The 71,729-nt window shown below is 47.1% G+C and overlaps 1 protein-coding gene and 1 long non-coding RNA gene across 4 annotated transcripts; one reads left to right on the forward strand and one right to left on the reverse strand.

Moving 5' to 3' along the window:
• Window positions 1-27,806: 27,806 nt before the first annotated feature.
• LOC123927163 (ral guanine nucleotide dissociation stimulator-like) lies at window positions 27,807-40,174 on the reverse strand. Of its 3 annotated transcripts, XM_045981670.1 has the most exons (4): window positions 38,879-39,233; window positions 38,349-38,423; window positions 37,191-37,318; window positions 36,267-36,993 (listed from the first exon to the last, which is right to left on the reverse strand). In XM_045981670.1, the coding sequence occupies exons 1-4, from the start codon at window positions 39,083-39,085 to the stop codon at window positions 36,909-36,911; spliced, it is 495 nt and encodes a 164-aa protein (XP_045837626.1). In that variant the 5' UTR covers window positions 39,086-39,233; the 3' UTR covers window positions 36,267-36,908. The 3 variants fall into 3 exon arrangements, with proteins under 3 accessions (XP_045837625.1, XP_045837626.1, XP_045837627.1); XM_045981669.1 differs by lacking the exons at window positions 36,267-36,993; window positions 37,191-37,318; window positions 38,349-38,423 and adding exons at window positions 27,807-28,401; window positions 40,137-40,174 and having other exon boundaries at window positions 38,879-38,950; XM_045981671.1 differs by lacking the exon at window positions 38,349-38,423.
• A 28,033-nt stretch (window positions 40,175-68,207) lies between these two features.
• LOC123927195 lies at window positions 68,208-70,345 on the forward strand. Its single transcript, XR_006815383.1, has 3 exons — window positions 68,208-68,440; window positions 69,342-69,502; window positions 70,208-70,345. It is a non-coding gene; the product is annotated as an uncharacterized LOC123927195 (long non-coding RNA).
• The last annotated feature ends 1,384 nt before the right edge of the window (window positions 70,346-71,729 follow it).

Genomic DNA, 71,729 nt, shown 5'->3' on the forward strand with positions numbered 1-71,729 from the left:
ATCAGAAACAAGTTCTGAAAAAAATACCCACATACAGATATCTAACAAATAGACAGTCTGGTACTTCTAAAGGTTAGTACTTCTACATCTTTCAATTTTCTGCTGTTTTCCCCTGATCCAAGCATGCACATTTGTGTGTATGCAAGTAAACACCCGAAGACAACTGAATTAGTAGTTCACATCCCCCACACGGATTAATGCCTGTTGTGATCTTTTCCCCTCCAAAATTGTTTCTGATTATTCACTTTAACTAATTTTGCCTGCTTTCGAATAATAGGGAGAATAAAATTTGCTTCCCCACCCCATCACCAATCAAAGGGATACTTCTGTCCTGTGAGCCTTCATTTTTCATAGAAAAAAAAAAAAAACCTGAGCAGTGAAACTAGAAATTCCCTCATGTTTCCTTCCTTTCTGGAGCTTACTGCCCCTAGGTTGCCCAGTTGCCCAAATACTGGCCCCTCCATAAGAAGCTGTAAGTAGCACCTGCTGGATGAAAGATCCAGGATAAAAGAAAGGGCTACTCTGGGCATGGCCTGGGATAGTCTGCCTCACCACTGGGCAAGGTCTGGGGTCACCATACCTCAACACTTTTAAGAGAAGACTTCAACAAGAATGTTTATTTCAACATCTTTGCATGAGAAAATGAACACTGCCTTCAATAAACAGTTTCAATTTAAAAATTAAAATTTTAAGATATAATTTTTAAATATAATTATACCAAAAAGAATCATGACACATGTTGAATTATTTTAGGAGCCACAGTCTTCCTGAGGTACAAATAAATCATTTGTACAAATAGGTATAATCATTTATTAGGAAACTTTAAACCTCTTACAATAAAGTTACCATTAAATAGAAGAATAAAATGACTATTTTGCTTAAAAATAAGTAAAGGTCACTTTGAAAGAGAATAGACAGCTTCCCTGTGGACATCCTCTATACCCAGCCCAATCAGTACTTACCAAGTACAAGTTTGTAGATTTTGTTAACATGGTAAATGATGGAAATAAATGAGGAAGACAATATTTTCAAAACAATGTAAAAAGAAGTTTAAAACAGGTATCTTGATTCTCCTTATTCTTCCACTCTAAGCTTGTAGCCTTTGGATAATATGTGGGAAAGAATGTATGTACATTTAAATTTTAACTTAAATGTCTACTGAACAAAAATGCTATCTTATTAAATTTCCTATCCTAAATTTTAAAAAAAAGTTATGGTGACAAATAATGTTGACAATCATGTAATGTAATCCTATCTTAAAACTCAAATGATAAGAATGAATACTTCAAAACTAAATGGTTAGCTTTGTTAAAAATATTCTTAATTAGTATTTAAAAAAAAATCACCCAATGATATGTTTTTAAACTCATTCTACTCATCATGCATGTATTTTTCCCACCAGTTCTCTATAATACTTAGCATTCTTTCTTGTCTGCTCTCCTCTCCTATTTCCTTTGGCCAACACCAGAATGGAGTATTCCATTGTCTTCTAGAAGCTGTGCATTTTGACCCTACTGGTCCATTCCACCTGCCCAACAGGTAAGATTGCCCAATAGGACAGTGCAGTCAGAAAGGGAAGCAAGGACCGAATCTTGAGGGATAACAGAGAGAAAGAATCCCCTTAAGACAACTGGCAAGAATTCCTATCTCATGTTGAGATCTTTCATCCATTTTGAGTTTAATATTTTGTTCTAATAACACAACTCTGGGTGGGCTTTCAGATGGCTCCTGAGTGAAGACTCATCACCAGGAAGACCACACCATGGTTAGAACTTAGAATCTTCAGCACCCCCACCCCAACTCCTCCATTCCTCCAGAGAGGGGAGGGGGCTGGAAACAGAGCACATCTATGTAAGGAAGCCTCCATAAAAATCCTCATAGCAGGGATTCCAGGGAACTTCCCGGTGAGTAAACATATCATGTACCAGGAGGGAGATGAACCCCAGCTCCACAGGAATAAACATTCCTGAGCTTGGGACAATCCCAGACTGTGTCCGTTGTGTCTCTGCATCTGACTGTTCATCTGTATCCTTCATCATACCTTTCAATAATTGTAAATGAAAAAAAAAATGTTTCCCAGAGTTCTGTGAGCCACTCAGTTGAACCGGAGGAGGAGTTGAAGGAACCTCTGATTTGTAGCCAAGTTGTAGAGAAGTTGTAGGTAACCTGGGACCCTCCTACTTGTGACTGGCATCTGAATGTATTGGAAAAGTATCACGGGACTGAGCCCTTAACCTGTGGGATCAGATGCCATCTCAAGGCAGACAGCGTCAAAGCTGAGTGAAACGACAGAACACCCAGCTGGTGTTGCAGAGTGGCTGGGTGAGGGAAAAACCCACACACTCAGCCACAGTGTTAAAACTGAAGTGTTCTGTGTGAATAATATGAAAGCAGATGGGAAAGGGAGGAGTCAAGATGGTGGAGAAGTAGCAGGCTGAGACTACATCAGGTAGCAGGAGATCAGCTTGGATAGCTTATATAAACATTGCAAACACCTACAAATCCAACAGGAGATTGAAGAGAAGAAGAGCAGCAGCAATTCGAGAAACAGAAACTTTCTGAAAGGTAGGACTGGCGGAGAAGTGAATCCAAAGCGATGGGAAGATAGACCGCGGGTGCAGGGGCCAGCTCCCGGCAAGCGGCAGAGCAACAGAGCACTAAATCAGGACTTTTAAAAGTCTGCTCCACCGAGGGACATCGGTCCAGAGGCTAAACCGGGGTAAAGTCCATGCGGGGTCAGCATGGCCCCACGTCCCGCAGGGTCACAGGAGGATCGGGGGTGTCTGACTGTCACAGAGCTTGCAGGTATTAGAACAGGGAAGCTGGCTACAGAGAGAGAGCTGAGGAGTGAGCTCTCATCTCGGGGTTACCTTGAACTGGTCGCAGGCTGGGTGAGCTCAGAGCATGACCGGAGGCCAGGGAGACGGGAGTGATTGGGCGCTTTTCTCTTAGGGTGCACTGAAGAGTGGGGCCCTGAGCTCTTGGCTCCTCTGTGCCGGAGATTGGGAGGCTGCCATTTTCATTCCTGTCCTCTGGAACTCTACGGAAAGCGCTCAGGGAACAAAATCTCCCGAAAGCAAACCCGAGCGGATTACTTAGCCCAGCCCCTGGTAAGGGCAATGCAATTCTGCCTCGGACAAAGACACTCAAGAATCACTAAAACAGGCCCCTCCTCCAGAAGATCAACAAGAAATCCAACTAGGACCAAGTTCACCTACCAAGGAGAGCAGGTTCAATACCAAGGAAAGCAGCGGAATTCCAGAGGAGGAGAAAGCAAAGCACGGAAATCATGGTTTTCTCCCCATGATTCTTTAGTCTTGCAGTTAATTTAATTTTTTTTTATTTTTTTTTCTTTTTCTGCTAAATTTTTTACTAACTTTTACCCTTTTATTTTCTAACATTTTTAACTAGTTTATCTAATATATATATATATATATATATATATATATATATATATATATACTTTTTATATACTTTTAATTTATTTGTTTTCTTTTTTTAATTTTTTCTTTTTTTTTTCTGACCCTCTTTTTATCCCCTTTCTCCCCCCACCCCACGATTTGGGGTCTCTTCTGATTTGGTTAAAGTGCATTTGCCTGGGGTCTTTGCCACCCTTTTTGTATTTTACTTGCTCCTTTGTATACTCTTATCTGGACAAAATGACAAGGTGGAAAAATTCACTGCAAAAAAAAGAAGAGGCAGTACCGAAGGCTAGGGACCTATTCAATACGGACATTGGTAATATGTCAGATTTAGAGTTCAGAATAACGATTCTCAAGGTTCTAGCCAAGTTCGAAAAAGCCATGGAAGATATTAGAGAAAACTCTCTGGAGATATAAAAGCCATTTCTGGAGAAATAAAAGAACTAAAATCTAACCAAGTTGAAATCAAAAAAGCTATTAATGAGGTGCAGTCAAAAATGGAGGCTCTCAATGCTAGGATAAAGGAGGCAGAAGAAAGAATTAGTGATATAGAAGACCAAATGACAGAGAATAAAGAAGCTGAGCAAAAGAGGGACAAACAGCTACTGGGCCATGAAGGGAGAATTTGAGAGATAAGTGACAGCATAAGATGAAACAACATTAGAATAATTGGGATTCCAGAAGAAGAAGAAGGAGGGGGGCAGAAAGTATATTAGAGAGAATTATTGGAGAGAATTTCCATAATATGGCAAAGGGAACAAGCATCAAAATCCAGGAGGTGCAGAGAACCCCCTCAAAATCAACAAGAATAGGTCCACAACCCATCACCTAATAGTGAAATTTACAAGTCTTAGTGACAAAGAGAAAATCGTGAAAGCAGCCCGGGAAAAGAAGTCTGTAACATACAATGGTAAGGATATTCGATTGGCAGTGGACTTATCCACAGAGACCTGACAGGCCAGAAAGAGCTGACATGATATATTCAGAGAACTAAATGAGAAAAACATGCAGCCAGGAATGCTATATCAAGCTAGGCTATCATTAAAAATAGGAGGAGAGATAAAAAGCTACCCGGCAAAAAAAAAAACCTGAAAGAATTTGCAAACACCAAACCAGCTCTACAGGAAATATTGAAAGGGGTCCTCTAAGCAAAGAGAGAGCCTAAAAGGAGTAGATCAGAAAGGAACAGTGACAATATACAGTAACAGTCACCTTACAGGCAATATAATGGAACAAAATTCATATCTCTCAATAGTTACCCTGAATGTTGATGGACTAAATGTCCCAATCAAAAGACACAGGGTATCAGAATGGATAAAAAAAACAAAACCCATCTATATGTTACCTACAAGAAACTCATTTTAGACCTGAAGACACCTCCAGATTTAAAGTGAGGGGGTGGAAAACAATGTACCATGCTAATGGGCACAAGAAGAAAGCTCGGAGGCAATCCTTATATCAGATCCATTAGATTTTAAGCCAAAGACTATAATAAGAGATGAGGAAGAACAGTATATGATACTCAAAGGGTCTTTCCAACAAGAAGATCTAACCATTTAAAATATCGATGCCCCTAACGTGGGAACAGCCAACTATATAAACCAATTCATAACAAATCAAAGAAACCCATCAACAACAATACAATAATAGTAGGCAACTTTAACACTCCCCTCACTGAAATGGACAGATCATCCAAGCAAAGGATCAACAGGGAAATAAAGGCCTTAAATGACACACTGGGGGCACCTGGGTGGCTCAGTGGGTTAAAGCCTCTGCCTTCAGCTCAGGTCATGATCTCAGGGTCCTGGGATCGAGTCCTGCATCGGGCTCTCTGCTCAGCAGGGGAGCCTTTTTCCCTTCCTCTCTCTCTGCCTGCCTCTCTGCCTACTTGTGATCTCTGTTTGTCAAATAAATAAATAAAATCTTTTAAAAAAATGACACACTGGACCAGATGGACATCACAGATATATTCAGAACAGATATATTCCATCCCAAAGCAACAGAATACACATTCTTCTCTTGTGCACATGGAACATTCTCCAGAATGGATCACATCCTGGGTCCTAAATCAGGTCTCAACCGGTATCAAAATATTGGCATCATTCCCTGCATAATTTAGGCCACAATGCTCTGAAGCTAGAACTCAATCACAAGAGGAAATTTGGAAAGAATCCAAATACATGGAGACTAAACAGCATCCTTCAATAGAATGAATGGGTCAACCAGGAAATTAAAGAAGAATTGAAAAAATTCATGGAAACAAATGATAATGAGAACACAATGGTTCAAAATCTGTGGGGCATAGGAAAGGCAGTCCTGAAAGGAAAATATATAGCAATACAAGCCTTTCTCAAGAAACAAGAAAGGTCTCAAGTACACAACCTAACCCTACACCTAAAGGAGCTGGAGAAAGAACAAGAAAGAAACCCTAAACCAAGCAGAAGAGAAATCATAAAGTCAGAGCAGAAATCAATGAAATAGAAACCAAAAAAACAAAAACAAACAAACAAACAAAAAAAAACAATAGAACAAATCAACGAAACTAGGAGCTGGTTCTTTGAAAGAATTAATAAGATTGATAAACCCCTGGCCAGACTTACCAAAAAGAAAAGAGAAAGGGCCCAAATAAATAAAATCATGAACGAAAGAGGAGCGATCACAACTAACACACACACACACACACACACACACACACACACACACAAAAACACAGACAATTTTAAGAACATACTATGAGCAACTCTACGCCAACAAATTTGATAATCTGGAAGAAATGGATGCATTCCTAGAGACATACAAACTACCACAACTGAACAAGGAAGAAATAGAAAACCTGAACAGACACATAACCAGTAAGTAGATTGAAACAGTCATCAAAAATCTCCAAACAAACAAAAGCCCAGGGCCAGATGGCTTCCCAGGGGAATTCTACCAAACATTTAAAGAAGAACTAATACCTATTATCCTGAAACTGTTCCAAAAAATAGAAATGGAAGGAAAACTTCCAAACGCATTTTATGAGGCCAGCATCACCTTGATCCCCAAACCAGACAAGGATCCCATCAAAAAGGAGAACTACAGACCAATATCCTTGATGAACACAGATATGAAAATTCTCGCCAAAATACTAGCCAATAGGATTCAACAGTACATTAAAAGGATTAATCACCACAACCAAGTGGGATTTACTCCAGGCCTGCAAGTTTGGTTCAACATCCGCAAATCAATCAATGTGATACAATACATTAATAAAAGAAAGAACAAGAACCATATGATACTCTCAATAGATGCTGAAAGAGCATTTGACAAAGTACAGCATCCCTTCCTGATCAAAACTCTTCAAAGTGTAGGGATAGAGGGCACATACCTCAATATTATCAAAGCCATCTATGAAAAACCCACTGAAAATATCATTCTCAATGGAGAAAAACTGAAAGCTTTTCCATTAAGGTCAGGAACACGGCAGGGATGTCCATTATCACCACTGCTATTCAACATAGTACTAGAAGTCCTAGCCTCAGCAACAAAAGGAAAATAAAGGCATCCAAATCAGCAAAGAAGAAGTCAAACTATCACTCAACTTAGATGATATGATACTATATGTGGAAAACCCAAAAGACTCACTCCAAAACTGCTAGAACTTGTACAGGAATTCAGTAAAGTGTCAGGATATAAAATCAATGCACAGAAATCAGTTGCATTTCTGTACACCAACAGCAAGACAGAAGAAAGAGAAATTAAGGAGTCAATCCCATTTACAATTGTACCCAAAACTATAAGATACCTAGGAATAAACCTAACCAAAGAGGCTTTGAATCTATACTCAGAAAACTATAAAGTACTCATGAAAGAAATTGAGGAAGACACAAAGAAATGGAAAAATATTACATGCCCCTGGATAGGAAGAATAAATATTGTGAAAATGTCTATGCTACCTAAAGCAATCTACACATTTAATTCAATCACTATCAAAATACCATCCATTTTTTTCACAGAAGTGGAACAATTAATCCTAAAATTTATATGGAACCAGAAAAGACCTCGAATTGCCAAAGGAATATTGAAAAAGAAAGCCAAAGTTGGTGGCATTACAATTCCGGACTTCAAGCTCTATTACAAAGCTGTCATCATCAAGACAGCATGGTACTGGCACAAAAACAGACACATAGATCAATGGAACAGAATAGAGAGCCCAGAAATAGACCCTCAACTCTATCGTTAACTAATCTTTGACAAAGCAGGAAAGAATGTCCAATGGAAAAAAGACAGTCTCTTCAACAAATGATGTTGGGAAAATTGGACAGCTCCATGCAGAAAAAGGAAATTGGACAATTTCCTTACACCGCACACGAAAATAGACTCAAAATGGATGAAGGACCTCAATGTGAGAAAGGACTCCATCAAAATCCTTGAGGAGAACACAGGCAGAAACCTCTTCGACCTCAGCCGCAACAATATCTTCCTAGGAACGTCAGAAAAGTCAAAGGAAGCAAGGGCAAAAATGAACTATTGGAATTTCATCAAGATCAAAAGCTTTTGCACAGCAAAGGAAACAGTTAACAAAACCAAAAGACAACTGACAGAATGGGAGAAGATATTTGCAAATGGCATATCAGATAAAGGGCTAGTATCCAAAATCTATAAAGAACTTAGCAAACTCAACACCCAAAGAACAAAGAATCCAATCAAGTAATGGGCAGAAGACATGAACAGACATTTCTGCAAAGAAGACATCCAGATGGCCAACAGACACATGAAAAAGTGCTCCACATCACTCGGCATCAGAGAAATACAAATCAAAAGCAGAATGATATATCACCTCACACCAGTCAGAATGGCTAAAATTAACAAGTCAGGAAATGACAGATGCTGGTGAGGATGCGGAGAAAGGGAAACCCTCCTACACTGTTCATGGGAATGCAAGCTGGTGCAACCACTCTGGAAAACAGCATGGAGGTTCCTCAAAATGTTGAAAATAGAACTACTCTATGACCCAGAAATTGCACTACTGGATATTTATCCTAAAGATACAAACGTAGTGGTCCGAATGGGCACGTGCACCCGAATATTTATAGCAGCAATGTCCATAATAGCCAAACTATGAAAAGTACACAGGTGTCCCTAAATAGATAAATAGATAAAGAAGATGTGGTATATATTCACAATGGAATACTATGCAGCCATCAAAAGAAATTAAATCTTGCCATTTGCGACGACATGGATGGATGGAACTAGAGGGTATCATGCTTAGTGAAATAAGTCAATCAGAGAAAGACAACTATCATATGATCTCCCTGATATGAGGAAGTGGAGATGCAACATGGGGGCGGTTAGAGGTGTAGGAGAAGAATAATTGAAACAAGATGTGATTGGGAGGGAGACAAACCATAAGTGCCTCTTAATCTCACAAAAAAAACCTGAGGGTTGCTGGGGGGAGAGGGGTCGGGAAAGGATGGTGGGGAGGGTATGTTGGGGAGGGTATGTGCTATGGTGAGTGCTGTGAAGTGTGTAAACCTAGCATTTCACAGACCTGTACACCTGGGGATAAAAATACATTATATGTTTATTAAAAAAATAAAAAATTATAAAAAATATGAAAGCAGATGGGAGAACTGAATTTTTTCCTTGACATACACTCTCACACAAAATATTACGTATGCTAGGTCTTTGCTATTGTGATATGGCACATATTCAAGTTCTAGTGAAATATCATAGTCACCTCAAAAAACAAACAAACAAACAAACAATATATGGATGAGCTGGTAGAAAATAAGCAATGTTTCCTCTTTCCCATCAAGAGGAAGACCATTCCTGAATTATCCATGGTTTTGCTCTTAACTGAATAACCATATAGTTCAATAGTGCTTGAAGAAAAAAGCATGTTTGGTCCTCAGCGATCTTTTCCCCTGATATGGCCAGCAAGAGCGGAGTGATTTCTTGTGGATATATCTTTGCTCCAGAGTGGGGAAAAAAAGGAGTTCTTTCACCAGCGTTCAAAGGGTTTTTAAAAAATGGCCTCATCCATATACACTATGGAGCATTATGCCTCCATCAGAAAGGATGAATACCCAACTTTTGTAGCAACATGGATGGGACTGGAAGAGATTATGCTGAATGAAATAAGTTGAGCAGAGAGAGTCAATTATCATATGGTTTCACTTATTTGTGGAGCATAACAAAGAACACGGTGGACATGGGGAGATGGAGAGGAGAAGTGAGTGGAGGGAAATTGGAAGGGGAGATGAACCATGAGAGACTATGGACTCTGAAAAACAACCTGAGGGGTTGAAGGGGTGGGTGGTGGGAGGTTGGGTTCCAGGTAGTGGGTAATAGGGAGGGCACCTATTGCATGGAGCACTGGGTGTGGTGTGAAAACAATGAATACTGTTATGCTGAAAAGAAAAAAAAATGCCCTCCATTAAAATACATCTGCCCCTCCTTTGGAAACTGCTCACACTATACTCCAGGCCAGTGAGCATCAAGGGGTTGGAAATATGGTACAAAGTCCCATGAAGCCACCTCTCCCTCTAAACCATTCTTCTCTCTGCCAAATTCTGCTTTGGTCAGCTTAAGGATCAAGTACCTGTCATCGTACAATAAAGTGATATGCATTAATCAATCAATGGCCTTACCTGGCAAGTTCCTTAAAAACTCATGGGACAGAGATCGCTGCCATGACTATTCCCAGGAATCAGCTACTGTCTTTCCATGAATGCAGCATGAAAATACACAGCTGGCTGAGCAGATGAATGTCCACTCATGAAACAATCATGATGAGGACAATAAACAGTAGTTTTGGATGGCAGATTTAAATCTCATTCACAGCCAAGAAAACACTCCAGATATACGATGTGTCTCTACTTCCTGCTGTTCCCAACATCTGATTCCTCCCCTCCACTCCTGTTTCCACCACTTCAGTAAATGTCTCCTGTCCTCATTTCATATTAAAAAAAGGCTCTGATTCCTTCTATTCTAATGTCTGTAAGACATTACTGTGAACATGAGCAGGGGATAATTCCTCCTCTGAACCCATCTGAGAAATAAAGATTTCTATTCAGGATCATGACAAGCTGAGAACTCCCTCAAGAGAACTTTCAGAGTCATTTCAACCTGTAAGGCTGGCTAAAATGTTCCTCACCATCCGCCAGACCAGGGCTAGGACTGATGAGTGTCTCCACTGTACAGGTCCCACGGGACGACATGATCGCTGGGAAACCAGGCACCAGGCAAGCAAAAACTAGCACCTGCTCTTCTGCACAGTTTGTCTGAAGTGCCTGAAGCCACAGAAGAAAGAGCCTGATTCCTTCACATCTTATCTAAAAACAAAATTAAAGGTGACAAAATTAAACACATGTTTATGCAGAGATGCGCTGCAATGCAGATTCAGTCCTGAGAAAGAAAAACTAGAAGTTAAAGGTACTGTTAAATTCCTGCACCAAGTTCTTAGTGACAAGGAAGCAGGTGTGCTGCAAGAAGCCCAAGGGTGAAGAGTTGGGGTCTGGAGCCACAGTGCCTGGTTCCAATGCAGGCTCTGCTTTTTGCTGGTTTAGCTGTGGCCAGTGGAGAACCACTGAACTTCTCCCTTTGAATCAGTCTCCCCCTCTGAAAAACGAGGATGATAAAAGTATTTATCACAAAGTGCTGGCACAGGGTTGAGTGACTTACAACAGTGCCTGTATCATCAACTGTCAGTTAGTCACATAAACCTTGCAAAGACAACCGTCCTCCAAATTTACAGTACACTTTGAATAGGGTTTTTGTTATGTTACTATAATATGCACATGTATCATGTAAAGTTCTTGAAAAATCTCAGAGCTAAATAAGACCTTAAAGACCTGGTTCAGTTATTTGAACTTGAAGCCCATTCATCAGGCATTTCTACACCAGTCCTCCTTTTTGCCTGTGCAGGGAGCTACCTCCAGGGCTGCCACCAAAGCATCACTTCCACAAAGAGCCATTCAGAATTTTCTGGGACTCATGCCATTGCTGGACTTCTGGCATAAGTCCATTGTTCCTGCTGGATGCTTCCAGTAGTAGGAAAAGGAACATGCTCAATGAGGGCAGGGGGTTGTGTCTGTCTTGCCTACGGCCATATCTCCAGCACCTACAAAGTTGCCTGAAACACGTAGCTGGCATCCAGTCAATGTATGTAATAAATGAGTGAACTAGACAAGAATAGATATGTACTGGTAGATGTGGCCTGTGGAGTACAGCAGGAGAGTATTGAGACTCCTACATGGTAGGTTGCATGGCACTGAGTTAAAGAAAATGGGTCTTACAATCAGACCAAAGGTTAAACCTCAAAAGCTATGTGATCTTGGACAAGTCACCTACAACAACAAAGACCCCGGTCTTCCACTGATAATAACTGGGAAGAGAGAATCCATTTCAGAAGGAAAGGGAGACACAGGATGGCTGTGTACAAATATATTTTAGTAAGATGGCAGTGTAAATTCATTTTAAGGGGTCCCACACCATCATCTCCCACTACCATTTAAAATACATGACAATGCTAGAAGAAATATATATATATATATTTCTTCTATATATATAGATAATATATAATATATAAAGATTATATATATATTATATATATATAAAGATTGATTGTATATATATACATACATATATATGTATACATATATATAAAGATTGATATATATATCAATATATATATCATATATATAAATATATATATATAAAGATTGGTTGATTGATTGATTTGTCAGAGAGAGATCATAATTAGGCAGAGAGGCAGACAGAGAGAGAGAGAGAGAGGAGGAAGCAGGCTCCCTGATGAGAAGAGGGCCTGATGCAGGACTCGATCCCAGGACCCTGAGCTCATGACCTGAGCTGAAGACAGAGGCTTAACCCACTTAGCCACTCAGGTCACCTAGATGAAATATATATATATTTTATTTATTTATTTATTTATTTATTTATTTATTTATTTTTTGCAGTCAATGGACTTTATTAGGAGGAGGGAGTTTTTCTGCTGGTCAGAGATGGGTTTGATGGCATGGGGACAGGATGAGGACCAGCAGGAAGGCACCTGAGACTCGGCACTCCCACATTAGTCCCTTCATGTCTGCGTGGAGGCAGGCCAGGCAGTCCACTGAACAGAGCCCACATCCTGGATGGGCAGCACCTAGCCACGATGCACCACCTTCAAGGGGCGGCTTCTCCAAGTCTCTTGGGGATGGTCAGTGGGCACTGGGAAGGGGGCCCGAGCCACGTCTCGGAGGGCGGGCCCAGCAGCAGCAGCAGCAGGTGGACCCTGGCAAGCGGGCGGGGGCCAGAGCTTTCCTGCGACCACTGCTCAGCCGCTTGGCCTCACAGACGTCCCTCTGGTCCAGCAGCCGGGTGTTCAGCTCCCTGAGGAGCTCCAGTTGTCGCAGGAGACTGAGCTTCTCTTTTTGCATGTTCCTCGAGACTGCGACCACCTCTCGTAGGGTTTGCTCCCGGCGGCCCTGTGCATCGCCCTCCAGTCTGCAGAGCCGCTCCTGCGCGCCCTCCAGCTGGGTTCTCAGAGCCGCGTTGGCCAGCCACAGCTGCGCGTTCTGCGCCTGCGCCTCAAGCTGCTCGCTGGCCCGGGCCTGCAGCTGCTGCTCCAGCTCCCGCTGTCGCAGACCCGCGCGCTCCAGCTCCTGCTCGCGGCTCTGCAGCTCCAGCTCCAGGAGGCCTCTGCGCTCCTCCCGGGGGAGCTCCTGGGATTCGCGGGGAGCCCCTGAACCTCAGCCGGCGGTGGAGGGGCCCGATGAAATATATTTTTAAGAGAAGAGTAGAGTTAGCAAGTGAACCTCGGTAAAAAATAAAACAAAACAAACAAACAAACAAAACCCAAAACTGACAAACATCCCCATAAAGCAGCAACCACATAAATTCTCAATGATGCACAGATGTGTAGCCATAGGAAAAGGTGTCTGGAGGCCAACTTTAAGGAGGACAAGTTGCTCCCACTGGAGAAAAAGGCAGACTGAAAGGCCTGCTCGCTTGCTGCCTGAAGCCACAACTTCAGCTGGGCTGGCAGCCTTGATTGCACACCACTTGCTTCACCAGAGCACTGTGAGGTTTCCAGTAGCTCATTACATCTAAACACTACTGCTTCCTTTAACGAGGCTTCCCTTCCAGATCACCCCTGGCTTACAGGGATAGGCAGCAGGTGTCCCTACACATGCTCCTTCCAAACTCTCCCTTCTCTCTGCTTTCTTCTGATCCACTTTTTATTTATGGGCTATCTTTACAGGATATCCCTTTTGTGATTAAACAGGTCTTAATAATTCTACCTTTTGTAAAGGGAGCCTTCCCCAATTATTTATACGTTGATAAGTATTTAACTCTGAATCTCCATAAACCATTGCTGTATATGGCACCAACATGTAGAAAATAAAAATGAAAGACCATGAACTGAGCTGAAGGCAGACACTTGATTAAGCCACCCAGGCACCCCACTTTCTTGGGTTCTAGTGGGACTTTTCCTAGGTTCTAATCCTAGCTGTACTGGCTGCCCAGGGGGAATGAAGTCCAGGACCACAAGAAAAGCATCCGAAAGCAGCAGTCCTCTGCAGGAGCTCTGCTGGTGGCTGCCATCATCAAAGAGTCTGTGGGTGAAAGTTTTGAAGCACGGTGGGAACAATGATAGCCACTGCCTTTTGGGTGTCACTGAAACATCCTACTCACCTTCAGGAATCCTGGCCCTTCTCCAGTCAACACAGCAAAAGCAAACTTGTTAGAAGAACAGGGGAGGGGGTCATCTCCCTCCCTCCCAGAAATCGAAGCAACCAGCCAACAGTGCAGCACTGGAGGAAAAATAAAAATAGGAAGGAATGAGGGGCACCTGGGTAGCTCAGTCTGTAAGCGTCTGCCTTTGAGTCAGGTCCTGATCTCAGGGACCCCACATCAGGCTCCTTGCTCAGTGAGGAGTCTCTCTCTCCTTCTCCCTCTGCCCCTGCCCCTAGCTCATTCTCTCTCTCTCTCAAATAAATAAAATCTTTAAAATAAGAAATTTAAAAATGAAGGAATGAATCAAAATGCAGAATTCAGAAACAGATGGAACTACGTATAAAAACCTGAACTATGACCTGGTGAGTGAGGAAGGATTATTAAATCATGATATTGTATGAATTGATTACCATTTTTTTCTTAAAACATAGAGCACACTGTGCTACACCAAAACAAAAACACAAAATTAGGATTGAATACAAAACAAAATTATCAGTGTTATTCCATCAAGTGTTTCTCTAACCCACTGTGCAAAACCTCAGTTCATCCTCTGGAAGAATCTGGGCACCCCTCAGCACACAGGAACACATTTTCAGGCCACAGTTCACACTGCTCCTGTCCCCACTCTGAGTCCTGAGCCCTGGGCTCCTCCAGGCAAAGCCACCACCAACTCTGTCAGGGCCCCTGCCCTAGAGATCCCCAAACCCAACCACTTCACAACAGGGAGACTCGGGGAGATTCAAATGGGCAGAAACTTGGGACTTTGAATTTCTTTTTTTTTTAATTAAAAGGAAAATACAGCAAGAAACATTTCTAGCACAAAGTGAAGAGCTAATCTCTCACAATGTCGAGAGTATTAGAATTATCAAAACACCATCCATAGTCTCACAGGTCAAACAGGCCAAAAGCTGGAAACACCAGAGGAAATGCTCACAGCAAACAGACCTGAAAGCCAGGGCCTGGACCGGCTGACATGGCTCTGCCGCTTGCCACAGCGAGAAAGTGTAACTTTCCTGGGCCTCAACTTCCCTCCTGGCCAGCAGGAAAGTGGCAACACCACAAAGCTCATGTCTGGTCGGGGAGTATGTGAAAGGAGAATGCTTGGTGAGAGCCGTGGCACACCGCCCGTCCAACCACAGTCTGCGCCCAGTGAATGGGAATTTCCTCTACCACAGCCACACGAAGAGCTGAAGGATCTGCACAAGATGCCTGTTTATTTACCAGTCACAAACCACGTTCTGCCACAAGCAGAGAGGGTAAGAGACCCCAAGAGATGGGAACATCCCTCACCCTGCCTGGACCAGGCTTTCAAGACAAGTTGGAAAGCCCACAGCAGCTCTGCCGCTGACTCTGAATGAGCCTTTGGAAGACAACGCCATCCCAAACAACAGTTTAATTTACTTCTCTTTAAATAGCAGTGGGACAAGGTCTTGACCTCGTCTTCATAAATTCACAGCTTAGGTGGCTAAACCCCAATGATTTAGTTATGTCCCCAGCAGGCTCACCTCCACTCATGGGCAGCTTCAGGGAGAAAGGGTGCTCCCCACCCACGAGGACACCCTCTGGCACTCATCTGCCTGAAAATGCTTCCTGCCCATGGGCATGTACTCCCTGGAGCCCTCCCCATCTAAGCTCCTCTCTGGATGCTGCACGAGGCAACTTCCTCACACCCCCGTCACCACTGGTGACACCGCAGCTACCCCCGAGACTTCAAGCAGGGTGAACCTGTCTTTGCTGCCAAGCGTCCCATCAGCCCTGCTCCATCACTGATTTATGTACCCATAATTAATTAATTTATGCATGTATTTATTTATTTATTTTTACAGATTCGTTTATTTTAGAGAGATAGACAGAGACAGAGATACAGAGAGAGCGCACACACTCAAATGCAGGGAGATCGAACCTCCAGCAGATTCAACAGAGTGCAGAGCACACCTCAGGGCTCAATCCCACCACCCTGAGATCATGACCTTAGCTGAAACCAAGAGTTGGATGCTTCAACGACTGAGCCACCAGGCACCCCTCTGTACCCTTAATCTTAAGAAAAGACAGACACCGCTTCTGTTAGCCACAGCCTCAGAAGCCATCTGTCACACAGCCAAAGCTTCCAGAGGGTAGGACCAGGTCTGTAACACCAGTGATGCCAGAGTATCACCACAAAACTACAATCTAGTGAGTACCAGGCTCTGCTCTAAGCTCCTAATATGGCCTTCTGCTTTGTACCCCTCACAGCCCTACGTGCTAGGTATTATCCCCAATGCACAGAGGAGGACACTGAGGTCCATGGCTTACCCAAGGGATCTACTTTTATGTGGCAGCAGCAGGGGCCTGAACCCAAGTTTGTGACTCCAAGGCCCCTTGGTCAACTCTGCTACTCACACAGCCCCAGCACAGTCATCAAATACCTCCCTAAACCCTCATCCCTCCTGTGAAAAAGCGTGGTCTTCTCCCATTTCCCAGATGGGAAGAAAGCCGGCTTGAGCCAGATATAGTGACCTGCCCATTATGGTACAGGCCATGTCCCACCTGTTCTCTCTCCGACACCCATGTCATTCTGCACGAGGCCCCATGGGGTCCTTCATGCCTCCTGCGGAAAATTCTGGTGAGACCACAGTCTCCTGGCAGGCCTTCATCTTGACCCTGGAGGACAGGACCAGTTAGGAGAAACTGGCTAGTTTAGCCTCTTAAATGGGGTCCTACCACCCAGGAAAAACCCCTAATCTCCAGGGCATCGCCCACGTGAATTAGCTGGCTTTGTAGAGGACTCCACAAGCACCAGCCTTGCTGAGTCACTTTCTCCAAGGTGGTGGCTGAGACAAAAAGGACCCAGGAAAGAAAGGCATAAGCTGTCGTGGAACTCCAGTGCCTCGGCATCAACAATTAACGCGAGCAGCTGCCTCTGCTCACCAGGTCTGCATAGTATGTTGGCCACACTGTTCCAAGTTCACACCCCCCATCTCTGTAACCTTCACAACAACCCCCGGAGCTCCCTGCAGCATCATTACCACCTCACAGACAAGGAGACAAGGCATGAGGGGTGTGTAGAATGATGCAGCTCTGTGCTGGGGCCAACCTGGGGAGGACTCCCACAGGCTTGCTCTTCCCATTGCTGCAGAAGCAGTTGAAACAACGGGTCAGTTTGTATCATGTAGAGTGGAAAAGTCAACCATAAAAGTCATTCGATGTTTAAATGGGTTATTCCTCAAGATAAAAACAGTTCCAAAAAATAATTTCCTAGAAGTTCAACATATTCCTCCTTCCAGGTGCCTGGAGTGTGATGGAATGTTGTTAAAATAAGTTTCAGCCCATCAGCATGCCAGACAGAAACTGGAAGTAAGCTGTTCCGGGTCCCCAAAGGCTCCGTTACAACCCTAAGGAGAAAACATATAACTTTCACTGTCCCAAAGTGGTTATGTTTAAAAAAAAAATAGGCACAGGTGGGACATTTTAAATTACAGACGTTCAATGCAGGGGCAGTAGGGGCAGAGGGGGTGTCCCCCCACTACCCCCAAATGTTTCAGCTACATATAGTGACTTAACAAAGTGACTCATCACAAGTACCTACAAGGTGACTAACAGGCAACTGACGAATGAGGAAGGTATTTGGACCACTTAACAAAACCAGCACAACTTAGAATCTTCATTATTAAGAAGAGAAAACCATTTATTAAACATTCACCAGGCACCAAACCCGCTAGGCACTGTCACACGCTCTATTCATCACAAGGCTGCCAAACTCAGTGCAGAAACTGAGGCTGAGTTAAGTCACCTAAGGTCATGTAGCACCAGAAACTGGATTCCAACCAGGTCTGACATCAAAGCCCACCCCAGCTTGCTGCAATGCTTCAGAACCTAAGCTTTGTGATGATCGATAAACTACATGCTTAACAATGTTTACACGTCTCTGTATGTTAGAATTCAGGGGAAAGGTTTTTAAAAATCACATACACAAGGGGGAAAAAATACGCTCTGGAGGCAATAATGTTCTGGATGCAGGCTGCCCAGGGTTCAAATCTTGACTCCTCCACTTACAAACTGTGTGACCTTGGACTCCTTTAACTCCCCTGTGCCCACATTTCCATGCATTAAAATGGTAGCCATAACAGACCCTATCTCCTTAGGCAAATAAAGCATTTTGCTGTTGTCATTGTTGTTTTAAGATTTTATTTATTTATTTGACAGAGAGAGAGAGACGGGGAGAGAGGGAACACATGCAGGGGGAGTGTGAAAGGGAGAAGCAGGCTTCCCACTGAGCAGGAAGCCTGGTGAGGATTAGATCCCAGCACCCTGGGAGCATAACCTCAGCTGAACAACTGAGCCACCCAGGTGCCCACAAATAAAACACTGAGAATCATTCCTGGCATGAGTTAAACCTCAGAAGGTGTGGGATGGTGTTACTTCTTGCTGGGCACTAGATAGGGCCAGCAGCCTCAGGCCCACTGTTTTAGCAACTCATTTGCATAAACAAAGCCCAGGCTCAGCCACTTTGTGCTCACCCAATGGTTTCTTCCTGTCAATAACCTCTCTCCTCACTCCTGCTCTGTGGCACTAAGCTCTGGGCCTCAACTTCCCATCTGTCAAATGAGGTGAGGAGCCCAGCTGATCTACCTGAGGTCCTTCCGGCTGGGCAATCTAGGATTCTTGACAACTTGGGCCCCAGAAATTTCAGAGCCTTCCTAATACAAACATTACCAGATGACACCCACTCATTTTCCTCAAATCTTCTCTTCCGTATTATGTATAAATGCCTATTTTCATGGGAAATCTTCTCCAAGATCCCAGAGCTCTATGAAGCACCCACAATAGGCTGGGCAGACATCCCCAGTGTTGAGGCTGGGGACGTGATGGTCAGAAGCTCTGACCCCCCAGGGGAGACAGACTCTAGATCAAACTGCTCTGATAAGCAGGTCCTCCCTGTTAGAGAGGATTTCAACAGAGCACAGTTGAGAGGAAGTGTAGGCATGAAACTTAGAACTTGGCCTACTGGACAGAGGGCAGTAGGACAGTGGGCTGGAGGGGTGACAGAGGGATGGAGAAAAACAGCACGATCAACAGAGGCCGGCCAAGGCAACACTGATGCTGAATGTGAGAGGGTGGGCTGGAGACACACTGTGAAAATGGCTTCACAAGCAGGAAGCAAGCCCAGCTCAGCACCAAGCAAAGGGCTGAGCAGGAACCTGCTGGGACCAGGTTGGACACTAAGGTGAGCTGAAAATGGCTGTGGGACCCGGTGCAGTCGGAATCTCACCCATGCCTCTCACAGGCTGGGTGACCCTGGACCAGTTATGCTACATCCTTTAATGTTTCCTAAAGGGTATATTCACTCCATAACCCTGAGCCATGTTCTCATTTGGGTGAGGATCCGATGGTGCCCACCATCTACAGGCATCCAATATATACAACTAGGACAGCCTGGAGGAGGGTGGGCAACGCAGGCTGGACCGGGGGTTAAGAAGGAGTCAGGAAGAAGTCATTCCCACACTTGAGGCATGGGTTGGTACTGACCAGATACACTGGGCAAGAGGCAGCGTCCTAAGACTGCTGTAAGACTAGCCGGGTCCAGGCAAAGCACCTAACAGTATGTAGATATAACCCATCTGTAAAAGGGGGGTGGGGGTGGTGGTTTCAGCTGGTTGAGCCTCTGACTCTTCGTTCTGGTGCAGGTCATGATCTCAGGGTCCTGGGATCAAGCCCCACCTGACTCTATACTCAGTGGGGAGTCTGCTTGAGGTTCTCTGTCCCTCTGCCTGGCCCATTCACCTGTGCCTGCATGTGTTCTGTGGTGCGCTCTTTATCTCTCTCTCTCTCTCAAATAAATAAATCTAAAAAAAAAAAAAAAGGAAATCAGGAAGGACCGGGAGACCTGCTGTTAAGGTCCCAAAGACATCACCCTCCTCAACTAGCCTCAGGAAATAAAGTAAGTGGATGGCCAGGAGCATCCTGGACACAGAACTTTCCAAAGTAAAGCTTTCAATTTTCGTACTGGAGAAAAGGGTGCTGTGCAAATTCAAGACAAATAAGCCGGCCAGGGTGGGGTGGGGGTGAAGGTGAGTTTGGGTGGGGTTGGCCCTGTAGGGCTCTGGCCAGTAAATGCCTACTGCCCAAGCCAGAAGCCTGGAGTCTGTGCAGCCAGTCCTACTGCTTCCTGAGGCTTCCACATCATGGCCTCACCCTGAAGCTTCCTCCTGGCAGCTCCTTACCCAGGGAGGCCACCTGTGAGCACCCCCCCCCCCACACACACACCCCAGCTTCTGCCCCTCCATCCAGCTGGAGGGAAGGATTCCCAAGCCTGCTCTCTCTGGTCTCTCCTGCACAGAGAGGGGTGTGTGGCCCAGGAAAGGAGGGTCCCTGAGGATAGCTGAATCTCTGGCCCGAAGACAGTGGCTTGAGAATGTGGGGTTTCTGCGCTCTAGGCACAAACGTTCCTAGAAGAAACAGGGTAGGGAGCCCCAAGGTGGAGGGGAGTCCAGTGAGTCCAGGACAGCAAATGCCAGTGGCCCCCAAGTGGAAGGGTTTCAGTGACTCCAGAGGTGAGAGTGGCCAGGGGTCAGGCCTGGAGGTGGACAAGGACCTGTGGGGTACAGGGCTGGAGATGGAAGTGATCCCAGGGTGGTCGCAGCCCCAAAGTGGAGGGGTGGGGGTGGGGGGAAGGGGTCTCTGGGCCAGAAAGGAATGGTATCCTGGGGCTCCTGGGTAAAAGGCACTGGAGGTGGAGGGGGCCCAGTGGGGCCCAGGCTGTGCAGGCAGAGCCAGCTCCCCTAGGGCTGGGGAGCCCCGCGAGTCTGAGGGACAAAATTTTCCACCAAGTTCTGGAAAAGAAGCCTGTCAGCACAGGCGTCTCTCCGGGGAGCAGACGAGCCCAGTGGTGCTGGGCCCCTCGATGTCAGTAGGGCCCCACGCGCTCCCCAGGTACCGAGAAGTGGAGCGACGGCTGTGGGGCACGGGCTGTGGGGCCTGGGAGCACCCAGGCCGCCAGGAACCTGTCCCCCGGGCCCGCCTCCCGCTCCCGCGGACGCAGCAGCAGGTGGCAGCGGCCAGGAGCGCCCTAGCCTCCCTCCCTCCCTAGCGCCCCTTTCCCCCTCCTGAGCCCCTCAGTACTGGAGTCCGCGGGGCTCCAACGCCATCCCCGGGGGCCTTTGCCCGCAATCCAGAACCCCCGCCTCCCAGGAAGGTGCTACTTGCACCGCGAGTTCACTGGGTCCGCAGAAGGCGGTGGGCGGAGCAGCCAGGTGAGCGCGCGCTGCGGGGGGCAAACAGCCGCCCGCGTCTCCGCAGCCCCGCGCGCCCTCTCCCCGCCTCCTGTTCCGTCCTGTCCTGCGAGGGGGCTGGCTGCGCCCCCTGCCGGCTACCGCCGCTCTTCTGCCAGGCTGACTCCCGGACCCCTGTCCCCCGCCCAGTCCCCCGCCTCGCCGCCGCTGCTTGAGCTCCATGTTCATCCCGTTGCCGCTCCTGGGCGCCTCGCCCGCCGGCTGCGGCCCCGGTGCGGTGTGGCCGGCCCTTTTCTCTCCCCAGGGCACAGTGGAGCCGCGAGGGCAGGCCTGAGGGGATCTTCAGGTCCGCCCAGTCCCCGTGGACACCTGCCAGTGGCCTCTGTACCTGGTGGGCTCCACCCGTGGCCATCTTGGAAGCCCCCGGAACCCCCTTCAGAGACCAGGCGAAGCCTTCCTTGGGGAATCCAGGCTCCTGGGGCCAAAGCGAGTTTATCTTGTGTACTGCTGTGTTTATTCCTGGCCTGGCATGGATTGACAGTCGCCGAATTGTTCTATTCTGGGGTCGTCAAGGGCAGAGGAAAGAGTTCAGGGCTGGGACCCCCAGGCCTCGGGTCCACACAAGGCTTGGAGCCCTCTTGGCTGACCCTGGCAGAATGACCAAAGAGGAACCGTCAGAAACATGGATCTGCTGTGAACTGGCAGAGCAGTCAGGGACAGGAAGGGGAATGTCTCCTTCGCAGAGTATCTGGAAGCCTGCAGTGGAAGATGGATTTGTCTGAGCCATGGTCATTAGTGTTGGGCCAGGGAACCCCTGGCTTGCTTCTTCTGCCTTCATCCTAGGTCTGAAAACTCTCACAAGGTGCCTGGGTGGCTCCCTCATTACAGCATCTGTCCAGGGTCCTGGGATCCAGCCCTGCATCTGGCTCCCTGCTCAGTGGGGAGCCTGCTTCTCCTTCATCCTCTCCCTCTACTTGTGCTCTCTGTCAAATAAAATTAAAAAAAAAATAAATACATAAAATGTTAAGAAAAAAATGAAAAGAAAACTCTTAGCACCTATTAGTTATGATGGCAGGAGGGGTGAGAAATTCTGAAAAAAGCAATCTCTTAAGAGTTTAACACCTTTTACAGTGCTTGGTGCATAATACAAAATGCTGATGCATTTTACAAATGCTTACATTTCTGGATGGTTTTAAGGAAAAATGCTGAGTTTCCGTCAAACCCCAATATGCCTTCCCCTGCTTATTTTAGGACAACACCTAGAGAAGAGTACACACTGCCTCAGGCCTGACTTAATTAGCTATGCAATAAATAGAATTAATAAATCCACCTTTATGGTGTTCCTGGCAACTCTCCTAAGTCCTTTCCAGCCCTCATTCTGAGTCTTAGGGTTTTATTTTTATTTTTATTTTTTTAAAGATTTTATTTATTTATTTGACAGAGAGAGATCACAAGTTGGCAGAGGCAGACAGAGAGAGAGAGAGAGGAGGAGGAAGCAGGCTCTCTGCTCAGCAAGGAGCCAGATGCAGGGCTGGATCCCACGACACTGGGACCATGACCTAAGCTGAAGGCAGAGTAACCCACTGAGCCACCCAGGTGCCCCAAGTCTTAGGGTTTTAAAACACCACAACGACTAGCGACCATTGTTCTGAATCCAGAAGCAAAGCAAAACAAAATATAAAAACATTATGGCCCACAGATTTACATATGACACCCTCTGTCTGCCTTTTCCTCACCCTCTCCCCTGACCTGCCACCCACCTGCAGCTCCCTGCCCCAGCCCAGAGCCCTTCCCCAGGGCCCATCAGTCACTTACACCCTCACTGAGCCTAAGAATTAAAAATACAAGGAGTGAGATAAGCTATGTGTGCTCTTGCACTCCCCTCATCTGTGAGAACCTCAGTGCCTCCCAGCACCCCTCCGTAATGAGACAACTATGTTAGGGTGGCCCTTGCCAAGTCCCAGCTCTGCTGCTCACTGCTGACTGCCTTGGCAAAGCCGTCCAGCCTCCCCCATGCAGAATGAACCCCGAGACCCCCAGAATGATTCTCACCCCAGTTTTTCCTTTGAGGGCTGCAAAGCTGTTGCTGGAGGAAGACAAGCATGTGCCGTCAGTTCCCTCGGCTCAGTTCCAGGCCCAGGACTGGCTGACCCATCCTTGATGGTGTCCAGAAGCCTTTCCCGGTCTACCAGGCACATAGTACCTCCACCTCCCAGGTTGTGTGAGGATTAGAGACCAAGTAAGTGGAAGTGACAGCTAGTTGTAAAGAATTGTCTGGTTTTGTCCATTTGGGGCTTGTTTGGGGAGTTCTTGGTACCTCCCCAGTAATACGGTGTAGAGAGAGTGTGTTGGCCAGCCTGCCAATGTGAGAGGAGATGTGGGCCTCCTCTGAGAGCCCACAGAGGGACTTCACGCCTGACCTCTGAGCCTCCCAGGCCTTACTAAGCAGTAGCAGGTGACTGATAGCTGTGGAAACCACTGCTGTGCCAGCCCCATGCTGGGCCCTGGACACACCAGAATGACTGATAGCGCATAATCCCTGCCCTTGCAGATCCCCAGTCTTGAGGGGCAGATAGGCATATCACCTCATCAATCCAGCCCCATCTCCTTGCAAGGAAAATGATTCAATGACCAGATGAAGACCTCAGGAGGGTCATAAGCACGTGTCAGGAGTCTTACAGATCCTCCAGCCTGTCCCTGGGGTGGGGGGGGGTTGAAGTCCAAAAGGTAGGGGGATAGGAGGTGGGCACAGGATGAGGCCAGAGGCCTCTTTGCTCTGAAAAACCCTTTTGCATCTCTTCTAATGAGATATGAGGATCTAGTCTCCCAAACACACATTTTGTCCCTGGCTTTCCCACCGAGCCTCCGAATGGGAGCTCCATAAATAACTGTTGAATGGATGAATAAATGTTGTTCATAGCTGCTCCTGTACTGGAGCCATCCCAGGTGCCCTGTGCCATCCTGGCTGTTTCACCCCATTACCACAGCTGAGCCCCACAACCTTCCGAGCTCACACAGTGACTTGAATTTTGCAGGTAAGTAGAGAGGTGCTGGTTGGAGAGGCTCCCTGGTCCAGGGCTTACAGCATGCTTTCCACTGTCTGGAAGCCCATGCCGAATTGCCACCCTCCCTCCCATCCTTCTTGTCTCCAGCCTCTGTTTGAGCCACCAGAGCCAGACCATCCCCCCTGGGGCAGAGGCAGATTGCACAGCCTCCATTTATTTCTAAAGAGCGTCCCCTCAGCCCAAATGGTTTCTGAAATCCACCAGAAACCTCATTATTTCTGCCTTTAGTCCTTGGAGGGTTACCTCCTTCACCACGGACACAGGAATGCTTACTTTTTGGAAACAATGCCTGGAATTTGGGGTTCTCTTGTTGTTTCTGGAAATTGAGCAATATCCTAAAAGTAACAAATAAAAAATAAAAACAGACGCAGGGGTAACCTGGGAGAGCTGGAAGTCAGGCTTCCCACAACTTCAGCCAGAGAAGACAGCCAGAGACACAGAGATGGAAGAGTATCAGAACCAGCAGAAAAGCCTTCACAAGCCTCTGCACTTGGCTGCAAGAAGTGGCCCTCAGACCCTCACAACAGAGCCATCAACTGACATTTTCCTCCCAGGTTTAGCAGGTGCACTTACTGGTTTTCTACCTGCACTAGGTTAAACTCGATGAATGCAGGGAGGCAGATGTTCTAGTAGCAACAATCTCATCCACGAGAGAAGGTGTGGCTCCAGCAGAGAAGGAAGGGAAAGAAAAGAGTGTGACATGCAAGATTTCTTTGGTCTGTTCTTTTGGTCTGTTCATGTTTGGTCTCCTTGAAAGGAGCTATCCTTAGTTACCCCCACATTCAGGCAAAGACTAGTGTAAAAAAGATGTTCACCAGTGTTATTTGTAATAGAGAAATGGACATCATGTAATTATCTGATCACAGGGGAGATTAAACAGAGAGACTCATACACAGCCATTAAAGAATGTTTATTGGAGCACAGAAGAAATGCTTAAACCATAAGAGTAATACTGAATTTTAAATAAAGTATAAGCAAAGGAAACGGAATATGCATCATTCACAGGCATGAAGAGGAAGAAACACTGAAATGAGTTTTGGAGCACACTCAGTGGTCTTCTGTCCCTATCTGTTTTGAAACAGAGTTCCCCAGGACAAGTATATGCTCTGTTTTTAAACATGAGCTAGGATGCTCGCTTGTGGGTAATCAGAAGACTTCAAGAAGCACACTAAAGCATTGGATGAGGCCCCATACCCGGAGTCCTCCTTACCAAAGCCTTTAAGGAAAGCAAGCCCCATTCTATGCTCACACTCCAAGAGATTAGGGATCCCTGCACAGCCAGGCAGCACAACAGAGCTCTGGGACAGTGGTCTGTGTGGCCCACCCTCTGCCACAGCATCTAGCAACCCTAGTGACCCTGTGACGCTCTATTATTGCCCCATTTCACAGGGAACACTTGAGCCCAGGCGGATCTGGCCCAGAATCAAAGCACTCATTCCCAGAGCATCCCAAGTAACTGGCTGGGGAAAAAAATGAGTTACAGTGAAACCAACAGACCCTCAGAATTAGGGAATGCATGGCCTTGCTGGGGCAGAGGGAAAACCAGGGGGATCCTCTGTGGCCTCTGGCTTCCTAAATCTTCAGAGGGGCCAGAGGCATGGAAGGCTCTAGGTATGAAGGAAACAGAGTGCCTGGGGGCGGGGTTTGACTATACGCCCCAGTGGATATTTCCAAATAGTCTTGTTTTTAAAGGTGTCATCCCATTGGCTCCTGCTGTCACCCTCAGACAGCAAGCCTGGCTTAGAAGCTGTGAGTCAGGTCCCACATGGGAGATGCACAAGGAGAGTGCAGAGGGTGGAGGGGAGAGGGGGTCCCAGCTCCTTCCCACACATGATGATCCTCTGCGGGACACCCCTCCTGGCCACATGTGAGGCTCTGTCTCTGGGCCTGAGGTCTCTGCAGGTTCACAGAACTACCTGAGGTTTTCCTCACAAATGAGCCTTGGCCCCAGCCCTGCCCTCTACCTGGAACTCCCAGACTCCCTTCTTGCTCGAATCCCTGGTCCCTCCAGCCAGTCACTCCCAACAGTACTCTAGGGGATGCTAGACCCACACCATCCCCACCCCATTTATGCTCCAAATTATGACCCTGGGCCACCTTCCCAGATACCCTTTTGCCTTGTAGGGTTACCGTACCATCCTTGGGTCCCTAGCAGGCATCCGGGGACCCACACTGAGCCGTGCACCATGGATGTGATCAAGTCCATCATCCTGGCACCTATTGCAGAGAGGAAACTGAGGGTCCAACAGAGGGACCTTCCAGCAAAAGGTTCCACAGCAGCTAAGCACAGAGGCATGATTTGAACCCAGGCCCTTCAGGTCCAGAACCCTGTTCCAGGTTGTTGTACATTATGCTGGATTCACCTCCTGTCCCTTGTGGTGGGGTTGCAGGGGGAAGAAGGCCCTGCACACAAGACTCACCACCACCACCCCCAAGCCTTAGTTTGTTCACCTGTAAAATGGAGATGCCAATGTATCAAGTGCCACATCCTTGGGCTCATGGGAGGACTTGGGGTGATAAAGCCCCTGGAAAGAGGGGAAATGTAGTGGGATCTGGGAAGAGCAGGTGGGGGTGTGCATGTAGGAGGGATTATCCGCAGCATCATTCAGAGGGCACATGGACTCAGGTTCATATTCTGGGGGATGCAGAGGCCACCCAGCCTGCCTCAGCTCTCTGACAGGACCCCAAGTGGATGTCTGAGCTGAAAACATAGAAGAAGCACAAGCGATCTCCTTCAGCCCCTCCTGGGGCTTCTGCAGGCAGACCATGTAGAGTGAGGAAAGATGCCCAAGACACCTGAGTGATGATGGGGGCGGTGTATTGACACTCTTGGTGGAAGGCTCCAGATCTGAGGGGATTTGGAAGGCCCCTCTGTCTCCCCCCACATCCACCTGGCTCCGGGGAGTGAAGCTCAGCAAGGTTCAGTTGATTCTAGAATTCCTATGCAACCTTGGAGACCACCGCTGGTGTTGGACACAGACGGTGCCCCTGTTCACCCCCCTCCACGCTGCTCCCAGCTACCTCCAGGATGAACCTTTCCCAAGAGACATTCAAGGGACCTCACAAACTCAACCCTCTCACTTCTCTATTTCCATCTCTTCCCAAATGAGGGTGCCCATCCCAGCAATATCCACGTGGAAGCTGCTGTTCACTCTGACTAACTAGAGATTCTGGGGTGGTCTGACCAGGTGACTTGGGTGAACACTACAGACGGAATAAGCACCTACCCACCATGCTATACATGTAGTCCCACTGTTCCTGCTCAGCCTGGTGGTCGGCCTCTCTTTGCAGGTTGTACAGAAGAGGAGACTGAGGCTCGAGAGGGTGAGTGGCTTGCAGAAGGCCACATGGCAGAAGCCATGACTACTGAAGAGCCAGGCAGTCTGGATCTCACCCTTGGCTCCTCCAACTTCCGCAACAGCCTCCCTCCAAAGGCCTGGAAGTTGGAGGCTCCCCACTGTACACTCTATCCTGCTTCCCAGGCCCCGGGAGGCTGTGCCTGGACACCAGCTTGCCCCAGCCTTCTGGGATCTGTAGCCAGGCCAGAAAGCCAGGCACTGCTCTGGAGAACACCACACTGTTGCCAGCAGCCATCTGCAGTGATGGGTGGAGATGGAGGCTCAGAGGTCTCTCCGGGATGAAATGCTTATTCGTTCTGCAGGAAGGGCCACACCCCTCGAGTGTGTGGTTGGATGGTTGGTGGTCATGCCTCCCTATCCCCTTGCCCTGCCCCAAGACACCACGTGACCTTGGCAAGGGCACAAGCTGGTCAGGGCCGAGCGGGGACTCACCTATTGCATTCCTGCTCCCCAGCCTACAGTTTTCCCATGGCCCCCCGAGTTGGGTGGAGCTGAGGGGCCACCAGGCAGGGAAATTCTGGGGTTTAGACAAGGAAGAGCCTTTGGATGAAGAGGGTTGCCTGCACTTGGAGGCGTCCACACACCTTCCTTCAGACTCCTGGATAATGGTCATGGCACAGGCAGGCTGGAGAGATGGAAGAGAACATCGTGAGAGGTTTCTGACCAGAGGACCAGGGCTGTGGGAGGTTTACTGTATACAGAAAAATAAAACTTATTGTCAGCATCAGGGTTTGGGCCTAGCGCAGAGTAGGATCTGGATACTCTCTGTTGAATGAATGAATGTGTCCTTCAGCCTTACTTATGACCACTTTTCTTCTTAATTTTCAGCTTCATGCCAACACCCCAGCCCCCAAAAGACCTCAATGTAAGTCAACATTTCCACTATGAGGACTCAGTGAGGTTAAGGCATAGCAGATGGGTAGGCAGTGAGTCTCCCCTGCTCACCAGCCTTGTCTAGATGAAGCCTGGGGGAAGCATGTGTGAGTTGGGGACCCAGGTTCAGTATGAGGAAGTCACCCAGATGTCCAGGTCTCTAACTACCTTCCCTGTTCAGGAAGGGCAAGTGCAGGTGGGGGGTGGGAGAGGTGAGGAGGGAGGAGCCCAAGACCACCCAGCTCCATGGAAAGAGGCTCACAATGCATCCTGGCTGGGCTCTTATATGGTGGGGGAGCTGCCAGGCAAATGCAGGCTCCCAAGGGTGGGGCATCGAGCCAGGTGCAGGTGTTGGGGAGGGACCAGAAGCAGGAGTGTGGTGCAGCATGAAGCTAAGGGTCAGGTTTACCCCTGTTGAGATATGGGTGTCATATATCTCTGAACAATTCCCAGTCTGTGGTCACTGAGCTACAGTGAGGCCTGAGAGTTTAGGCATGGCAAGCACCCTAGCAGAAGAGTCACTGGCTGGGCTGTCCATTACCGCTGCCTTGCAGCTTGTGGTCTGTGGGAGGATGCCATGGGCATGTTTGACATTTGTGACCAAAAGGAACTGGGGCCCCAGACCAGTGAGAAGAGCTAGAGTCAAGCCCAGTGGGGGGCCAGGACTTGCTCAAGGCCGTCAGTGATCCCTGGGAGCCCTGGGGTCACTGCAGCCTGGGGTTTAGGGTACTCAGGCTGGGGCTCCTTGAAGGCTCCATCCTCCTCAGCAAAAGGAGAAGGTGCCAAGAAGCCATCCCCAGGTTGGGGGAGGTCTGTCCCAGCAGGCAAGACCCACAGTTGGGGAGAGTTCCTGTGGGAGCTCTTCCCTCTGCCTTGGCATCTGTAGAAGGGAGTAGAAACCACAGGGATGGGAAGATGTGGCTCAGAACCAAGAATGTGGACAAAGAGATGATAAGGGGAAGGCCAGAACTCAGGCTAGACAGAACTGGCTGCACTGGGGCCTGTCAAGAAAAGGTGGTTTTCCCCTGAATCTTTCTCCCCCTGAAATCAATAGGCCAAGCCTCATCAGCATAGGTGAATGTCCATGCCGCCCATGCTTTGGACAGTTCTCAGTGCCAACGCTGGTGATCTTGAGCAGCCTTGGAGAATCTCAGCCTCTCTTTTCTCCTCTCTACAGTAGGGCTCTTTTCTTGTGACTCCAAGGCACATGGCTTTTCACACAGGGTATGAAGAGACAGATATGCTATCGTTGTCCAGCTAACAGAACATGTTGAAGTCACCAGTACATTTAAGCCTAGATGGTCCTTTGGAAGCCTAAGACCTTTTGGTTTTAGGTTTTCAGCATAGAACCTTTTTCTGGGTGGATTTTTTTTTCCATTTTATTTTTTTTTCCCATTTTATTTATTTTTTCAGCGTAACAGTATTCATTCTTTTTGCACAACACCCAGTGCTCCATGCAAAACGTGCCCTCCCCATTACCCACCACCTGTTCCCCCAACCTCCCACCCCTGACCCTTCAAAACCCTCAGGTTGTTTTTCAGAGTCCATAGTCTCTTATGGTTCGCCTCCCCTCCCCAATGTCCATAGCCCGCTCCCCCTCTCCCAATCCCACCTCCCCCCAGCAACCCCCAGTTTGTTTTGTGAGATTAAGAGTCATTTATGGTTTGTCGCCCTCCCAATCCCATCCTGTTTCATTTATTCTTCTCCTATCTCCTACCCCCCCATGTTGCTTCTCCATGTCCTCATATCAGGGAGATCATATGATAGTTGTCTTTCTCCGATTGACTTATTTCACTAAGCATGATACGCTCTAGTTCCATCCACGTCGTCGCAAATGGCAAGATTTCATTTCTTTTGATGGCTGCATAGTATTCCATTGTGTATATATACCACATCTTCTTTATCCATTCATCTGTTGATGGACATCTAGGTTCTTTCCATAGTCTGGCTATTGTAGACATTGCTGCTATAAACATTCGGGTACACGTGCCCCTTCGGATCACTATGTTTGTATCTTTAGGGTAAATACCCAGTAGTGCAATTGCTGGGTCATAGGGTAGTTCTATTTTCAACATTTTGAGGAACCTCCATGCTGTTTTCCAGAGTGGTTGGACCAGCTTGCATTCCCACCAACAGTGGAGGAGGGTTCCCCTTTCTCCACATCCTCGCCAGCATCTGTCATTTCCTGACTTGTTCATTTTAGCCATTCTGACTGGTGTGAGGTGATATCTCATTGTGGTTTTGATTTGTATTTCCCTGATGCCGAGTGACGTGGAGCACTTTTTCATGTGTCTGTTGGCCATCTGGATGTCTTCTTTGCAGAAATGTCTGTTCATGTCCTCTGCCCATTTCTTGATTGGATTGTTTGTTCTTTGGGTGTTGAGTTTGCTAAGTTCCTTATAGATTTTGGATACTAGCCCTTTATCTGATATGTCGTTTGCAAATATCTTCTCCCATTCTGTCAGCTGTCTTTTGGTTTTGTTAACTGTTTCCTTTGCTGTGCAAAAGCTTTTGATCTTGATGAAATCCCAATAATTCATTTTTGCCCTTGCTTCCCTTGCCTTTGCCATTGTTCCTAGGAAGATGTTGCTGCAGCTGAGGTCGAAGAGGTTGCTGCCTGCATTCTCCTCAAGGATTTTGATGGATTCCTTTCTCACATTGAGGTCCTTCATCCATTTGGAGTCTATTTTCGTGTGTGGTGTAAGGAAGTGGTCCAATTTCATTTTTCTGCATGTGGCTGTCCAATTTTCTCTGGGTGGATTCTTAAGTCCCTTGTCTAGCTCAAGTTCCCAAAGAGATGGGAGGATGCAGTCTGAGCTCCAGACCCTGCTCTTCCTGGTGGTTCATGGCATTGAAGCTGACTACGTTGCCCCCCACCCAACCCCCTTGTCTACCTGCTGGAAAAGGAATCAGCCCTGTCCCTGGATGAGTCCTGCACAATGCTGGCGCTCAGAGAAGGCACAGTGCAGAATTGCGTATGTTCCCTGCTCCTATCCTTCCCAAATAGAAGCTTCTCAAACATCGCAACAATGTGATCCATCTACCAGATGGTCACGTAGGCCCAGCAGGTCCTGGATCAGCAGTTAAATAGGTGAGTGCTCACTCCATACACAGCACAAGGGGGAGCCTTCCATCTACTAGTTGTATGTCTTAGGAATGTTAAAGGACCTCTCTGAACTTCCCTTCCCTTTTCTGAAAAGTGGGGGTGCTAAGAAGATGAACCTCATAGGGCGACTATAGGAAGTCATGGGAGAAAACATGGCATGTGCTTCTCTGGGGCCCGACTTTGTAGAATGGGCTGCTGGACATGCTGGGCATCTTCATGGTTAACATTTCTCTCTCCAGGGAAGATGTGTTCAGGCTCAACCCTCACAAGCCTGTGGCCCTTCTGGGTGTATGAAAAGGAAATGGAAATCTGGAAGGTTTTCTATTTGCAAAGGACCTCTGGGATGTAATCCCAGATGTAATTACTAGATGTAATCTAGTAGGTCCTGTTTATGGTCCTTTATGTGCCTAGATCAGGGGAGACTGGGAACAGGCAGAGCAGCCCAATTGCCACTCAGTATTTGCAAAGTCTTGGTTGGGACGATTTCATTCAATCATGGATCTTAAGCACCTAGGAATGCAGGCACTCTCTAGTCACCAAGAGCAGTGAAAGGGTAAAGTAGAGACAATGTCTGGGTCTAAATTATGTCTGAGGGTCAGATAGGCACTCTTCACATCCAAAGAACACAGGTCTAGAGTTCATCAGATGCGCCATCTGTGGCCTACTCTAGGGATAAATGGATCCCCCTTTATTGGAACCATGAGGATCCACTCTAAGATCAAGGAAGAACACAATAGATCTTTGGATCCCGAAGGAGGGCCTGTTGCCTCCATAGAGCAGGGAGGGATATGACAAGGGTTGTTGCTGGGGAGGTTCGTTAAGAACCATGGATCTCCCAGAAGTCTTGATTTCCATGGGAGAACTTAAAGGGGCAGCTTCCTGTGAAGAAGCCAATGAGCCCAAGACAGCTGTGGATGGGCTGCCAGGCTCCCTGGGAAGCAGAGCCCACTGTGGGCTGAATTTGTGCCTTAAACACCCATCCCTTGGGTGGTTCATTCTTGCTCTTCCTGCCCCTTTGAATGTCAACCTCCGATGACCACCACAGCTGGGTCCAAGGAGAAACTGTGTGGGGACCAGACCACTTACCAATTGGCCTCCAATATATCCCTGATATTGGTCTGCATGGAGGATGCATGACAAGGGAAAACAACATGCCAATGGGAGGTCAGCATCCATCCAGATCAGCAGTCAGCAAGGACAGCTCCAGAGGCGTTGGAAGTAGGCTGGGGTCATTCTGTGGGGCCCACACCGAAAGAATGGTTCTGTGGGTGTAGCATGGGGAAGAAAAAGCCAGGACTCTGACTCTGCTCCACATATGACTCCCTAGCATTCTGTGTCCCATTGTGGGAACCTGGCCTGAGCAGACACTGCAGAATATTGGGCAGTCCTGGCACAGTGCCCATGCCCAGGTGAAGGGGCCTATTTGCACCTCACGTGGCATGACTGGGACCTGAACATCCATGCCCCCTTCTGTTCCGGCAGCAGGAACTTCTGCAGCTCAAGAAGGCTGAGGTGGAGGGTAAGGGGCATTGCAAGCGGAGAAGGCCATCTGGGATGGGGTTCATGGGCTGGGTATTCCTTGAAAGGCCATGAGATCTGTCCTGTTTAGGGAAAGGCACATGGAAATCCAGTGATGTCGCTGAACCTTTCCGTTTCTCCTGTCCCAGTGTCAGCTCGGTGACTCATTCAAGCTGCTGAGCCAGCCTAAGAGCATCCCATGGAGCAAGAGGAAATCCTGGCTCTGCATCTTCCCTCACCTTCAGGGTCATTGCCAGCCTCCCATTCCTCAGCTGTTCCAGAACTGGGACAGGAGCTCCCATGTCCTGTATGGGTGACGGGTCCTAAGCCCCAGCAGCAAGGCCATAAGCTTGCATGAAAATTTTCACTCCAGCTGTCCCAGTTGCCATTGAGCCCACTGCAACACCAGAGGCTTCTAGCCAACACAAGAACAAGCTGAAAGAGAAGGAGCCTGACCTCCTGGGCTTCCCTCCCAGGCTGGTGGCAGAGCAACTCACCTACATGGATGCAGTGAGCATCTGGGCCATCAGGGTAGAAGGGCAAGGCTGGCTTTTCTACTGCTCTCAGCTGCCCTGTACCTCCCTTTCCCTGGTGTGGACTCCTAGGATATGGGGCCAGATCTCAGCTGCATCCCTTACCAACCATGGAAACCCAACAGGGTTTTTAAAACTGATCTTTCACTGTCCAGCTGCAGACTGTGGAGACAGACACTGGGAAGGACTGAGGCAGAGGTAACATGTAGATGCAATGAGTCAGAACCGAGAGACCATAAATGGGAAAGCTCTGGGTGAGCAGGAGCACTTACTGGAAATGGTACCCTGCCCATTTGGGGCACCACCTATATCGTGATGGAAGCAGTGAGCATATGACTGGACATGTCCCCAAGCTCAGCCCTTCTTCAAAGGGAGCCTTTTATTGCACTCTGCTCCAGTCCTGTTTGAAGGGTTTCTTAATCTGATGAGGGACATAGACTTCTTCCACAACAATGCGTGAGGATAGTGGTGTGGTGACACCCGTCTCCAAGGAACTTCTCACCCTCTATCGTGGTGAGTCACTCTCTGGAGTCAGTTGCCAAGAAGGTTCATATGAATCAAGGACACTGTGATCCTACTCCAAGAGGGAACAGTCTGTAATTGCCATGCTGAGCTGAATTCAGATAAGACAATTGTACCCTTGTTGTGTGTTCCCAGTTCATAGTCATGTAGTTCTGCATGTTCTTCTATGGGAGAGAGGGGAGGGCTGTGCCTGAAGGTGAGCTGGAGAGCTCCCACACCTCCATGAGTGAGATGGAGACCCTGCCCCTAGTCATCCCACAAGTGAACAAAGGGTTGGACGTCATCCAGGTTCAAACCTCCAGCCACCAGTATTCATGCCACCTTTCTGGAAAACTTGTAGTGAGGCCCTTGTAAAGGATGGAGGGGGCACACCTGTAGTAACTCCTGTGGCAAGTACAGATGTTACCTGCTTGGGGTGAGTCACCTTGAAGAAAAAAAAAGTGTTTGCTACCCTGTCAAGAGTGCTCCGAATTGAATAGAAGGGAATGGGGACTGCAACTGGTGAAAGCATGCTTGAAAAACTCTTTAGGGCTAAAAAGGTAGAATGTCCTGAGAATTGCCTCCTCATGAATAGGCTGTCTCATTTCCTTGCCTGAGGGAAGACAAGAAATCATCCAGTATTTTCCACATTGAAAATCAAGAAAACACAGAGCCTTGGATTGTATTTTATTGTTGTTGTTGTTGCTGTTAAAGTCAGTGAGCCACCATACAGTACCTCATTAGCTTCCGAGGTAGTGCCCAATTATTCATCAGTTGCGTATCACCCCCAGTGCTCATCACATCGTATGCCCTCCTTTATGCTCCTGCCCAAATTGCCCCATAGCCGCACCCACCTCCCCTCCAGCAACCCTCTGCTTATTTCTCAGGTAAGAGCCTCTTATCCTTTTTCTCCCTCTTTGGTGGCTTCCCATTCAGTTTTCCCTCCCTTCCCCTGTGATTATCAAATTGCTTCATGAATAGGTGGAACTTAAGACCCAGGCAGGGGACCACAGTGGGCTTTCTTTCAGTGATGTTATTTTGTATCTTTCCATGTTTGACTGCATTTCCCTTTTCCAGAAAAATGACCCATTCCACTGATGTGTCCTTTGTGTCTGGAGGGACGGGGGTTCTTCACTCTTGCTCAGTGAGTTGGGATCCTGAAGTGGGTGTCAGGAGAACCTCCTCTGTGTTACTGTTCCATTGGTGCCATTGTGGGGCCTCTGTTTCCTTCTTTGTGTTATCCTACCCCCCCCTTTTTTCTTAAGAGTCTATTTTGTCTGGATAGAGGTATGCCTACCCTTGTTTTCTTTTGCATCCATTTGCATGACAGATGCTTCCCCTCTGCTCAGTTTACATCTGTGTTTTGGTCTACTGGGTCAGTTCAGACAAGTGATTGAAACATGCATGTGACACGTGGTGGATGTTGGGAGACCAGGGACGTCAGAACCACCTGGACCTAACAGTCCCCTTGGCCAGCAAGGAGAGTGTGGGAATCTTTGGTCAACATATGAACATTTATCCTGGCAAAAGTGAACCAATCTCTGCTCCATCAGTCCTCAGCCAGGGAGCAGTGGCTACCATGGACCTGACCAAGAGGCTGGGGCATGGAAGGCACTGCTGCCTTATCAAGAACTGTGTAAGAAAATACAGTATGGCTGGACATCCTAGCTCCTAGGTCAGCATAGATGTGAACAGAGCCAGGCCCAGTGGTGGCCCCAAATGTACACCTCACGGTTTCTTATTTTCCCCAGCAGATCCAAAAAGAGCAGGGAAACAGAATCCAGAGATCATAGACAATGATCCCAGGAGGATTGCAATCTTCATAAAGCATGAACCTGGAGAGCTTAAAGGGAAACTGTGTCCAGAATGTTCTGCCTGCCCTTCTTCCATTGACAAAATATCTTCCTTGGGTTTTGTGTCTTTCGCAAGAGGGACTGGATCTCTTTACATGTTTTTTCCCCACTTAGTGCTGATGTAATTCCAGAGACTGAAGTCGACAACTGTCAGTTCCAAATACTGGGTCCAAACCAAAACAAACACAAGTACAAACACCGTATCCCAGAGGAAAGAAGACATAGTCCTCCTTGCTTTAGAGTGGAGAAAAACAGCCCCTCTCCTTGGCACCACATATTTCTGGAGAGTGTAAGGCATGCTCATGGACTCTCCAGTTCTGTGTTTGTTGCCTTCCTGGGAAAGGACCTGCAACCTCTCTATCTCAGGGGCTTTAAGGCTGTCTCTGCTGTTGGCTCAGATACCTGACACTGAAATAAACCTGTCCTCTGAGGAAAGTGGATTTGGAGGTGCCACATGTAGCTAGTGAGGAGGGCTGGCACTTCGTCTACCTGCCACTTTGAAAAGCTGATGACTCCTTAAGATTTTTGGATTCAGGAAGCAATAAAAGAGTCTCTACAAGTTGCACAGTACTGTAGGAAGTATAAGAACCAAGCACACTCATGGGCTAGAAGAGGAGAAAAATATAAACCTTTTAAATATATTAAATATTGCCACCCCCACAATAAGTCATTAGTTGAGAGGAAGGGGCATTGTGCAGATGTGGCCCATGCAGCACAAGTACTCCAGCTGCTGAGGGGGAATCCTTGCTCAGTCACTGGCAATGGGGTAAGCTTGATGTTGGCTGTGGCCAGTTGTCCTGGCACTTGTGTTCTGCTGGCAGGACAGGACGTAGCTAGGGACAGAGAGACACCTGTAATCTGAACAGCAGCTTGCATTCAGGAGTCCCTGCCAGGGTTTTTCCACAGCTGGTGTCTGGCTTCTCAGCAAGGAGGCGTGAGGCTGCCCAGGGAGCCCTAGAAGAAGGATCCCAGGCGGGGCCAGCAGAAAGAGTCCACCCCGACCCTCACGCAGCTCCTGAATGGGCCTCACATCTCATCCTCGCTGAGCCGCTCCACAGACCAGAACCAGGCCGTGAATGGATGCTGGGGCTCTAGGCAGTAATTCTCTGCCACTGCCTGGAGCAACATGATATCAGTGAGGACTCGGTATTCCTGAGCCTGGAGAGAGGCACAGGATTCACACCAAGCCTGGGTGGGGAAGCTACAGGATCAGGTGAAGGCTGAGCAGTAGGACAGGGGACTGGTCCTGGGTCTTGGCACACATGGCCACGCTCCTGCATGCAATTTCCTCTGGTTCCAAACTGTACTCAGAAGCAAATAGAATTAGCCCCTCCCTGGGATGTTCTACTTGACGCCTTTTCTAGATCCCTACTGACTCACTAGATGGGTCTTCCACCTCTTTCTTAGCATCTTACCCCAGGAAATGTGAGATGGATGGAAGGGGATGAAGCAATGGACTATTCTTCCCAAGGGTGTCTCTGATAGGGGCTGCCTCCCCCTCTCTACAGGAAGTGCCATGTATGCTCCCCTTATTCTTTTTGGAGTAGTTGACCTCATTCCCCTGTAAGGAAACAACCATTTCTCCTTAGAAATAGCAGCTGGTTAGGACTAGCACCTTACACACTCCCCTTCTTAGGCTACGTGTTGGCCAGGACACAGGAGGGGGCCGCTGAGACACTAAAAATGAGACTGGGGTCTATGGCAAGCCCTTGGGTCCAGAGAAAGGAAGATTTGTGATCCTTAAAAGGGCTCCAGGTCTGCACCCTGAAGCACAACATTCTGGGATGACATAAGGGAGCTTCAGAAGCCTCAGCAGGCAGGAGTTTACGGGTTTCTGACGTGTTTTTAATGTGCTGGGTCCTAACTTCACTCTCCACCACAGGCAAGCTCTGAGGGAGAGGCTGGGGCGCATTCACACAGAGCACATGAAGCTTTGCTTTCTGGAAGCTCTGGTGCTTCACCAGTTTTGGGCACTCGTCTAGGTGCAGACTCCCTTCCCTCAGCACTGAGCTGTGCAAGAGACCCCTGTTCACATGGGTGGCTGTGAGGCTGTCGGGAGGAGAGGTTTCCTAAGTACACAGAGCTCAGTGCTCAGTACAATACTGTGCTCCCAGTTCACTCAGTACAATACTGTGCTTCCAGTTCACTGGACTATGGTTTTTCCTCCACGATCCTCAGGCTCACATACCTTCAGGTAGTCCTCCATTGCAGTTTCCAACATAAAGAGGTCAGTGAGGAAAGTGCCAAGGTATGGGACGACACCCTGTGTCATGAGAGGTAGGTTTGGGATGAGTCCCTGCTCTCTGGTGCCCACAGGGGCCCTCCCCTGAAAAGGCTTCAGTGTCCTGGTCCACACCAATTTCCCACATGGAAGGGCCTAGGAACCTTAGTTGCTTCCCCTCGATTCTCTTTCCTCTAACCCTCCCAGAATATCAGACTCCTCTTAATCTCCTCCAGGGCCTGCTTTTTGAAATTCAAAAATAGCAGGGTATGGAGTCCTGGGCCCCTCCCCAGCCACAAATGCATTCTCTACCCAGACTGCTAGACTACCTCATCCTGGTCACCTGGAAAGTGGAAAGAAGATATTGAGGAACTGTGGAGACAGGAGTTGGGAGCTGGAGTCGCACGCCCCACCTCTCCTGATTAGGAGGCTTCCAGCCATCAGGGAGGAGCCCCTCTCCCCTGACCTTGGAGGCCCTGTCCCTCATGCACACTCACCTTCTTCAGCAGTCCCTTCCACGCTCTCTGCAGCTGCCTCACCAGGGTGGCAAGTTTATTCGAGGGCTGCTCCTGGAGGGCCAAGGACAAGATCCTTGAGAGCAGAATAGCCTCAGTCCCCCGGCGCCCATTGTCTTTGACTTCAGACCCTAGACATCCAACATAAGTCGGCTGATACTGATGCTCCATTCTCCTAAAGTATCTCATGAGTCCTTCTAGAACAATCTCAGCTCCCCCATTCAGTCCATGTGGGACCTGGAGCTTGGAGCCTGACCTCCCTAAGATTGTTTTCTCATGGGCAGAAGGGAGAACGCCAACTACTTCCTATGGTTTCCTGAGGACTCAGGATCCTATTACGATCATCATTTTTGTGGCCCCAAACCCATCCCCACTCCATCTGTGAGCAGAGGCCTGTCCTCTGGGCTGTCCACGTCCATAAGGGCACCCATGTAGACCATCTCAATGGAAACATTGAGACCTGAAGTCTAGACTAGAGAGTCTGGATGGGCAACACCAGCTTGATCCAGCCCCAGGGGGAATCCTCTACCCAGGCTGTCAGCACATTCATGCCAAAGGCTTCTGCTCCCCGAGGAATGCTTCAGGTCATTCGCTACTTCATCCACACATGATCATGCCTCCTCACACCCATCCTCTCCTTCTAGCCCTGCACTTTCCATGCTACCTTGATGAGTAGTTTCCTGCCCTGGGGTTGTCATCTCTACAGAGCTTTGTGAATGTGTGAGAGCTCTTCCTGAAGAGAGGGAAAGAATTAGGCTCAGGGGAGACATAACGTGGCAGGGTAGAGTGCGAGTCCTTTTTCTTGGAGAAACCCCACATGTCCAATGGGCTGGCTGAGGGTTTTCTCTGGGCTCCTCTGAGCACTGAGGTCTTTGTAGGACATGGGAGGGAGTTCTCCTGGGCGTCCTCCTGGGCGTCCCTTCCCCGCTTAATTGAACAGCTCGGTTTGGGTGGGGTTTTGGTTGAACCATGGGCAGAGAGGTCAGTGGCTGCCAAGTCACCGCGTGGAAATATGGAATTCAGCTCAGCCCACGGTAGGGCATGGAGGAAATTGGATTTCTCCAGCAGGAGGCAGGGTGGCCTGTTCCCAGGAAGGCTGAGAGAAGCAGCCCCAGGCCCAGGTCCTTTGGTCAGGGTTTGCTGCCTCCCAGGAGGTCCAAGCTGACTGAGGGGGAAAAGGACAGGCCTGTGGGAGATCCCCCCTCCATCCTGGTCCCTCCCTGGAAAGAAGCCTACTCACCTGGAAACGTTGTCCCATGTCCTCTTCAGGTGGTGAATGGAGACACTCTGCAGAGCTGTGAGGATGGCATGCAGGGAGCAGAAGTTCGCCAGAATCTGGCAGGCCAGGGGGAGGGGAGAGGAGGAGCTGTCAGTGGGAGAGCAGGAGCCCTAGATGCTCGAGAGCCTCAGTGCCCCCCTCAGTTTACGGACACCCCCCCCCCCCCGGATGAAGCTGATGACCATGGAGCTGCAGAAGGGCACAGGGCAGCCCCAAAGAGGAACACTGTTGGAGAGAGGGAGGATGTTCCTTCACTGCAAAGAAGGAGTCACGTAGGAACTGAGCATCCCAATGTTGGGCCATGTGAGTGAAGGTCAGCATACCCCTGGGAAGAAGAGCCTAGGGACCACAGGTCTTAGAGCAGGGTCTTTAGCCCTGAGAAGGGAGAAAGACAGAAGAGTAGTTCCCGAGGCTCCGGAGAGTCTCAGGGAGTGGGGCCTCCCATACCATACCTTGGCCACCCGGATCCAGTGGTCCACCACCATGGCCCTGTCCTGGGCTGTCATGCTTGGGTTTCCAAGGCACGTGGTGATGATGCAGCTGGCCACAGCATTAAACTGGGCAATGGTGGCCCAGACTGTCGGTGCCAGGTGCTTGTTGTCAGGCCTGTTCCTCCGGGACCAGATGGAGCCCAGGCACTGATGGGGCACTACCTTCTTGAACAGCTCCTAGGGGACAGGCGGAGGTTTTTTGAGCCACATACATGTTCACACATGCAAGACTCATGTCCTCGGGAGGTGTCCCAGGTCAGAGCGGGAGCTCAGGAGGCTGCGAATGTGGCCTGAGACTGCTTAGAGAGCCTGGATTTCATGCCACTCTTTTTCTCTGAGAGAAGTCATTGCCAGTTGCCTAAGGAGCCAAGAGAGGCAAGGGAAGAGAGGAAGACATGTGCATGCTGATAGTTCCATGTCCAGGGGGCCGCTCCAAGAGGAGCTCCCAAGGGGGCATCTTTTCATCCACATGCTCATCCGTACGGTCCCTGTCTCCTTTCAGATGCCCATTCTCACATGGTGGCTGAAAGCATGGCTATCCCTGTTTAACCTGTCCTTAGGGACATATCAGATGCCTAATCCAGATTGAGGGTGCTCAGGCTCCCAGGCAGATGTTTGGGCGACCCACGGACATGACTGCACACAGGAGCTGCTCCCCTCCCCCTGAGGGACCAGAGCCTTCCCATTTATGGTCTCTCGCTTCTGACTCATTGCATGTATATGGTACCTCTGCCTCAGTCCTTCTCAGTGTCTGTCTCCACAGTCTTCAGCTGGACAGTGACAGCTCAGGTCTAAAAACCCTAATTGGTTTGTTGTTTAGGGCTGCAACTGAGACCTGGCCCCATATCCTGGGAGTCCACATCAGGGAAAAGCAGGTATAGGGCAGCTGAGAGCAGAAGAAAAGCCGGCCCTTCCCTCCTACCCTGGGGGCCCCGCTGCTCACCGCATCCATGTAGGTGAGTTGCTCTGCCACCAGCTTGGGAGGGAAGTCCAGGAGGTCAGGTTCCTTCTCCTTGAGCTGGTTCTTGGGTTGGCAGGATGCCTCTGCGGCTGGAGTGGGCTCAGCGGCAACTGGGACAGCTGGAGTAAAAACTCCCAGGCAAGCCGATGGCCCAGCTGTCCATGCCGCAGGACCCGGCGACCATTCATCACATAGGAGCCCCTGTTTCAGAACGTTCTAGAGCAGCCAGTGGAGGGGAGGCTGGCTCGGACCCTGAAGGTGATGGCTGATGCAGAGCCAGGGTTGCCACTCTCTCCATGGGAGGTTCTTTGGCTGACTCAGCTGCTGGAATGAGTCACATAGCCGACACGGGGGTAGCAGAAAGGGAAAGGTTCAGCCACATCACTGACATTCCATGGGCCTTTCCCTCAATGGGACAGATCCCATGGCCTTTCAAGGAGTACCCAGCCCATGAGCCCCATCCCGGTTGGCCTTCCCAGCTTGCAATGCCCCTTACTCTCCACCTCAGTCTATGCGAACTGCAGAAATTCCCACTGCCTCAGCAGAATGAAGGCATGGATGTTCATGTCCCAGTCATGCCAGGTGAGGTGCACATAGGCCCCCTTGACCTCCAAATGGGCACCGTGCAGGGATTGCCCTATATCCTGCCATGTCTGCTCAGGCCATGTTCCCAAGATGGGACACAGAGTGCTGGGGAAAGTCATATGTGGAGCAGAGACAGGGACCTGTACTTTCCTTCCCCATGCTACTCCCACAGCAACATTCTTTCTGTGTGGGCCCCACAGAATGGGCCCAGCCCACATCCAACCACTCTGGAGCTGTCTTTGTTGACTGCTGACCAGGTGGGATGAGGGACCTCCCATAGTCTGTCCTTTGGTCCCTCAGTCATACATCCTTCATGCAGACCAATATCTGTGTTTTGGTTGGAGGCCGATGGGTGAGTGGTCTGGTCTCCACACCTTCTGTCCTTGGCCCCACTTGTATTGGTCAGTGGAGGTGGATATGGATAGCAGCGACAGCACAAGAACGGACCATCCAAGGGGCAGTTATTGCAGGCGCCAACTAAGCCCACAATGGGCTCTGCTTCCCATAGAGCTTGGCATCCCATCCACAGCTCTCTTGGACTCATTGGCTTCTTCAGAGGATGCCGCCCCATTAAGCTCTCCCATGGAAGTCAAGAGTTCTGGGAGATCCATCGTTCTGAACGTCCTTCACCAGTAACAACACCTGTCGCCTCCCACCCTGCTCTGTGGAGGCAGCCGGCCCTCCTTTGGCACCCAAAGACCTATCCTGTTCTTCCTTGATCGTAGAGTGCATCCTCATGGTCCCAATAGAGGTGGATCCATTCATCCTTAGAGTAGGTCACAGAGATATCCCATTTTATGAATGCTAGACATGCATGCTTAGGATGTGGAGAGTGCCTATCTGACCCTAGGATGAGAATTGAGACCCAGACATTGTCTCTACTTTACCCATTCACTGCTCTTGGTGACTAGAGAGTGCCTGCATTCCTAGGTGCTTAAGAACCATGACTGAATGAAATCATCCCAAACAAGACTTTGCAAATCCTGAGTTGCCCTTGGGCTGCTATGTCTGCTCCCAGTGTATCCTTGCCCTGTGCACATAAAAGACCACAGTCAGGACCAGCTAGATGGCATCTCAGAGGTCCTTTGCCAATATGAAAGCTTCCAGCTTTCCATTTCCTTTCCATAGACCCAGAAGGACCAGAGGCCTGTGAGGGTTGAGCCTGAACGTGTCTTCCCTAGAGAGAGAAATGTTAAATGGGAAGATGGCTAGCATATCCAGCAGCCCTTTCTACAGATCTGGTCCCCAGAGAAGCACATGCCATGTTTCCTCCCATGACTTCCTCCAGTCACCCTATGAGGTTAATCTTCTTAGCACCCCCACTTTTCAGGAGGGGAAAGGGAAGGTCAGAGAGGTGCAGTGACATTCCCAAGACTTACAACCTGTAGACTGAAGGCTCCCCCTTGTGCTGGCTATGGGGTTGGCACTCATCTATTGAACTGCTGATCCAGGACCTGCTGGGCTGACCTGAACATCTGATAGATGGAGCACATTGTTGCGATGTTTGGGAAGCTTCCATCCAGGAAGAATAGGAACAGGGATTGTCCTCATTCTGCACTGCGCCTTCTCTGAGCACCAGTATCATGCAGGCCTCAACAGGGTCGGGGATGATTCCTTTTCCAGCAGGCAGACAAGTGGGTGGAATGGGCGGGGGGGCAAAGTAGTTAGCTTCAATGCCATCAACCACCAGGAGGAGCAGCGTCTGGATCTCAGACTGCATCCTCCCATCCCCTTGGGAACTTGTGCAAGAAGAGGGACTTGAATGCCCACCCAGAAAAAAGGGTCTAGGCTGAAAACATAAAACCAACTGTTTGTAGGCTTCCAAAGGACCATCTAGGCTTAAATGTACTGATGACTTCAACACATCCTGTTAGCTGGACAATAATGGCTTGTCTGTCTCTTCACAGCCTGTATGAAGAGCTGTATGTATGCCTTGGAGTCATGAGGAAGGAACCCTACAGTCGAGAGGAGAAAAGAGAGGTTGAGAATCTCCAAGGTTGCTCAAGATCATCAGCGTTGGGCCTGAGAACTGTCCAAAGCATGGACTGCATGGCATTTCACCTATACTGATGAGGCTTGGCCTGTTGCTGTCAGGGGACGAAAGGTTCAGGGGGAAATCACGTTCCTTGGCAGGCCCCAGGGCAGCTAGTTGTGTCTAGTCTGGGTTCTGGCCTTGCGCTAATCATCTCTGGGTCCTGAGACTGGCCATGAACCTGGACCCGTTTTCACTCTAGTCCAGCACTGGATGTTGTTAGCGGCCTGAGTTCCCTGGTGTTTGTCAAGGGAGATGGGGTAGCTGAAGCCTTGCAGCAGCTCATGCCAGATGCCCTGGGTGGAGCTCTGAGAAGACAGAGCCAGCTACCTGGGACAGGAGGCATCAGAGGCCTTCCACCCAATCTTTGGGTCTAAGTTTTCTGGCAGATGGAGTGACCCAGATCATCTGGGAGGACCCTTAAGGTGCCCGTTCCTTGCAGCATTGCTGGAATGGCAACCAAATTGAGTCACGTCAAGTTCCAGCAGCCTTGAGAGACTGAGTCACTGTGGCAGACCACCTCCTTTATGGGGGACTGTGAAGACCTAGAGGGAAACAGCTTGTGAGCTGGTGGACCGCCAAGGATTCTATATGTTCTGAGAGATGATACCTTCCAGAAAGACCTATAGAATGGCTTGATCCCACTGTCCCTTTCCTAGGTTTAATCACCCTATATGGTATGAGGATTTAGAAGGGCATGGGCCAGTTCTCCAAAGACAGCAGAGCTGGGTTCTCCACAGGTTAGCTTGCATGAGTAGGGAAAAACATAAAACCAGTGCAAAAAGGCAAAGATACTCAGGGCTTCATGAAAAGCAACACAAGGCCAAAGGAAAGAAAACAACCGCGCTCCAAACCATGGAAAAAAATTCACTCTCTTCTCTACCAGTCCCACGGAGGTGAAGAGGGTCTTTCTCCCTTACCCCATAGCTGGTGGCAGATATGCGGAGGTTTGGGTTACTTTGGGGTTGAGTCTGTGGGATACTCAAGTGGAAACGCTATTGGAAGGACACAGGTTTGTCCCCATATTTGAGTGTGGGCCCTGGTTGTGGAAAACCCTCTTCCCATTCTCACCTCAGAGCAGCACTAATCCTGCTTGGCCTGGGACAACTGACCCTTGTCCAGCAAGTTGGCGTCGTTGAAGTCCCCAGTCAGCTCATTCACAATCTCTGGGGTTCAGCTCTGAAAATGCAGTGCCACACAGATACAAGGCCAAGAGCCATTAGCAGCCTCCTGGGACATTGCCACAAGGGGACACCCCCATTAGACACCGTGTTCTCTAGTTCAGGCTAAGAGGGATGGCTGAAAAGACATATAGGAAGGATGTAGCCAGAGGACACTCTAAGGCTCATGACTACCATGAGCCTTATCATTGTGTCAGCCCTCACCTTCTCATCCTGCCTGCTATGACCTGGGGTATGAACATGACAGATGGGTCCAACCTCCAACACCAGGCAGCTTGCTTCTGCCCATGAAGGTCATGTCCCTCATCCCCTGTCCCCACTCCTACAAACACACACACAGATGCCCACACAGTAAGGGGCAAGTGCAGTGGGCCCTCTAAGGTGGGACCACAATTGTTGCCGGCTCTCCAATGGGCTTCCTAGAGCTGCCTTGTGTTACCTGTTGGTGTCTCCTGCCCCATGAATAGAAGCTTCAGAAAGGAGGGCTGAAATACTGTCTGCAACTGCAACTGTCTCTGGTTCTGGGCTCCCCTGGGCCCAGCACCCCTGGAAGTAGGAAGAAAACAACTGAACATCGTGTTCTGTCAAAGGTCTCCACTCACATGTGCTGGAGAGCAGGTTGCCCTTTGAAATGGGTGCCTGGTTACCAGAGTTATAAGATCAGTTGGGGCATATCATTAAGGATGTGAGGTCACCCTTTCAGGATTCTAATACCTGGGGCCCTTCGTTCAGTCACACCTCTCCGTAGCCCCTTCAGTTGACTCTTGACCTCTCTTCCCCAGGACTGTACACAATGAGCCCCAAATGCCAGAGGCACCATTCTCTGGAAATGGCCCTCAGGTCCTCCCTTTCAGGAGAAAGAGCTGAAGTCAAACCTTTGTTCTCTTTCCTTTCCCACTTCTGTTCCTCAGTCATTCTGTGTCTCGCCTAGTGCCCACATTCCCAACCTGCATAGTGGGGACCAGGGAGAATCTACTTCTTTGGGACATCTTGGGGGTGTGTGGAGATCGTATTTGTGGTATGTGTGCAATGGTATCACAGGAATCAGAGGCACACATTGAAGGCCAGAAGAATTGCAAGAAGGGATGGGACTTGGCCTGGATGAATGCTCCCAGGAGTCCTGGGTCCCGGCTTTGTGTCGTTTTGGAACCATCCCTTTCCCTCTTGGCGTCATTATACTGGGGCACCATGATGGGGTGGAAATGCACCAAGATGCAGAATTTGTCATCATCGGTAGTGAAACGGCTCAGTTGTTTCCCACATAGATTTAGAATGAGACCTCTTTCCCTCGTTCTGGTCTCTGAGGGGAGCAGCCTTCACTGTGGCACCCAGGGATCCTGCCCTGTGGTGGAGGCATCACTCTGCAAGCTCAAAGTGCTTAGCGAGTGGCTTCTGAGCCATGGGATATACTCAATGTGATGAAATAGCATGCCTCGTGCTTCTCCAGATGTCATGCAAAGAGTTTCGCACTTCCTAGTTACTTTTCTCATGTTCCACTTCTCCCTTGTTCCTCTTTTCTTCTCTCACCCTGAAGCAAAAATACAGCCCAGGTAGTTGGGGCTGGCATCAATCGAGGCTCACAGTGCCAGGAACGGAGTCAGTGGCAAGGACAACATGCGCCCAGATACTCAGATTCTGAGTCGAATGGCTCCCTGAATGATAGGTGCTAACTTGGGGGAAAATCGTCTGCTAGTCCAGCCTCAGTCACAACCACGGGCTCAGAAGAACTGTGGTCCCTAGGCTCTTCATCCCAGGGGCATGTTGACCTTCACTCGCATGGCCCAACATTGGGACATTCAGTTCCTACGTGACTCCTTCTTTGCAGTGAAGGAACATCCTCCCTCTCACCAGCAGTGTTCCTCTTTAGGGCTGACCTGTGCCCTTCTGCAGCTCCCTGGTTATCAGCTTCATCTAGCGGGGGGGAGCTGTAAACTGAGGGGGCCACTGAAGCTCCCGAGCATCTAGGGCTCCTGCTCTTCCACTGACAGCTCCTCCTCCTCCCTCCCCCAGGCCTGCCAGATTCTGGCGAACTTCTGCTCCCTGCATGCCATCCTCACAGCTCTGCAGAGTGTCTCCATTCACCGCCTGAAGAGGACATGGGACAACGTTTCCAGGTGAGTAGGCTTCTCTCCGGGAAGGGATCAGGATGGAGGCGGGATCTCCCACAGGCCTGTCCTTTTCCCCCTTGGTCAGCTGGGACCTCCTGGGAGGCAGCAAAACCTGATCAAAAGACTTGGGCCTGGGGCTGCTTCTCTCAGCCTTCCTGGGAACAGGCCACCATGCCTCCTGCTGGAGAAATCCAATTTCCTCCATGCCCTACCTTGGGCTGAGCTGAATTCCATATTTCCACGTGGTGACTTGGCAGCCACTGAACTCTCTGCCCATGGTTCAACCAAAACTGCACCCAATCCAAGCTGTTCAATTAAGCGAGGAAGGGACGCCCAGGAAGATGCCCAGGAGAACTCCCTCCCATGTCCTCCTCAGAGGAGCCCAGAGAAAACCCTCAGCCAGTCCGTTGGACATGTGGGGGTTCTCCAAGAAAAGGGACTCGCACTCTACCCTGCCACGTTATGTCTCCCCTGAGCCTAACTTCTTTCCCTCTCTTCAGGAAGAGCTGTCACACACTCTCAAAGCTCTGCAGAGAAGACAACCCCAGGACAGGAAACTACTCTTCAAGGCAGCACAGAAGGTGCAGGGCTAGAAGGAGAGGACGGGTGTGAGGAGGCATGATCATGTGTGGATAAAGTAGGGAATGGCCTGAAGCATTCCTCGGGGAGCAGAAGCCTTTGGCATGAACGTGTTGACAGCCTGGTCTGAAGATTCACCCTGGGGCTGGGGCTGTCTGGCTCTATTCACATCTATGCTGAGTTAGGAGCTAGGATGTGCAGCCATCCTGCATTTCCTTACGCAGTTCTTGGCAAGGCAGTGGTGCCCTTCAGGACCCACCCTCTTGGTCAGGTCCATGGTAGCCACTGCTCCCTGTCTGGGGTCTGATGGAACAGAGACTGGTTCTCCCATGCCAGGATAAAGGTTCATACACTTGACCAGAGAATCCTCACACTCTCCTTGCTGGCCAAGGGGACTGTCAGGTCTGGGGGGTTCTGAAGTTCCTGGTCTCCAACATCTACCAGGTGAAACACCCATGTTCCACTCACTTGTCTGAAATGGGGAACTCACCTGACCCAGTAGACCAAGACACGGATGGAATGGGAGCAGGGGAGAAGCATCTATCATGCAAATGGATGCAAAATGAAGCATGGTAGGAATACTTCTATCCAGACACAACAGACTCTTTAAAAAAGGGGAAGGTAGGAAGACCCAAAGAAGGACACTACTTCATCATAATGGAGACCATGGAATAAGAGCGAACATCATGAAATATTTAGACACCCAACATAGGAGCACCCAAAGGCATCCAACAGTTCATAACAAACATGAAGGAACCTTGACAGCAATACCATACAGTGGGGGACTCTAACACCCCACATCTATTAATGGAGACGTGATCCAAACTGACAATCAACAAGGAATCAATGATTTTGAGGGATGCACTCATTTGAACACATAGATGCAGAACCTTCCACCCTGAAACAGCAGAATCCGTAGTGCTTACAAGTGCACAGGGAACATTCTCCAGAATAGATCACACGTTAGGGCACAACACAAGTCTCAACAAACTCCAAAAGATGGATATCATACCATGCATCATTTCTGAGCATGACACTATGGAACTCCAAATGAACCCCAAGAGCAAATCTGGAGAGACCATGAATCCATGGAGTTTAAATTACATGTATCCAACAAGGACTGGGTCAACTGAGAATCCAAAGAGGAAATCCAAAATTACATGGAAGCAAAAGGACAAGCCAAGGGTCCCCTAACTTGCAGATACAGTGCAAGGGAATCGAAGAAGACAGGATCCAGCACCACAAGAAAAATCCCCAATACTGTAAGCTGACACAAAAGGACCTAGCAAAAGTACAACACAGAGCTCCTGAGCAGTCGCTCAGCCTGGGCGAGTTGGAGCTCCTGCTGTTGGGTGCATGCTTAGCTTCCATCTCGACTCTAAGTCCCAGAATGGGGGGGGGGGGGTATTTCCTTACTTCCAGAACCATCCCCACCAGGGCCACTGGGGAATCAACCCTTCAGGGGATTCTTGGCAGAGAGAAATTGCCAAAAAGGCCCAGGAAACAACCACACCTTCCCTGCTGGTGGATCAAGGTGGCCAATTAGCTTTCCCTCTGTGGAACATTCCACAGTGCTTTTGGGGGGATGATCCTCTCAGGTTCTGATGCCCAGGGTATCATGGCAAAGTGCAGATTCCAATTGAGAAACCCTGGGAGGGACCTGACCCTTTGCATTTCCAGCATGCTCAGAGCTGATGCTTGGTCACCAGTCCCTGGAGCACATGGAGAAACAACTTGTCAGTGGACTAGTGGACAAAATGTCCTCTCTTTCACCACAAAGAAGAGATTGATCAGCAACAGTCTGGCAGCCACAAAGAGGTGTTTGATTGTCAGGAAGATCAACAGCCAGGCAGGGCTTTGTCCACCCCCACAGGCCTCTCCTTCTGTTCTCCAGGGTATAGGGAGGCAGGATGGGAGGAAAGACAGTTTGTTCAGTGGAAGCTAAATCCTGAGCTTGAGTTCCTTTTGACCTAGTAGACTGGGCACTCCTAGGAGGCTTCCTCTCTGGCCTCTATGGAAGGCCATTCTAAACACCAGTGCTTGCTTCCCAAGTGCTGGGATCCTGGGCAGAAAGCGACGGAACACAAGAGAGTCACAGGGAAGTGACACAGTTTGATCATGAAAGCTTGGAGTTGTGAAAGACCCTCTCTTGCCCTATGTTCCATTGGTCAGAAACCTCTCAGCAACCACTCAGAGGATAGACAGGCAGGTACATAGCAGGGACGGGGATCCCTGGGAGCCACTGTCAACCAAACCTGGTGGTCTCTTCATCACAATTCACACAGACCAAGATACTGAGGTAAGACTTAACATCCGTGGGTGTTACGCTAACATAGGTTTTTGATTCATGGATGACTTTTCAGAAACAGAAAAGAAGAATAAAGGGAATAAGGAAAGAGAGACAATTTAAAAAAACAGACTCAAATATAGAGAACATACTGGTGGGAACCAGGTGGGGGGATGGGTGGAAGAGGGCTGGGGATTAAGAGTACACTTATTGTGCTGAGCACTGAGTCATATACAGAAATCCTGAATCCCTACTGTTCACCTGAAACGATGAAATCCCTGAAGGTCAATTAGACTGTATTTTCAAAAATTTCTTTGAAAGATGGTATTAGGAGATCAAAGATGAGATTATGCTCTGAGACTTTCATAATCAGGTCTCCTCAGGCTGAACATAAATGTACATTAAAGATCAATGAAAAAGTCCAAAGACAAATGTGAAGTCTGTTGATATGGAAAGGAAAGAGCCCACCTCTTTGTTCACAGAAATGATACCTTCCTATGCTATTGGCTGTTGTAAAAACATTTCACTCATGTCCCCTTGGATCTATGCTCCTCTGGTGTTTCCATTCTACTTGGTTGTGTGTCTTCATGAAGTAGTTGAAGGAATGATCCTATCCCTTGTTTCATGGACTAATCCATAGTTGGCTCTTTCTAGCCCCTGGAAGATTGGAACTGGAGGGCCTTCTGGAAAACATAGCACAACTGGATCTCTCATCGTTTTCCAGAGAAGGAAAGGGAGGCCCCACAAGGGCATCAATGGAACAGTAACACAGAGGAGGTTCTCCCGACACCCGCTTCAGGATCCCAACTCACTGAGCAGGAGTGAAGAAACCCCGTCCCTCCAGACACAATGGACACATCACTGGAATGGGTCATTTCTCTGGAAAAGTGAAATGTGGTCAAACATGAAAAGATACAAAATAACATCACTGAAAGAAAGCCCACTGTGATCTCCTGCCCTGGGTTTTAAGTCCCACCTATGTGTGAAGCCATTTGATAATCACAGGGGAAGGGAGGGAAAACTGAATGGGAAGTCACCAGAGAGGGAGAAAAACGATGAGAGGCTCTTACCTAAGAAACAAGCAGAGGGTTGCTGGAGGGGAGGTGGGTGCGGCTATGGGCCAATTTGGGCAGGAGCATAAAGGAGGGTATGCGATGTGATGAGCACTGGGGGTGATACACAACTGATGAATGATTGGGCACTACCTCGGAAGCTAATGAGGTACTGTATGGTGCCTAACTGACTTTCAACAACAACAACAACAACAACAACAACAAGAAAATACAATCCAAAGTTCTGTGTTTTCTTGATTTTCAATGTGGAAAATACTGGATGATTTCTTGTCTTCCCTCCGGCAAGGAAATGAGACAGCCTATTCATGAGGAAGCAATTCTCAGGACACTCTACCTTTTTCAGCCCTAAAGAGGTTTTCAATCATGCTTTCACCAGTTGCAGTCCTTATGCCGTTCTAGTCTATTTGGAGCACTCTTTTTTTTTTTTCTCTCATTTTATTTATTTTTTCAGCGTAACAGTATTCGTTTTTTTTGCACAACACCCAGTGCTCCATGCAAAACGTGCCCTCTCCATTACCCACCACCTGTTCCCCCAACCTCCCACCCCTGACCCTTCAAAACCCTCAGGTTGCCCCAACCTCCCACCCCTGACCCTTCAAAACCCTCAGGTTGTTTTTCAGAGTCCATAGTCTCTTATGGTTCGCTTCCCCTCCCCAATGTCCATAGCCCGCTCCCCCTCCCCCAATCCCACCTCCCCGCAGCAACCCCCAGTTTGTTTTGTGAGATTAAGAGTCATTTATGGTTTGTCTCCCTCCCAATCCCATCTTGTTTCATTTATTCTTCTCCTATCTCCTACCCCCCCATGTTGCTTCTCCATGTCCTCATATCAGGGAGATCATATGATAGTTGTCTTTCTCCGATTGACTTATTTCACTAAGCATGATACGCTCTAGTTCCATCCACGACGTCGCAAATGGCAAGATTTCATTTCTTTTGATGGCTGCATAGTATTCCATTGTGTATATATACCACATCTTCTTGATCCATTCATCTGTTGATGGACATCTAGGTTCTTTCCATAGTCTGGCTATTGTAGACATTGCTGCTATAAACATTCGGGTACACGTGCCCCTTCGGATCACTATGTTTGTATCTTTAGGGTAAATACCCAGTAGTGCAATTGCTGGGTCATAGGGTAGTTCTATTTTCAACATTTTGAGGAACCTCCATGCTGTTTTCCAGAGTGGTTGGACCAGCTTGCATTCCCACCAACAGTGGAGGAGGGTTCCCCTTTCTCCACATCCTCGCCAGCATCTGTCATTTCCTGACTTGTTCATTTTAGCCATTCTGACTGGTGTGAGGTGATATCTCATTGTGGTTTTGATTTGTATTTCCCTGATGCCGAGTGACGTGGAGCACTTTTTCATGTGTCTGTTGGCCATCTGGATGTCTTCTTTGCAGAAATGTCTGTTCATGTCCTCTGCCCATTTCTTGATTGGATTGTTTGTTCTTTGGGTGTTGAGTTTGCTAAGTTCCTTATAGATTTTGGATACTAGCCCTTTATCTGATATGTCGTTTGCAAATATCTTCTCCCATTCTGTCAGTTGTCTTTTAGTTTTGTTAACTGTTTCCTTTGCTGTGCAAAAGCTTTTGATCTTGATGAAATCCCAACAGTTCATTTTTGCCCTTGCTTCCCTTGCCTTTGCCGTTGTTCCTAGGAAGATGTTGCTACGGCTGAGGTCGAAGAGGTTGCTGCCTGCATTCTCCTCAAGGATTTTGATGGATTCCTTTCTCACATTGAGGTCCTTCATCCATTTGGAGTCTATTTTTGTGTGTGGTGTAAGGAAGTGGTCCAATTTCATTTTTCTGCATGTGGCTGTCCAATTTTCCCAGCACCATTTATTGAAGAGGCTGTCTTTTTTCCATTGGACATTCTTTCCTGCTTTGTCAAAGATTAGTTGACCATAGAGTTGAGGGTCGATTTCTGGGCTCTCTATTCTGTTCCACTGATCTATGTGTCTGTTTTTGTGTCAGTACCATGCTGTCTTGATGATGACAGCTTTGTAATAGAGCTTGAAGTCCGGAATTGTAATGCCACCAACTTTGGCTTTGTTCTTCAATATTCCTTTGGCTATTCGAGGTCTTTTCTGGTTCCATATAAATTTTAGGATGATTTGTTCCATTTCTTTGAAAAAAATGGATGGTATTTTGATAGGGATTGCATTAAATGTGTAGATTGCTTTAGGTAGCATAGACATTTTCACAATATTTCTTCTTCCAATCCAGGAGCATGGAACATTTTTCCATTTTTTTGTGTCTTCCTCCATTTCTTTCATGAGTACTTTATAATTTTCTGTGTATAGATTCTTAGTCTCTTCGGTTAGGTTTATTCCTAGGTATCTTATAGTTTTGGGTACAATTGTAAATGGGATTGACTCCTTAATTTCTCTTTCTTCAGTCTTGTTGTTGGTGTACAGAAATGCAACTGATTTCTGTGCATTGATTTTATATCCTGACACTTTACTGAATTCCTGGACAAGTTCTAGCAGTTTTGGAGTGGAGTCTTTTGGGTTTTCCACATATAGTATCATATCATCTGCGAAGAGTGATAGTTTGACTTCTTCTTTACCAATTTGGATGCCTTTAATTTCTTTTTGTTGTCTGATTGCTGAGGCTAGGACTTCTAGTACTATGTTGAATAGCAGTGGTGATAATGGACATCCCTGCCGTGTTCCTGACCTTAACGGAAAAGCTTTCAGTTTTTCTCCATTGAGAATGATATTTGCGGTGGGTTTTTCATAGATGGCTTTGATAATATTGAGGTATGTGCCCTCTATCCCTACACTTTGAAGAGTTTTGATCAGGAAGGGATGCTGTACTTTGTCAAATGCTTTTTCAGCATCTATTGAGAGTATCATATGGTTCTTGTTCTTTCTTTTATTAATGTGTTCTATCACATTGATTGATTTGCGGATGTTGAACCAACCCTGCAGCCCTGGAATAAATCCCACTTGATCGTGGTGAATAATCCTTTTAATGTACTGTTGAATCCTATTGGCTAGTATTTTGGCGAGAATTTTTGCGTCTGTGTTCATCAAGGATATTGGTCTGTAGTTCTCTTTTTTGGTGGGATCCTTGTCTGGTTTTGGGATCAAGGTGATGCTGGCCTCATAAAATGAGTTTGGAAGTTTTCCTTCCATTTCTATTTTTTGGAACAGTTTCAGGAGAATAGGAATGAGTTCTTCTTTAAATGTTTGGTAGAATCCCCCTGGGAAGCCGTCTGGCCCTGGGCTTTTGTTTGTTTGGAGATTTTTGATGACTGTTTCAATCTCCTTACTGGTTATGGGCCTGTTCAGGTTTTCTATTTCTTCCTGGTTCAGTTGTGGTAGTTTATATGTCTCTAGGAATGCATCCATTTCTTCCAGATTGTCCAATTTGTTGGCGTAAAGTTGCTCATAGTATGTTCTTATAATTGTCTGTATTTCTTTGGTGTTAGTTGTGATCTCTCCTCTTTCATTCATGATTTTATTGATTTGGGTCCTTTCTCTTTTCTTTTTGATGAGTCTGGCCAGGGGTTTATCAATCTTATTGATTCTTTCAAAGAACCAGCTCCTAGTTTCATTGATTTTTTCTATTGTTTTTTTGGTTTCTATTTCATTGATTTCTGCTCTGATCTTTATGATTTCTCTTCTCCTGCTGGATTTAGGGTTTCTTTCTTGTTCTTTCTCCAGCTCCTTTACGTGTAGGGTTAGGTTGTGTACTTGAGACCTTTCTTGTTTCTTGAGAAAGGCTTGTACCGCTATATATTTTCCTCTCAGGACTGCCTTTGCTGTGTCCCACAGATTTTGAACTGTTGTGTTTTCATTATCATTTGTTTCCATGAATTTTTTCAATTCTTCTTTAATTTCCTGGTTAACCCATTCATTCTTTAGAAGGATGCTGTTTAGTCTCCATGTATTTGGGTTCTTTCCAGCTTTCCTCTTGTGATTGAGTTCTAGCTTCAGAGCATTGTGGTCTGAAAATATGCAGGGAATGATCCTAATCTTTTGATACTGGTTGAGACCTGATTTGTGACCCAGGATGTGATCTATTCTGGAGAAGGTTCCATGTGCACTAGAGAAGAATGTGTATTCTGTTGCTTTGGGATGAAATGTTCTGAATAGATCTGTGATGTCCATCTGGTCCAGTGTGTCATTTAAGGCCTTTATTTCCTTGTTGATCTTTTGCTTGGATGATCTGTCCATTTCAGTGAGGGGAGTGTTAAAGTCCCCTACTATTATTGTATTATTATTGATGTGTTTCTTTGATTTTGTTATTAATTGGTTGATATAGTTGGCTGCTCCCACGTTAGGGGCATAGATATTTAAAATTGTTAGATCTTCTTGTTGGACAGACCCTTTGAGTAGGATATAGTGTCCTTCCTCATCTCTTATTATAGTCTTTGGCTTAAAATCTAATTGATCTGATATAAGGATTGCCACTCCAGCTTTCTTCTGATGCCCATTAGCATGGTAAATTGTTTTCCACCCCCTCACTTTAAATCTGGAGGTGTCTTCGCGTCTAAAATGAGTTTCTTGTAGGCAACATACTGATGGGTTTTGTTTTTTTATCCATTCTGATACCCTGTGTCTTTTGATTGGGGCATTTAGCCCATTAACATGCAGGGTAACTCTTGAGAGATATGAATTTAGTGCCATTATTAGCCTGTAAGGTGAATGTTACTGTATATTGTCTCTGTACCTTTCTGATCTACTACTTTTAGGCTCTCTCTTTGCTTAGAGGACCCCTTTCAATATTTCCTGTAGAGCTGGTTTGGTGTTTGCAAATTCTTTCAGTTTTTGTTTGTCCCGGAAGCTTCTTATCTCTCCTTCTATTTTCAATGATAGCCTAGCTGGATAGAGTATTCTTGGCTGCATGTTTTTCTCGTTGAGTGCTCTGAATATATCATGCCAGCTCTTCCTGGCCTGCCAGGTCTCTGTGGATAAGTCTGCCGCCAATCTAATATTCTTACCATTGTATGTTACAGACTTCTTTTCTCGGGCTGCTTTCAGGATTTTCTCTTTGTCACTAAGACTTGTCAATTTTACTATTAGGTGACGGGGTGTGGACCTATTCTTGTTGACTTTGAGGGGGGTTCTCTGCATCTCCTGGATTTTGATGCTTGTTCCCTTTGCCATATTAGGGAAATTTTCTCCAATGATTCTCTCCAATAGACCTTCTGCTCCCCTCTCTGTTTCTTCTTCTTCTGGAATCCCAATTATTCTAATGTTGTTTCGTCTTATGGTGTCACTTATCTCTCGAATTCTCCCCTCATGGTCCAGTAGCTGTTTGTCCCTCTTTTGCTCGGCTTCCTTATTCTCTGTCATTTGGTCTTCTATATCACTAATTCTTTCTTCTGCCTCATTGATCCTAGCAGTGAGAGCCTCCATTTTTGATTGCACCTCATTAATAGCTTTTTTGATTTCAACTTGGTTAGATTCTAGTTCTTTAATTTCTCCAGAAAGGGCTTTAATATCTCCAGAGAGCGTTTCTCTAATATCTTCCATGCCTTTTTTGAGCCCGGCTAGAATGTTCAGAATCGTCATTCTGAACTCTTGATCTGACATATTACCCATGTCTGTGTTGATTAGGTCCCTAGCCTTCGGTACTGTGTCTTGTTCTTTTGTTTGTGGTGATTTTTTCCGCCTTGTCATTTTGCACCCTGGACAAGATTCTTAACCTCTCTGGATCTCATCCGTAAAATGAGGAGAATATTACCTAAACCATTTGGCGGATTATCTGAGTTAATTCACGTAAAAGTATTTCTGGCAGTGTTGGGCACATGGAAAGTGCTGATTAAATGCTAATTATTATGATTACAAATAAAGAAGTCTGTTACCAAAACGAATCAAGATGAACAAGAAGCTCTTCAAGTTCTCAGTGTACTTATCATCTAGGAGGAGAGATCTAGCAGATACAAAGCCAAAGGCCATAAATGCCAAATGCAAAGTTCAAAATGCCATGGGAATTCTGAGGAAATATCATCTCAGGTGAGGGGGATTAAGAAAGTGTATGTGGACAATGGAATACTACGCAGCCATCAAAAGAAATGAAATCTTGCCATTTGCAACGACGTGGATGGAGCTAGAGCGTATCATGCTTAGTGAAATAAGTCAATCGGAGAAAGACAACTATCATATGATCTCCCTGATATGAGGACATGGAGAAGCAACATGGGGCGGGTAGGGGGATAGGAGAAGAATAAATGAAACAAGATGGGATTGGGAGGGAGACAAACCATAAATGACTCTTAATCTCACAAAACAAACTGGGGGTTCCTGGGGGGAGGTGGGATTGGGAGGGGGGAGTGGGCTATGGACATTGGGGAGGGGAGGCGAACCATAAGAGACTATGGACTCTGAAAAACAACCTGAGGGTTTTGAAGGGTTAGGGGTGGGAGGTTGGGGCAACCTGAGGGTTTTGAAGGGTCAAGGGTGGGAGGTTGGGGGAACAGGGGGTGGGTAATGGGGAGGGCACGTTTTGCATGGAGCACTGGGTATTGTGCAAAAAGAATGAATACTGTTACACTGAAAAAATAAATAAAATGAAAAAAAAAAAGAAAATGTATGTGGAAAATGTAGTGTCCTCATGCTGTCTCCTGAAAGGGTTTTCGATGGTAGGATGGACAACACCTCTGGGGAAAGGGATGGTGTGTCAGTTTGGGCTCCTTGAGAAGGAGACACCAAGACAGCATTACATGTGTAGGAGATTTATTGGGGGAACTGGCTGTGAAGGGGAAAGTGGAGAGACCTGAGAAGGCAGGCAGAGGCTGAACCCCAATGCAGGTCTGACCCCCTGTGAAGGGGACATGGAAGGAAGAAGGACTGGAAGGAAGGATCTCAGACTCCCAACTCAGTCCTAAGAGTGTCCTGACCAACACATGGGGAGTCCTCAAGCCAGAGTCACCCTTCAGGGGCATCTGGATCTTGCATGAGTGGACCACAGTAGTATCCCCACTTGCTCAGTAACTGCAAGTAGCCCAAGAGAAGCTCAGCTTTGGCTAAGAAGTGGTGGAGAATCCAGAGGGCAGCAGCTGGAGCCATCAGTCAGTCATGATCCCCACAGCAGAGGCCTGAGTGACACATGCTCATGGTCCCACAGTGGGGCACAGCAGTGTCACTAGTACCTATGTGTCCTTGAAACCCTGGTTGACGTTCAGTGAATATGTGCCATCACTTAAAATCAAACGCAAGACAATATCATAGGGCTCCTTATTTTTTGGCTAAAGCACAGTTGCAATAGTGAAATGAAATATTTACTGTTACAAATTACAACTACTTTTAAAATACCTTTCAGATGTGGGTTCAGTTTCTAAAGCAATACAAAAGACATAAAAATGGTTATGAAATATCTCTTTTATAAAAATCACAGTTAAATACTTGAAATGAACATTCAGAACTAAGTCAGAAACAAAGTTTGACTAAGAACAGGTGGTGTGTAATGGGGAGGGCACGTTTTGCATGGAGCACTGGGTGTTGTGCAAAAAGAATGAATACTGTTATGCTGAAAAAATAAATAAAATGGAAAAAAAAAGAATCTAAAAGGCAAGTCCTTTCTGAACTGGGAGCTTCAGGCAGCATATTGATCCAATAAGAATATAAGAAAACAGACTGCAAAAGAGCAAGGTGCCACACGAATATGTATAATCCCAAGACATCTTTTGTGAGGTGAAGTGGCATTCAAGGCAAAAATGAAGAAGATCAAAATTACCCCAAGGCACCTGAGTGGCTCAGTGGGTTAAGCCCCTGCCTTCGGCTCAGGTCATGATCTCAGGGTCCTGGGATCAAATCCCACATTGGGCTCTCTGCTTGGCAGGGAGCCTGCTTCCTCCGCTCTTTCTGCTTGCCTCTCTGCATACTTGTGATCTCTATCTGTCAAATAAATAAATAAAGTCTTTAAAAAGAAATTACCCCTAACCACTAGAGCCATGCCCAGCAGGACAGATGGTCCCACAGATGAGAGGCATGAAGGAAAGAAGACCATTGAGAACACAGCACTTCCCTGGGCCCACCCACTGTCACTCTGGGACACACAGTCACCAACTGGAAGGCCAGACAATATGTGCACTCCCTAGCTGTCCTCGTTTTACATATATATACATTTCCTGGCTTCTGGCCAAGTATTGAATGCATAAGTTAAATGCATTTATGAGAGTGCTCCCCCAAAGAATAACAATAACAAGACTTACTGATTACAGTATTTCCTTTGTTTTAAGGCACAGGACAGGTAACAAGACACCCTCAGTTCCTATCACTACGCGAGCAAGAAAACTGGGTCAGTGGCTGGGTCTACCTCTTACCTTCACAGAGAAAACACAAGCCAGGGCAAGAGAGCTCCCTCTACATCTAGGACTCCATTATTAGTTCCTCCAAGTAGCCTTAGAGGAAGTGATGTCCCTCTTGTCAAGCCTGATCTCCTGTCTCACACCCTTCATCGCACTGAAGGCCCCACCCTTCTCCATTTGTATTCCCCTTCTCTGCAATGCTTCTTCAATTTTGGTCTTTCATTAGTTCCTTCTTCTACACATATATAAACTCAAATTGGCTCAGCTCTTGAAAAGTGGAAAAAGCATAACCACACATACCCCCCCCCCCCGCCCATCCTTGACCTGGGATTTCCTCCCTCTCCTTCTGGCATATTTATCGGTATTCTTTCAATTTCAAGACCCAGAACTATGACTCAAGCTAGCTGAAGCAAAAACAAGGTGTTACTGGCACCTACGACCAAGAAACTCAGACATGGAGATGGCACAGACACAGCCGGGTCTCTCAGCTCACAAAGGGTCCACTGCACTCCTCTCACCCTCCATCCCTCTGCCCCGCTTCCCTCTCATTATGGATTCCATCTGAGGTAGGTTCCCTCCACACTGGGGAACGATGAATACTGGCAGCCCACACTATACCTTTGGGGTTTGCAATCCAGAAGATGGGGAGCTCGCACTCCCCTGGCACTCATGTTTCAAATCTCAGAGAGTCTGAGACTCTTCGGTCAATCACCAAGGGGGCAAAACCAGATATGGCCCCTGCCCTCTACTTAGGTCTTCCTTGTTCCCAACAACTACCACACCACAGGATAAAAGCCACTGGACACTTAACTCCATGGTGGCCATACCATTAACTTCACACAAGTTCCTCTCTCTGCAATCCCCTCATCCCCAACCTGTTCCTCAGGGAAACCCCATATTCATCACTCCAAATCCACCTCAGACTGCATCTCCCTCAGGAAGCACTGGCAACCTCTCCAAGAGGCATAGGTCCTGGGATTCTGCCCCATTAATATCTGAATACCCAGACCTCCTGAGCAGACAGACAGACAGATATAGACACACACACACACACACACACACACACACACACACACACCACACACACACACTCACTCATACACTCTTGAAAAAATGTGTATGGAACTGAATTTTTTTTTACAATCTGAAGACAGCAGAGTTGTCTACTACTTTTATATATTATTAATTTTACAGTACAATAACATATTCCTCCTTTTAAAAAAGTTAAAATTTAAATGGAATCATTTGCTATTTTGAAAGTCAATTTTTAAAATATAAACAATTCTCTACATTTTTATCTGTAGAAAGGTCAGTATTCTAAACAGCTAGTAAAATGATTCATGCCCAATTACAAGTAAAACACAAACAAAATCAAAATACAAGTTATAAAAGCTTACATCAAAATATTCTGGACCTATCAATTAACTCTCTTCTCAGAATAAAAGGAGGAAGTCAGTCTTTTCAGTTGTCCCAAACAAAACATCTGAGCTCCATCAGACTTTTATTCTAGGTTCACATTTCTCTCATCAGAAGTCCAGACATCCCGAGCCCTTAGAGGCAGGGAGTAGTGTATTTCTGATACACACATCTGTGTCCAAAGTTCATCTCACATTCCTGAGGTTACAAATAAAAAATGTTGGTAACTGATGAAAAATTAGGAAGTGAGCATTATGGCAAGGTGACTTTGCTTCAAACAAGGTTAAATGAGAGAGACCAAAGAAAGACAGCCTGAAGAGCCTGAAATTACAACCAGGCTTTGCTCTGGTTGTAGAATGTCCTTTGGAACTAACATCCATGCAAATATTTTACCACCTGCTCAGCCTGCCCAAGGCCCAGAGAGGCCAATGAACAGGAAAACACAAAGGGAGTCTTTTTATCTTCTGCCATCCTGAAATCAAATATAGCCTCATGTCTCCCTATAAGAATCTAGTAAAATGGACCAGAAAGAGAGCAGCACAAGTCAAAGCAATATTTTTGGGAGACACTGAAAAACCCTAGGGCTTTTGTTTCTATGTCAACATTCACTGTGGTGGGTAAATATATTTTCTGATATATAAGTAGGATTTTGGGTCAGATAACTAGCAGAGGTACAACATGGCCTTTAGAATCAGGAATCCCAGCTCTGCCGCTTACTGACTGGGTGCGGACAGACAAGCAGTTAAGCTCTCTGAGCCTCAGTTTCTGCACCCTCTCAGTGGAGGGTAGAATACTGCCTGCAACAGAGGTTGTGGGAAGATGTGATGGAACCAGGATGAAAATAAACAACCATACCATAGCTTTCTACCCTACTCTTACCTTCCAGACCCCCCATCCAACACCCTCCTAGACATTTCCACTTGGATCTTGCCCTTCTCTCAAAACCAATGCCCCAACACCAATTCATCTTCCCCTATCATTAGCCAGGATCTCCTCCTAACTCCTCTGGCCCTCCTCCCAACACTCCCATTCTCCAAGATGCCTACCTCCAATGATCAAATTACACCAATGTGCTTATTGCTAGTCAGACTACAGTGCACATGGTAGTCTCAATCCTTGCTGCTAGCAATCTCACTGGGAGCAACATTTAGGAAATGAGAGCAGTCAACTGAGTCATAAACATGTTCAAATCCAGCAATTTGACTTCAGTGGAATCTGTCCTAAGGAAATGACACAAATTGGAGACAAAGCTGCTTCCCAAGATGCTTAGAGCAGGATTATTTAGATCAGAGAAAAAAAGAAAGAGAAAGGAAGGAAACAATTCAGCCATCCAGGAAATGATAAGTTAACTTACAGCACACAGTTTCAACAAATGTTTGTAGTTAATTAAAATGAGAGGGAAAAAAATGAGAGCAAAACGCAAATAATAAAATAAGTTTAAATGGCAACATATAAAATTATAAGTGAGGGGCTCCTGTGTGGCTCAGTGGGTTAAAGTCTCTGCCTTCGGTTCAGGTCATGATCCCAGGGTCCTGAGATTGAGCCCATTATTGGGCACTCTGCTCAGCAGGGAGCCTGCCTCTCTGCCTACTTGTGATCTCTGTCTGTCAAATAAATAAATAAGGTCTTTTTAAAAAGTTGTAGGTGAACTTTTCCCTACCTAAAGTAACAAATGCTTAAAAGAAAATAGACTAAAACGGTCCATTTTACTCCATCAATATATACAGAGCATTTGGGAGAGACTCCTCTCCACTCTGCTTCCAAATAAAGGGACCAAGCCCCAATGTCACTCGATTTGCCTTGACTGAGACCTCTTCTCCCAGATCTCTTCTGCTTCAGGCTGATCACTCCTCGCCTGGCTTCAACAAACTTGTTTCATTACTTCACTGAGACAATCACTAGTTCCCACTGCCTTGGCCCTTTGAAATCCCACCCCTCTTCTCCATTCACCGAGTATCTTATTTCAGACCCTTGTCATTTGTCTCTTCTTTCTCTACCAACAGTGTCACCCCTCCCATCACCACCCACCCCCAATCCATTTTCCTGGCCCTGCAGAAAGGCAGGCAGCTCTCAAATTCTTATCATTTGACCTACTAAGAGTTCTTCAAGAGGGCTTCTCACCTGCAATAGGTAAGATAGGAGCTTCCAACTCAGACAAACAAGACCTTTTGTGATCTGACCCCCAAACTGCCTCAGCTTCTGCCTGTCAGGCCACCACTCCTCTCCCCCTACCAAGATTCTCCAGTCCAACTCATAGTCCTGTCCCTACCCCTGGCCTACATAGCACTCTAGTCACACATCTGACACTGTGAACACTCTCAGGGCAAGAATTCTACCACTCTTTCTCATGACCAGTGTTACCCTGGAACTCCCTTACTGGATAGGAGGAAGGAGCAGGCTGGTGTACCTCACCTTTCTACATCATTGCCATGTGTATTTCCACTACCAGCTTCCATCTCCCCTTGCTTGAAACTGCCTTCCTGCTGTGCTTCCCAAATGCTAACCTTGCTCTGTGCCCTATACAGCCACTAGCCCCATACAGCTACTGAGCTCTTATAATGCAGCTAAGGAAAAATGAGACGTGCTAGACGTATCTAACACACACTGGATTTTGAAGAACTGATATGAAAAACAGAGCGCAAAAAATAGTAATTATTTTTTGTTTATTTTCAGCGTAACAGTGTTCATTATTTTTGCACCACACCCAGTGCTCCATGCAGTACATGCCCTCCCTATTACCCACCACCTGGTTCCTCAACCTCCCACCCCCCACCTCCGCCCCTTCAAAACCCTCTGGTTGTTTTTCAGAGTCCATAGTCTCTCATGGTTCATCTCCCCTTCCAGTTTCCCTCAATTCCCTCTTCTCTCTATCTCCACATGTCCACCGTGTTCTTCGTTATGCTCCACAAATAAGTGAGACCATATGATACTTGACTCTCTCTGCTTGACTTATTTCGCTCAGCATAATCTCTTCCAGTCCCGTCCATGTTGCTACAAAAGTTGGGTATTCATCCTTTCTGATGGAGGCATAATACTCCATTGTGTACATGGACCACATCTTCCTTATCCATTCATCCGTTGAAGGGCATCTTGGTTCTTTCCACAGTTTGGCGACCATGCCCATTGCTGCAATAAACATTGGGGTACAGATGGCTCTTCTTTTCACTACATCTGTATCTTTGGGGTAAATACCCAGCAGTGCAATTGCAGGGTCATAGGGAAGCTTTATTCTTAATTTCTTGAGGAATCTCCACACTGTTCTCCAAAGTGGCTGTACCAACTTGCATTCCCACCAACAGTGTAAGAGGGTTCCACTTTCTCCACAACCTCTCCAACACACGTTGTTTCCCGTCTTCCTAATTTTAGCCATTCTAACTGGTGTCAGGTGGTATCTCAATGTAGTTTTAATTTGAATCTCCCTGATGGCTAGTGATGATGAACCTTTTTTTCATGTGTCTGATAGCCATTTGTATGTCTTCATTGGAGAAGTATCTGTTCATATCTTCTGCCCATTTTTTGATATGATTATCTGTTTTGTGTGTGTTGAGTTTGAGTTGTTCTTTATAGATCCTGGATATCAACCTTTTATCTGTACTGTCATTTTCAAATATCTTCTCCCATTCCGTGGGTTGCCTCTTTGTTTTGTTGACTGTTTCCTTTGCTGTGCAGAAGCTTTTGATCTTGATGAAGTCCCAAAAGTTCATTTTTGCTTTTGTTTCCTTGGCCTTTGGAGACATATCTTGAAAGAAGTTGCTGTGGCTGATATCGAAGAGGTTACTGCCTATGTTCTCCTCTAGGATTCTGATGGATTCCTGTCTCACGTTGAGGTGTTTTATCCATTTTGAGTTTATCTTTGTGTACGGTGTAAGAGAATGGTCGAGTTTCATTCTTCTACATATCGCTGTCCCGTTTTCCCAGCACCATTTATTGAAGAGACTGTCTTTTTTCCATTGTATATTTTTTCCTGTTTTGTCAAAGATTATTTGACCATAGAGTTGTATGGAATCAGAAGAGACCCCGAATTGCTAAGGAAATGTTGAAAAACAAAAACAAAACTGGTGGCATCACGTTACCTGTTTTCAAGCTTTACTACAAAGCTGTGATCACCATGACAGCGTGGTACTGGCATAAAAACAGACACATTGACCAGTGGAACAGAGTGGAGAGCCGATATATGGACCCTCAACTCTATGGTCAAATAATCTTTGACAAAACAGGAAAAAATATACAATGGAAAAAAATAGTAATATTTTATATTGGTTACCTGTTGATGTAATACAGACTAGAGCTGTGGGATTCAATAAAATGCATTATTAAAATTAATGTCACCTCTTTCTTCTTACTTTCTTAAATGTAGCTACTAAAAAAAATGAAGTTAAACATGAGGCTCAGTAGTCTAGCCACCCTTCAGGGACCAGCATGAGGAAAACCTTCCTCAAAAGGCCCTTCTGTTTGTGCCACTCTTCATGATCTTTTCTGACCATCTGGAATCCTAAAATGGAGTCCAACATAGAAGCCACTATCTAATTACATACCATAGTATATGCTTCTTGGTACATCATTCTTCTTGCTACATCAATACCATTTATAGATGGGGATTTGTAGTAGGGACTCAACCTTAATTAATCATGGCAATTTTCCTGGAATAAGATAGCAATACACAGAATTTTTTTGGTTTCTGTTTTGCTTTGTTGACTCATTTACTCTCCCATTGATGATTTCAACAATGCAGGGAGAACTGGAAGTCAGGGGACCTAATGGCTCTTTGGTCTACCTGTAATTAACACAATGCATATAGGGCATGTGCATATAGGTCCATGGCTTGGCTCCTTGTAAGGTCTATCTGGTCCTCAGTCTCCACCCTTGTAAAATAAGGTTAGTGATATCAGGCCTATCTACAATACACAGTCAGATTAAAGTAGCTAAGCAAGTTCTAACTGGAATGAAAACTACTCTACTTTACACAGTTCGTTGGGTATCTCGCAGTTGTGTTGTCTTTAACACAGACTAATTTTTAGAAAGAGAGAACAAATTTACAGCAACTATCTAAATACCAAGGGTGGTGTGGGAAAGTACCTAACAAAGTACTTTTTCTAGCCTGTTCATGATGGAGGGCCAGTAACAGGAGAGGGAACTATTATATGCCTGCTGCAAGCTGAAGTCATTTATACCTTATACTCACAGCAAATTTTACAAAGTAGACACGACCATACCCATCTGACAGTGTAAAGATACTGAGGTTCAAAGACAGGCTAAGTAACCAGCCAAAGTGATGCTGTCAATGACTGGAAATCCAGGTCAGTAGTATCATCTTTGTAAAAAAGAACATCTTTATTATTGCTTGAAGACAAAATATGTGAAAATCAAGAGTATTACAAGAAATATGCAAATAAAAATACAGCAATGAGGTCCATTCATTTCCTTCAAATAGTTTTCTTGCTCTTGGCTAATTCTTGTCTTTCAGGTCAAGAGGCCATTTTTTTTTTTCTAAGTACACTTTTTCTTTAAGTAGCAAACAAATAGGGCATATGATGTGCTAGGACTAGTCCATGAATGTACTGTATTTCTTTAACATATTTAAACCACAGTTGTTGGCCAGAGTTTATGTGAGACATTATCACTAGAAGTCTTCAGACACATTTGCAAAAATGTAGTCCCTATGGGTAAGACTGCAGCCAGAAAGGACACTGGGTCATTCTGCAAACAAATGCATCCACAAAAAAACAGCCTCATATCAAAAGACCTGCCTGTGTTACAAAACTGAGGTCATCATGAGCTCAATGAAATGAAAAAAGAAAGTTGCTCAAAATACAATACTGCACCTTAAAGTGAAACCACAAGTACACAGTCTTGAAAATGAACTACTTTCTCAGAATGGTAACAATGTACTGTGCATCTCTAAGAAACCAAACTCATCTAGGTTTAATCGATTCCACCTTTACAAAATGGAGCCAACATAATCCTGCAGACTTGGACAGAACAAAAGTTCAAATTCTCTACCACAGAAACAGTCCCAGAGTATCAAATCTGTTCCTTTATCAAGTGTCCCTGCAGTACCATTTATCGTCACTAGAAGAACTCTGCACAATGCAACCTGTGTGAGCATGAGATTTTACTACAGGGAGGAGACAGGTCAGTTTACCAAGGACACCACACTTCACTTTCACAACTCTAGAAAACCAATCTCTCGTAACAGTAAGTAATGAATTTACATTCATTCCAAACTGGACGAGATAGTGTAAACCTCAAGGAATCTGAGATTGTAAATAACCTCACTTGGGAACAGGTGTGTGTGTGTGTGTGTGTGTGTGTGTGTGTGTGTGTGTGTGTGTGTTTCCTCAGAGGTACTTCACAGGGTATAAATATAAATAATTAGCAACTTTTAATCTCATGAACAAGATCTTTATTTAAAATTCTCACATATAAAATGAATTCTTTTATGTCGTATTTCCTCAAGTGTGTTTTTTACCTCATTTTATGAATAAAAAAGGCATCCAGAGGAAACAAGGTGTCCTTTTCTCAGCCTCCAGAAACACTAGGGACAGCACAGGTAGCACAAGCGTTTGGTCCTAAACAAAAGTTAAGACTAAGTAGGGAAGAAAATGGAAAACAGAACACAGCCTAGCAAAGCAGCTAGAGTTCACATGCAGCAGGGGACAGCAAGTCTTGGGGACACTTCACAGCCACTAGGATAAGCTTCATCCCAGGTCCCTGCAGGCCCGCTGGGCTCCACAGAACCGCCACCCAGCAGCCCATAAAAACGAAAGGCAGCAAAGAACTCTCACTGTCATCCTGGCAAGAAAGCAGCAGCAGCCTCCTTGAACCCAGGAAAGCCACCCCTCCCTCCACAAACAGGAGGAGCCCCCTTCACACCAACCACACAAGGAAGCCCAAGCGGCCAGACCCAAAATAAAAATAAAAGAGGAGCGCGGGAAGATAGATGACAGCTCAATTAAATTTATCCTGGGAGGGCTGGGAGGCTCCGTCTCTCTGAAGACTCCGACTCAAAAGTAAAAATAAAATTCAAGGTGAGGGAGCTCACAGGAGAGAGGACAGTTCAGTTAAGTCTGGGCTGGGAACACTTGGAGACTCAGTCTACTTCGGATGTCAGAATCAGAAATAAAATTTAAAAAACGAGAGAGGGAAGTGTCAGTTTATATTGTGTGCGTGCGCGTGTGTCTGCGCATGTGCGCGCGCGTGTGTCTGTGCAGCACCTGCAGTGCAGGATTTGCCAGGGAGGGGAAAGTGGCGGCTCCGCCAGCCTTGAGGTGACCGGGCTCAAATCCGGGGTGAGGTTAAGCTCTGGGCAAAAGGGCAGAGTCTGAGGTCCAGACTGCCCGCTGTCGGGAACAATGCTGGGCCCGGGAAATGAAGGTCTCACAGCACCCGCCCCCCCCCCCCCCTGCCCCAATGCCATGGGCAACCCAGCCCCTACTCTCCCCCGGCCCAAGTCAGGACAGGAACCCTCAAACCCGGGGTCCCAGGGCGGGCCTCACCCAGCAGCGCCCACAGGTACTTCAGGCGCGTCAGCCCGTCCTTCTTGGGGTCCACCACCTTCTGTGTGGACTTCTTCGCAACCCCGTAGCTCCTTCCAGAGAACATCCCGCCGCCGCGTGAAACCGCCCACTGGCGGGGCAGGGGCGCCTGCGCCCTGAGAATAACTGCATAGTATCCGGGTTCCCTGTCACCCGGACCCCCCGCCAACCGCCAGCAGCGGCCACGGCCACCGCGCCGCTGCAGCTTTAGGGAGGAGTGGCCGGGCGGGTACTGCGAAAGTTGGCGCAAAAAGGCGGTGTCCACGCGGAATCGCCCCCGCACTGCGGAAGATGCGAGTCAGTCCTTCCAACACCAAGCGAGCGCAGTCCACTTGGACCTGCCAACGGAGGGCGCTAGTTCGCGGGCTGGCTCTGAGCTCCTTCTTGCTCCTCCCCTGGGCTGTTGGCGGCAAGGCCTCTCGGGAAATGCAGTTCTTCAGGGGCAAGGTGCGGGGACTTACCTTTCCAGAGTCCCCAAGCTGCTGGACAGCAAAGGCCTGCCCCCTCCAGGAAGAGGCCCAGAGCTCCCAACGCTTCACTCCTTGCTCTGGGCCACCAGCCCATTTTCCTCTGGTGCAACGTCAACCACAAGAACATCTCAGTAAGAAAAAGTCAAGGCTTTAAAATGCAAAATATTTTTCCTTTTGACTTCTAGATTCACACAAAGGAGGGAGTCCGAATCCCTTTGACCAAACTAAAATCAGAGCTCCAGCTTCACATGAACATCAATGGCTTTGGCAGCAGAAAGAGCATCCCTAGACTCTGCGTGAGGAGTCCAGCGGGTACACTTGGTTCCTGGGATCCAGCTTCACTGGGGTATGAGGTAGCCTTGCTCAGAGAGATCCTCAGGCTCTTGTCTCTTGCTTTGTAGGTAGTGCACCCACCTTCCCTGTGTTGTGCAAGGTCCCACAGCAATCCAGTAGCAGAACCAAAAATAGAACCTGAGGGACCTCTCAGGCTGGTATGCTTTTTCAGATTAGGTGCCTGAGACCTGGAGCAAAACTTTGAAATGGAAAATGGCCTGGAGATTTCTTACAAGAGATCTGTAGGATTATTTAGTGGCCTCTCAATCCTCTGATGCTCCAAATGTGGACATTTGAGCGAGTACTTAAGCTGGCTCTTTAAAATCATGGGCTTTCCATCCACTTGGAGCACCATTTTTCTCATTCAAGAGAACATGTAACTTGGGGAGAAACCCAAGAGATGTGACATGGCTTTGTATTCTCAAAATTAGCATAATATTTGACCTCCAGAAGAACTCGCTAAAAGTTTATTGCAGAAAATGGAAGAAGAGCTAGTTCTACTTTGACAACTCAAAAAATAGAAAGGCACTAACAACTAGAATAAATGTGTTTGCACGCCTGGATGATAGAAATGTCCATATCTGAATCCAAGGAACATGGGATTGTGACCATTCCTGAGAAAAAGGATATTTATAGATGTAATTAAGGATCTCAAGGTTAAATCATCTTTGATGATTTAGGTGGTCCCTAAATCTAATGACTGTCTTCTATTTATAAGAGACAGAAGAGGAGAACACACAGAGAAGGCCATGTAAAAATAGAGGCAGAGATTGGAGTCATGTAGCCATAAGCCAAGTGATCCCTGGAGCCACCAGAAGCTAGAAGAAACAAGGAAGGATTCTGTCAGGTGGTTGTCCAGAGGGAGCATCAACACCTTGATTTTAGACTTCTGAACTTAAGAAATCAGAAAATAAATGTCTATTATTTTAAGCCCCCTCATTTGTGGTACTTTTTGTAGCAGCCCTGGAAAATGAATACCACCAGATGCTAGAGACAAACCAGTGTGACTGTCCAGCAAGATTAGAATGACTGATATTGATTATAAGACTTTGAATAAATAAACATTCAGGAATCCATAATGATAGTCAAAAGAATGCTTTGTGATGTCCTAGGTGGGTGTTTCCAGTAGAAAACATAGCATGTACCTTTGATGATTTGGGGCAGAGTGGGTTTTTGTTTGTTTGCTTTTGTTTTTGTTTTTAGCTTATTTATTTGAAAGAGAGAGTGAGAGCAGCAGGAGGGGATGGGTAGAGGAAGAGGGGTAGGGGCAGAAGAAGGAGAAGCAGTCTCCCTCATGAGCAGGGAGCCCCATCTTGTCTCTAGACCGATTATCATCCAAGGACCCTGAGATCAGGCCTTGAGCTGAAGGCATGTTCATAACAGACTGAGTCACCCAGGGACCCCTGGGTGGGCATTTTTTTTCAAAAGAAGAGAATGTGAGAGCCCCAGGTGGCTAAGACCCCTTCTCAGTAACAAATGGGGAACCTGATCTGAACTGGGTATGTGTTTCAAAATTCTAACCAGGGAAGAGTGCAGGGCTTTAGAGGTTTATAATTCCCTCCATAGGTCACATACCAGAAAGGATCAGGTTTTCCTGATGACAGAAAATTGAATTCACGTGTTCAGGAAGACAGCCCAAGAAATCAGGACTAAGTGAGGGAACTGAGAGACCAAATGTCCCAAAGAATGAGAGAAACACTTATCAATTCTTGATGTTGTCTGCAGGAGAATTTCAGATTTTTGTTTTGTTTTGTTTTTGTATCCAATTTACACAAATTCAAACCAACACACATTTACTGAACAAGTCATACCATTAAACTGTGATGACCATAGTGTTAGGGTCCGTGATCAAAGGAACGAGACTGACACAAAGCGAAAATCAAGCAAAGTTTTATTTCACGCCATGCCTCAGAAACCAAACTGCATCAGAAACCAAACTGCATCAGAAACCAAACTGCATTAGAAACCAACCTGCATTAGAAACCAAACTGCATCAGAAACCAACCTGCATTAGAAACCAAACTGCATTAGAAACCAAACTGACCGCTAGGTGCCCGAGTCTTGCTGGGGACCACCGCCTCCCAGTCGCTGGGGTCCCCCCTGGATGCTCCCTGCCTCACCCTCACTGTACCACAGACCCACTCCCGGCATGGCTGCACTGTTGGCTCCTGAGAGGCTGCTCCTGATGGCGGCGCTGCCTGAGGGGCGGCGTGGCTGCTTGCAGCGGCGCTGCTGCTGTT

This window comes from Meles meles, chromosome 16 (genome assembly GCF_922984935.1).
Source record: "Meles meles chromosome 16, mMelMel3.1 paternal haplotype, whole genome shotgun sequence".
NCBI classification, from domain to species: Eukaryota; Metazoa; Chordata; class Mammalia; order Carnivora; family Mustelidae; genus Meles; species Meles meles.

Excerpts from the sequence above, each read along its gene's own strand:
- LOC123927163 (XM_045981669.1), bottom strand. Across the intron at positions 28,402-38,878 it reads GGAAGGGACTGCTGAAGAAG|CCTGCCTGTGCCATGACCAT; the intron begins GTGAGTGTGCAT and ends CCATCTCTCCAG.